The 70,653-nt window shown below is 39.7% G+C and overlaps 6 protein-coding genes across 8 annotated transcripts in view; 5 read left to right on the top strand and 1 right to left on the bottom strand.

Annotated features, from left to right (window-relative positions):
- Positions 1-9,093, top strand: part of LOC141005933 (ER degradation-enhancing alpha-mannosidase-like protein 3) — a 10,838-nt gene extending 1,745 nt beyond the window's left edge. The window contains exons 4-20 of the mRNA XM_073477998.1: positions 528-567; positions 678-790; positions 1,002-1,155; positions 1,743-1,877; positions 2,040-2,145; positions 2,364-2,461; positions 2,650-2,775; positions 2,896-2,979; positions 3,425-3,508; positions 3,637-3,761; positions 3,974-4,139; positions 4,329-4,486; positions 4,594-4,711; positions 5,778-5,951; positions 6,124-6,289; positions 6,380-6,571; positions 6,826-9,093. Coding sequence (XP_073334099.1) covers positions 528-567; positions 678-790; positions 1,002-1,155; positions 1,743-1,877; positions 2,040-2,145; positions 2,364-2,461; positions 2,650-2,775; positions 2,896-2,979; positions 3,425-3,508; positions 3,637-3,761; positions 3,974-4,139; positions 4,329-4,486; positions 4,594-4,711; positions 5,778-5,951; positions 6,124-6,289; positions 6,380-6,571; positions 6,826-7,079 — 2,293 coding nt within the window. The 3' untranslated portion in view covers positions 7,080-9,093. The remainder of the gene's footprint in view (positions 1-527; positions 568-677; positions 791-1,001; positions 1,156-1,742; positions 1,878-2,039; positions 2,146-2,363; positions 2,462-2,649; positions 2,776-2,895; positions 2,980-3,424; positions 3,509-3,636; positions 3,762-3,973; positions 4,140-4,328; positions 4,487-4,593; positions 4,712-5,777; positions 5,952-6,123; positions 6,290-6,379; positions 6,572-6,825) is intronic.
- Positions 9,094-12,517: 3,424 nt separating this feature from the next.
- Positions 12,518-38,483, top strand: npdc1a (neural proliferation, differentiation and control, 1a). Its single transcript, XM_073477730.1, has 9 exons — positions 12,518-12,812; positions 26,889-27,038; positions 34,903-35,013; positions 35,259-35,492; positions 36,493-36,559; positions 36,723-36,813; positions 36,954-37,033; positions 37,170-37,269; positions 37,378-38,483. Exons 1-9 carry the CDS (start codon positions 12,707-12,709, stop codon positions 37,447-37,449), a joined length of 1,011 nt encoding a protein of 336 aa, XP_073333831.1. The 5' UTR covers positions 12,518-12,706; the 3' UTR covers positions 37,450-38,483.
- A 5,397-nt stretch (positions 38,484-43,880) lies between these two features.
- pou5f3 (POU domain, class 5, transcription factor 3) lies at positions 43,881-47,849 on the top strand. Of its 2 annotated transcripts, none has more exons than XM_073477415.1 (5): positions 43,881-44,942; positions 45,085-45,196; positions 45,459-45,589; positions 46,289-46,453; positions 46,519-46,699. In XM_073477415.1, the coding sequence occupies exons 1-5, from the start codon at positions 44,184-44,186 to the stop codon at positions 46,597-46,599; spliced, it is 1,248 nt and encodes a 415-aa protein (XP_073333516.1). In that variant the 5' UTR covers positions 43,881-44,183; the 3' UTR covers positions 46,600-46,699. The 2 variants fall into 2 exon arrangements, with proteins under 2 accessions (XP_073333516.1, XP_073333515.1); XM_073477414.1 differs by having other exon boundaries at positions 43,882-44,942; positions 46,539-47,849.
- A 1,321-nt stretch (positions 47,850-49,170) lies between these two features.
- fut7 (fucosyltransferase 7 (alpha (1,3) fucosyltransferase)) lies at positions 49,171-55,180 on the bottom strand. The gene is made up of 3 exons (XM_073478221.1): positions 55,087-55,180; positions 52,749-52,873; positions 49,171-51,500 (listed from the first exon to the last, which is right to left on the bottom strand). Exons 2-3 carry the CDS (start codon positions 52,749-52,751, stop codon positions 50,430-50,432), a joined length of 1,074 nt encoding a protein of 357 aa, XP_073334322.1. The 5' UTR covers positions 52,752-52,873; positions 55,087-55,180; the 3' UTR covers positions 49,171-50,429.
- Positions 55,181-59,828: 4,648 nt separating this feature from the next.
- Positions 59,829-64,127, top strand: clic3 (chloride intracellular channel 3). Its single transcript, XM_073478150.1, has 6 exons — positions 59,829-60,066; positions 60,861-60,970; positions 62,484-62,609; positions 62,717-62,823; positions 62,923-63,098; positions 63,242-64,127. Exons 1-6 carry the CDS (start codon positions 60,031-60,033, stop codon positions 63,416-63,418), a joined length of 732 nt encoding a protein of 243 aa, XP_073334251.1. The 5' UTR covers positions 59,829-60,030; the 3' UTR covers positions 63,419-64,127.
- Positions 64,128-64,910: 783 nt separating this feature from the next.
- LOC141005755 (patatin-like phospholipase domain-containing protein 7) overlaps positions 64,911-70,653 on the top strand; it is a 26,888-nt gene continuing 21,145 nt past the window's right edge. For both annotated transcript variants that reach the window (XM_073477759.1, XM_073477760.1), the window contains exons 1-12: positions 64,911-64,990; positions 65,297-65,338; positions 65,421-65,472; positions 65,598-65,672; positions 66,558-66,645; positions 66,819-66,901; positions 67,318-67,418; positions 67,546-67,686; positions 67,769-67,928; positions 69,340-69,420; positions 70,114-70,242; positions 70,413-70,493. In XM_073477759.1, coding sequence (XP_073333860.1) covers positions 65,337-65,338; positions 65,421-65,472; positions 65,598-65,672; positions 66,558-66,645; positions 66,819-66,901; positions 67,318-67,418; positions 67,546-67,686; positions 67,769-67,928; positions 69,340-69,420; positions 70,114-70,242; positions 70,413-70,493 — 993 coding nt within the window. In that variant the 5' untranslated portion in view covers positions 64,911-64,990; positions 65,297-65,336. The remainder of the gene's footprint in view (positions 64,991-65,296; positions 65,339-65,420; positions 65,473-65,597; positions 65,673-66,557; positions 66,646-66,818; positions 66,902-67,317; positions 67,419-67,545; positions 67,687-67,768; positions 67,929-69,339; positions 69,421-70,113; positions 70,243-70,412; positions 70,494-70,653) is intronic.

Here is a 70,653-nt window from a genome sequence, read left to right as displayed (position 1 = left end):
AAACATGTATTTTTAATCCATCACTCAGCATCAGTTTAGACCGAAACCACATGTGCTGTTTTAAAGACTAATATGTGTAGTAAAAGGATTGGATATGATATACTGTCCGGAATACATTTTTATTTGAGCAAATATGTAAGGGATTTAACACAAAAGGTGGATTTTTTTTATGCCATGTCATCTGTTTTTAGGAAAGTATTTTGCATCTTCAAAGAAGACAAGCAATCTTGTCTTTCTTTTTATAACAGGTTTAATTCAACACAGTGTAGATGTCCTAGTTTCAAAGGAAAACATGAATTAGATGCTAATTCAAGTCAGTGAGATTTGTCAGAAGGCAGTTCAACGCATCCATTTATGTACCACACAGGTTGCATAATGTAATTTCACTGCAGATTCAACAGGTTGAAGACATTTCACAGTCTGTGGTTCATTACAAATGAAACTGGATCAGTGGCTAAGTGGGACACCAGCTCCATTGTGCTGTGCCAGAGGCTCTCATCATAACATTTCTTTTACCTTTTCTGCAGGTTTTCTCTGACACTGATTGACACCCTTGATACCCTGGTGGTGAGTACTTGCTTTTCCTCTGTTTACAAGCATAGAAGTAGTTTGATCAACTTTTCCTTTTTTGAAACAGTTAATTTATTTGTTCCCTTTGTTTGTGTTTGTGCGGGCAGGTGCTAAACAAGCTTGATGAGTTTGAGGATGCAGTGAGGAAGGCCGTGAGGGATGTCCGCCTGGACAACGATGTGGTTGTGTCTGTGTTTGAGACCAACATCAGAGTTTTAGGGTATGAAACATGTCTGTGATTTGTTTTTACTTTTGTACTATAGATGAGTCTTTATTATAACATCTGACTGAAACGAAATGATCCGGATAATTCCTCTGAATGTAGAATTATTCCACATCAGAACAGAGTATTACTATTACTACGCAAAGATGTCCTGCTGATAAAGTGTCCCCATTGTCTGTATATTCTTCCTGCCATTAATTCTACCCAGAGGGCTTTTGGGTGCCCACGTGATGGCTGACTTGCTACGGCAGCGTGGGGAGAGGATGCAGTGGTATCGCGATGAACTCCTACACATGGCCAAAGAGCTGGGTCATCGATTACTGCCTGCCTTTAACACCACAAGTGGCCTTCCTTACCCCAAGGTATTTCTTATTTTATTGTTGAATATTACAGGTCACCTCTCTTGGATGCTGTGAACCGACAGAATTAGGTCGATACTATTACCTATTTACATTACATCAATTTGTGCCAAATTTTGATGCCTTGTAAGCGTATTGAAAGCTTGGACTTATGACAAAAAAGGCATTTCTAGTGATCAGCTATGCTAAAAAGCAAGGCTTACATAGTTTCTTTCAGGCCACATTTTGGTGTTTGTCATGGCTGAAAAATTCACATTCATTGATAAGTTTGGTCTCATCTTGGACCACAGCATCTGCATATTAATGCTGTACCTGATATGTTATGATCCACTCAAGTTTGGCATGATACAAGATGAATAAATCCCTGTTTCTGATAAGTGTGTCAGAGATCTGCTCTCTACTAGTTTCAGATGTATTAAACTGTAGACAGAGCAGACAAATATAGATTAGTTAATAGTTCCTCGCACTCAGTGTACCACAGAGGGCCTAATGAACAATATATTACTTTATTTTAGTAAGTAACTAAAAGAAATTGAGTCGAGTGAAGTGACATGATTAATTTTTATTTATTTTTTTGTTTTGTTTTGCAGGTGAATCTTCGGTACGGAGTCCTAAACCCACTTTCACGCACAGGCACTGAGTCGGACACCTGCACAGCATGTGCTGGAACAATGATCCTGGAGTTTGCTGCCCTCAGCAGACTGTCAGGAGAGTCTGTGTTTGAGGTATTACTGCCTCTCTAGAAATGAGGCTTTATATACTTTTCTATATTTTCTATATATTATAGCTGGCTATATCTGATGCCAGTCGATGAATGAAGAAACCATTTCTGAATAATGTAATTAATTTTACCTGAGACATTTTTAATGCTTATCATTGTTGGACAGGCAAATGCAAGGAAGGCTCTGGATGTCCTCTGGGAGAGGAGACAGAGGGGAAGTGACTTGGTGGGGACTGTCATCAATATCCATAATGAAGAATGGGTCAGGAGGGGTGAGGCAGTTTAAACACACACAGTGCATAATGTAAAACCATCCAAACTTTGGTATAAAGAAGAGATGAAAACTGAAACCACACGTTCTCTCACAGACTGGAGCAGCATGACACAGAACGTTGATAATTCAGAAATTCATGAGCAATACACTGTTCATATTCCACAGCTCTATGCATGAACCACTAATCTGACCTTCTTTTCTCTTCTGTGTTTGCAGACAGTGGAGTTGGTGCTGGTATCGACTCATACTATGAGTATCTGATGAAGGCCTATATTCTACTAGGAGACAATGTGTTTCTGGATAGGTTCAACATTGTAAGTCTTCCTTTACTGCACGCCCACACAGAAATCTATATCCTAGCACATATCCAAGCAATCTGTATTGTACTCCCTGTTGCATCATCAGTGGCCCACTAGTGGTCATTTTGTTCATACTGTGGTTGCAGCTTGAAGACATTTTCACTGTTTGCTAATCTGTTTTTCATGATGTTGATCTGCAACAGCACTACAGTGCCATTATGAAGTACATCAGTCAGCCTCCCCTGCTGCTTAATGTGCACATGCACAACCCCACTGTGAGCGTGCGCAGCTGGATGGACTCTCTCCTGGCGTTCTTCCCTGGCTTACAGGTCAGGGATGCTGTGTTAAGTTCGCACTTGTTGAATTGTATTTACTACCAAGAGACTAGCAGAAGCTGTAGAAATAGTTTCCAGATGTTCTCTGGAGTGACACTTTTTTTTCCCACACAGGTTTTGAGAGGAGATCTGAAACCAGCTATTGAGACTCATGAAATGCTTTATCAAGTCACCAAACAGCACAAGTTTCTTCCAGAGGTAAAGAATCTCGGCTCTTTTTGCTCTATTTAACATATATTAGGCATATATTGGCAAGATAAAGTATTAATAACACTTAATAGAGGTGGGTCAAATTACAATAGTCATAATAATGTATCATGATATGATTCTATATTGTGATATAATAACTTTTCTGGGAATATATAAGAACATTAAACGCTAATCAGATGGGAATGTCTCCTGTTGCATAATCCATTTAATCTAATTGATTTTAACAACATGACAAATCAAGTTACGTCCTTATAATGAGCATTTTACTGCACAATGAGTACTTTTTATTTCTGATACTTCAAGTATATTTTGCCAATTATACTTTTACAACTTACAGGGAAAATGGCATGAAATTACATCAAGTCAGCAGCACATGGAAATTGCTTGTTGTGTCACTAACATCTTTTGCTGCCTTTGATTACTCTCCCTGCAGGCTTTCACTACAGAGTTTCGAGTTCATTGGGGCCAACACCTCCTGAGACCAGAGTTTGCAGAAAGCACCTACTACCTCTATAAGGTGAAAAGCTATAAAATGGCTAATTATTGATGAAACCCCACTTTTGTACTATATACTCAAACCGTTCTATAGCAAACTGAATGTTCCATGTAAGCTGTGTTGTGAGCATGATGTCTTCCTCTCTGCAGGCCACTGGCGACCCCTACTACCTCAGAGTGGGACAGTCCATTGTGGAAAAGCTCAATGCCTACGCCAGGGTGCCTTGCGGTTTTGCTGCTGTGCAAGATGTCCGCACGGGGACGCATGAGGACAGGTATACAAATGCCATTACACATGTTTACACTGACATATTTTTCAGATTTTTAGGAAGAGTAACCTTAGATGGTGAAGTCTGTTAAACCTTTCTGTTGATGGAATATCTTGTAATGGTACCATCGAAATATCTCCTATGAATGTGTGATAACAGCTTTCATTTTTCTGTGTATATGTATGTTCATTTGTGTGTGTGTGGCTGTCTGTGTTTAGGATGGACTCCTTCTTTCTGGCTGAGATGTTTAAATACCTGTACCTGCTGTTTTCGGAGAAGAGTGAGCTTCCCATCGATATTGACGACTACATCTTCACCACGGAGGCTCATCTTCTCCCTGTATCTCTCTCCACTACCAAGCCGCCTTGTCAAGGCAACAATACAGTGAGAGCTTAAACTGGCAATAGACAAGCTTTTTGTTTTAATGTGTCATTATGAAGCAGATGTTGATTCCAGAATTGTCCGTATGGGGCCTTTTACTACTTTTACTTAAAATGCTAACTGACCCCTTAACGTCTGAATTGACATGAATGTAGCAGCTATAGAGTGCTAACTGTTGGTCCTGTGCTTCAGGAGACTGTTCCTGTCTCTCAAGAAGAAGACCTGTTCACACACTCCTGCCCCAGCATGGAGACCTTGTTCCCCAACAACCCTTCATTCGCCAAAACCATCCGGGACAGCTACAAATACCTCACTGGGGTGGGACGAGCCTTCCACCCCTTACCTGTCAGGTGTGTCCAGTCGGAAGCTGGCTTTTGGTTTTAGAGTGAAATCACTGGTGAAAACTGTCAGCCATGATTAGTTTGAGTTTTAACTCGTGTATGTTTGTACTTCACAGGGAAATTGAACTACCGCTTCATGATAACGGCATGGAGCCAGTAGAGTTCCTGAAAAGCATGGGCATTTCTCTCACTCCACTGAACGAAGTCATGGCGGGAGGCATCAGAAGTCAGAGGGTATTTGAATTACTTTGTACTCACCGTGTGACCTGCATTTCTGTCTCCGTTTTTATATTTTAATCTCTGTATATACACCTGCAAAACATTAGGCCCCAACACTGTCCGCATAAACAGAAGGCATCCTTAAAAAGTTGAGTTGGGCCATCAAACTGATTCCGATTGAGAGTGAAAGCTTGTCTCGATCAATTTTTTATTTGGAGTGGAAATTCTGACACCCCTAGTTGTTTGTTGTCTAAAGGTTGTAAGCAGATGGCCAATAAGTAAGATAATTAAGTAATAGGACCAATAACAGGTATTGGGCCCCAATAATACGTATCGTATGTACTTGTTGAAAGCCCTTTCTTGTCTATAACTCCTGCGTGTTGCAGTGGGGAATAAAATGGGGGAAAAAGATAACAAACATTTTATAGACATTTTAACAGTAAGCTAGTGTGCTTTCCAAAGTGACTGAAAAGTGAATTTTAGCTGGTTAAACGGTGGAAAAACAAAGATGTCAGGATGTCTTTTAAGCAGGTTTTAATGGCACAGTTAAGAGTGTGTAAAACATGTCTCCAGCTCCTGATTTAAGACCTGATTTTTTTTTCTCTCCATTTGTCACGATTGATGCACACAAACAACCTACTGAACCATTTATTATTTATATAACCTGCTGTTGAACCAATTGTATCTTTCAATTTGTATTACAAACAGGGATTTTTTAACAGCATGGATTATAATAATAAGCCAATTATAAGCCAAATTAAATGTTAACAGATTTCTTCATCATCTTATCAGCTATGCTATGCACAGTTCTGTGTTTACTAAAGCAGTAAGAATTTCCTCTCTGGTATCATGAGGTGTCCAGCAGTGAGGGGAAAAAGGAAATGTGTTAATCAGAGTGCAGGGATTACCAATTTCACCTCACATTATTAAACGTCTGATAAGAATTGGGTCACAGTGACTAATGTGTACTTTAAATGGAAAAAAATGCCTGGAATGTAGGTCACCATAATATACAGTATCACTGTGTCAACAAATTCCTTGATAAGCCTTGATAAATTAATCTTATTAATCATCCCTTTAGGATCATAAAGGAGTGTACCGGGTTAAACTTGTGGCAGAGGTAAACCAGATGCCTGAGGAGGAGGAGGTGGTGCCTCATGTTGTTCAACTCATATCCCCCCCATTTCTGGGCAGGACGGTCCTCACAGCAGGACCTGCCAAGTTTGGGATGGACCTCACCAAGCAGGAGCACGGGGTGAGCTTACAATGTGACAGTATAATGTCAACATCAACTCTACAATGACCAACAGCTTTTTACCGAACTGTGCAAATGTTACCTGTTTTGTTTGACCTATACTTCTCTTTATCTCCAGCCATTTAAGAAATACAATAACTTACAATAATACACTCAAACTCTTGTGCCGCAGGTGAAGGGCAGCATAGTGAAAGCGTCCCCCTACACCGCATGTGGGCCGATAGATAATGCAGCGCAGCTTAAAGGCCACATTGCTCTGGCGCTGCGCGGTGACTGTATGTTCGCTGCAAAGGCTCGTCGGCTGCAGGAGGCAGGAGCCATAGGAATCATCTTTATAGGTAAGGAGCCGAAACTACTTCAAAGCTCAATACGTAGAGGTTAGAATAACTGCCAAGTGGTCCCAATTATTCCCTTATTCTCCTTCTCAGACCACCGTGAGGGAAGCAATAGCGAGGAGACTCCCCTCTTCCAGATGGTTGGAGATGGTGACTCCACTGAAGACATCAGCCTGCCTTTGGTCTTCCTGTTCAGCCGCGAGGGTGCCATGCTCACAGCTGCTCTGGAGGAGCATTACAACGTGGATGTGCTGCTGCTGCCCAAGGAGAGGCAGCTGGGACATGGTGAGGCCCATACATTGTAGGGATGATTATTTGTACTTTCACAGAATATTGACACAATGAGATTTTTGATAAATAACCATCAGTAATGAGGATATAATGACTTAATTTAAATATGGGTAGAAGACTGGCAAGTTCAGAGACTTCCACCGCTTTACTGTAATGCAGCCTTCAAAACCAGGAAAAGACAACAAATCTTAGCACTTCTCTCTGATCTAATTTTGCATTTCATTGGCTCTCCTACTCCTATTGTCCAGATAAGACTGAAAGACCCGTCGGCATGAACATCAAACTCCGCCTGGCAGAGGAGGGCGAGCTGGAGGACGGAGCAGCCGGAGGGCCCACCTTGGAGTTTGTCTTGGAGAAAGAAGAGGTGCTTCTTAAGGAAGAGGAGGAAGAATCGCAGCAGCAGTTCTGCACAAAGGCATCAGAGAATGACAGAACTGAACCGTGCTCAGCGGGTTCATCTCACACCCCAAATTCTGACAGCGGACCAGGCACAAACCCTTGATCACTGCTGATCCCGAAGCTGTCAGTTTCCTAACACTGATCCCTCGTCAGTTTCTGAATGGCATGTGCCTCAGAGCCCCTCACTGCCCCACATGGAGCCCTGACTGACCCAGACCGCATGTTTACAACTGATGAAGAAGAGTCGAGCCCCATCCTGTCTTGACTTTGTAACCTAAAGATGGTTCTGTATTTATTAGACAGAGTCAGAGGGGAGCTGTTATTCCGTGTGGTGCAGGTCTCTCTGAAGAGAGGGATCATGAGACTAAACTAGATAGTTCAAAGCCTAAAGCTGTAGGTTAAGATGGCTGGGCTGGTGCTGCCCACACCTAGCCTGTAGTGTTGCTATTGTAGGCACATACAAGGGGCCCGTGTAATGATAATGACATAGATCATTAACTATAGAATTAAAAATGACCTCAACTTGGAGGACAACATGGCGAAAATGTACCCAGCTAGGTTTTTATGCAATGCAGTTTGTTTTAAATGTAGATTGCACCTTTTCACTTCAACAACTACTGTTAAATAGTCAGAAATGGTGGATGGAATATTACCTGGCCAGTAGGTGGAGTTAGTAAGCTACCATAACTCCTCTGTCCTCAGTAATATAATGTTCACAGATGAAGGAGGTGAACTGGGGCCAATTTGGGGAGTTTATTTTTATTTTGTACTAGTAAGCAACTTCAGGGAATTTCAAGAGTGAATGCACTTTGCTAGGTTGACCCATTTGATGAGATGTGTGGGTGTGTGTGGATGCGTTCTGCATTTTCTTTGTGCTAAATTGTGTGTGTGTGTGTGTGTGTGTGTGTGTGTGTGTGTTGTGTGTGTGTGTGTGTGTGTGTGTGTAATAACTAATGCTCAAGAAAGTGTCTCGGCTAAAACATCATTGCTGTTAGAAGAAACCTGATAAAAAAATCTCAACAGTGATCGATCTTTTAAAAATAAGTTTGGATTTTTTTAGGCTACTTTTTCCTTTAGTTATGTCATCATAAAAACATTACAAAAATAACCAAAGCTGGATTTTTTTGTTTTGCAACTGAAGTCTTCATGTAACTCTGCTTAGGTCCAGATGCAGCATCACAGGTTGGTCTGCAGTCCCAGACTGCTATGCACTTTGAAACACGGGTATGATCGTCTGTGGAAACAGAAATGAACGTTCAGCCTGTCCTCGCATTTGCTCCTGTGTGCGTGTTGCAATAAGTAATTTTAATCAGTTATTTATTTTCCCATTTACATTGTGTAATGATGCAGTGTTTTATATCCGTCTTAAAATATAAGGAACACTTAACATCCATTAAGATTGCAGAAAGGTTTTTGCCTTAACAGTCAAACTGGAAAGGCCAGTTGAATCCTGGTGCATTGTCTACGTACAGTTGTATTCAATGAAAATTGGATGCATTTTGAATCCAGCATTGTTGTCTCTCTTGTCAAAACTCATATGTACTTGCTGTTAGTCTTTCACACTCAAACTACACAAGCTAAACTATATTCTGGGCATTTATGTGTTATAACATTATGCAGCAATTCAGAAAGATGCATAACTGTTTTAATCAGTTTATTCACTTCTCAATAATAATTTGTTGCATGATTTTTATCTTTTGTGGTACATAAAATGTGAGCTTATGTTTGTGTAGGGGGGGAAAATGCTCTTTGTGCCAGAGGAGTATGTTTTCTTTTACGTTTGTACAGTGGACCTTTTCCTGATGCTGCTGAGTTAATTTGAAGTCTTAATACTCCAACCTGACATTTTATTGTTTTTGTTAAGCCTATATGAGGCTTTGCCAACCGGTATACCTCAGGACTGTGGACTGTGTTCTCTGTTCACGCAGAGAGAAGGACCATGGACAAGAAGTAGGGGATACATTTCATTATTTGTCATGCTATTTCATTCAGTTTGTTTTAAGTGCCAAAAGAGATGCACGACATGGCTCCTGTTTCTGTTTCACATCTTCTCTGTATTTAGTTTCCGACTGTGAGCTGAGGCACTCCCGTCAATAAATTTAAAATCACAAATGCAACCCTTTTTCCTCTTCTTATACCTCTGTACAGGCGATAGCTGTGGCTGGAGGGTTTACGTCTTCAGGTTGCCTTGTGAACGTCTCAAGGGAATTTTCTACATATTCGGCACAAATGTCCACTTGGACTCGAGGATGGTCTTATTAGATTATGGTGGTCAATGACCTCAAAAATCCATACACTGATATTGACAAAATTTCACACAAATGTTTAATAGGATAAAATGTTGCAGTCATGACACTTCATTTCCATTTGTGTGTGAAGCATTCATGTTTTCATGTAGCTTCTTCATGTTCTGTCAGAATCAACTCTATTGGCCAAGCGTGTGAACACATCCAAGTAATTTGACTGTTTTTCTTGTTTCTCTCAATGAACTCACACACTAGACTACTAATCATAGCATGTCAAGTCTTCAGTACTCATATGCTATGAATCTGGGCAGACATGGATGTAAACTGCAACATGACTGGTGTGTGGCACCACACAATCACGAAGCTGTTTTTCTAGTTTTCTTTTCATGACAGATTGACATTGTTGAGCATCAGTGACAGCTGTGGCTTCCTGAGAGCCATTTTATGTCACTTGAGTCTATCTAGAATGACTGTGAAGATAGGTCTGGCTACACAAAACTTAGAATGAAATACTGTAAATAACATTTATGAAGAATGGGATTGCCGGATGAGTCTAATCCGTGCTATTCAAACATCCAAGGCAACAAGGTAATAATAAAAGGCTGGTTACAGTTATTTATATGTGCACATACATAAATAGTTTGATCCGTAGTGATCTTGGTAATGATCTTGCTGTCGTGAGGACATTTGTAACCATTTCACACCCACTCAGGAATAGGTATTTTTTTCTATTTAAGTTGTCAAATTTGGAGCTTGAGCTTTCAAACACAACTTGAGTGCTCCAAGTGCCAAAGGACTGTAAAGCCCTCCCATACTGTTTCAACGTATGATACAGTAAGAAAGATAAGGATGGAGCAACAGTAAAATTTCTTTGCATATTTTTTATCTTCACATTAAACTAAGCTGACTACATTGTCCTCCCTGAGAAGTGTTGAGAAAGGAAACATGAGGGTCAATTGTGTCCATTAATAGAAAAACAAAATGCCCGTGTCCTTGAGCTATAATCATTGCGTATTGGTAAATACACTGAATGTGTATCTCTTCTGATAAGACGGACCTTGAAACCTTTTGTGCCTTATGGGAACAGCTACCCCACAATAGCACACTCACAAGAATGATGACGATTATGATGACTTTATTGATAATGACAGTGACGCTGACAACAGCAACGGCAAAAACATTACAGCACAAATTTGCAAATGATTCACATTAAGTTCTTAGTAGTCAGTCGACAATAATCGTCTTAAGTATCTTGATATTCAATGATAGATATTTCCTAAATGAAAAAATGAGCCATGTTGTTTTTATAAAAATGTGTACTTCTAGTATTCAGAGTCCACACAGAATGACTGCAGTACTTTATTTTGAAGCACATTTATGTCCATTTTCATCACTGACAGAAAGAGCTTTTTTTTTTTTTTTTTTTAAATGACTTGTCCAGCTGAAGGTTGCTGTCTCTGCCCTGGTCACTGAAATTTGGCCTTTGTTTGGAGATGGCCTTTCAGCTCTAACCAAACACACAGACCAGTCTGTCGCCAGCTGCCTGCCTTTCACCATTTGTCCTGTGTTTGGGAATGAATAATGGAGTTAATAGGCAGAACGGACAATAATAAGAGAAGAGAAAGAGAAGAGAATTTATACATGCAATGTTTGCTGATATGACGTGTATTCATAAGTCTTAAAATATGGCATGCTTCATTTTACTGCACCTGCTACACCCTGCTCACTTAGGTAAACATACACTATTTGCTCATCAACTTTCTCTCTCAATCATAATCTTCATTATATTGTTATTATTGACAAATTAACTGATGACATCAAACGAATGATTCCATTAAAATAGATTTGTCCATTTTGATCAGCAAAGGCCACTTTCTAGCAGTATGTAACATCATATTGTCTGTGTTATTAAACCGGTTTTTCTACGTCATCACGTCACACGTACGTCCTGCACTGTGCACCGTGTCTAATCTACTCAGTAAACTGCTGCCTTCAAGTGCTGTGGGAAATAGTGACATGTCGATTGTACAGTTTTTTTTTAGAAACATTGGGAGGTCGAGGTAAAGGCATAAAAGATTACATTTAAAGGTGGAAAATTCCATTAATATCCAAAATGAAGATTTTAGTTCTGAGCGATATGATTCATGATAATTTCTGCGTTACAATATTTACTTTCACTGAAAAAATAACTATTAAAATCATGATGTTGTGGTATTTGTTGGGGTCTGTTTTCTTACATCTGGAGAGCAAGATTTAGCATCTCTGCAGCACTACAGTGCTTCATTATAATGATGTTTTGTCACATATTTTACATTTATCAAAAGATTTCAGCTTCTGATTTGGATATTGTGCTTGGCCATATTGGGATTTTGATAATATTTTAAATGATTGTGCAGATCTCATTTCACTATTTTCCTACTATACATCTTAGGCCATCTACTATTTATTTGGCATGTTTCTCTTCAATTAAAAAATTAATAGATAGCCAAGTAGATTGAATCTAATATCCAAGCCTAAAAGTCCATTCTGTCTGTAATTAATTTTTCTTGTATTTCTTTTAAACAAAAAAATGCAAAATAAAATCAGTTGTTTAAGGGACATAGCCTACTGATAACAAATGCAAACATGACCAGGAAGGATATCTCAAAGTCAATTCTTGCCGTTTACAAGAAAAAAAGAAAGAAAGAAAGAAAGAAAGAAAGAAAGAAAGCCTTGTATACAGAGTTTGCTCACTTGTCATGGGGATGACTTTGTTGCTTCCATAGCTGATGTGACGTGAGGATGACAACTGAGCCATCACCATGGCAACTGAGAAAAATCCATCCACTGAAGAAGATGATGACAACGATGTGGTTGAATTAGTAGCTTTTTAATTAGCAGAAGAGCTATTATTATTATTATTATTATTATTATTATTATTATTATTCAGTTAAAACAATTAGTTTTTCTTTTTGGTGGAATCAGAAAGGAAATCAAATGTGCTTAAATTTTTCTGTCAATAACATAAAATCAAAATGGCTACTTATGATAGTGTAATGATAGTAGACTGCCACATTAGCCATAATTATGTGTATAGATTTTTTTTTTTTTTTAATTTTTTTAAGAAAACAACTAAATCATGTAGAAAACTGCTAGGTTAGACGTGTGTATGTTTTGTACGAGGATACCGTGAAGGCAGCATGTCAAACACATACAGTACAGGAGCACACACGCCCCCTCCCCCCTTCTCCTCCTCCCTCCCTCCTGCCTGAAGCTCCGCTATCTTTAGCCCTGCCACGGATTACAGTACGCAGTGTGTGGACAGACTGCGCCCCGGTGCGACCCGTTCGGCTTATCGCTCCGTGTGCTTTGCGCTGACGCTCTCTCGCATAAAAAAAAAAAAACGAAAAAAACTAAAATAACAAACATTAAGGAAAAGTCATGGGGGAATGACAACAACCTCCGTCCCCGTCTGCGGTTCTCCGTCCCCGAGAAGACCCCAAGGATGCTGCTGCTCTCTAACCCGCCGAACGGACGCCAGCACCGGGCCTCGCTGCTGCTGCTCGCCGCGGTCCTGCTCTGTGTCGTCTCTGCCAGCGCCGGCCTTCCAGGTAAATTCACAACAACTAACACATTACACATTGTTAAATCCAGCTCCAGACAAACCAATTACCCTCGGTGGTGTAAGCTCATTTTCAAACATCCCGGGACTGTCTATCTCGTCAGTTAGTGGGGCATCTTTAACTCGTGAGTTTCGTGACAAACAACAAAGAGTTTAATCTGAAAACACACCTTTAAATCCACCGAGTACATCGTTTTATTCGGTTTTTATTTACTTTTTGTCGTAGTAGTAGAAGCCTGCTCGTATGGGATATCCCCTGAGTTCAGAAGGTCGTTTTTAGACAGGTTAAACGAGTAGCCCAGGTGTCTGAGTGGGTGAGAAAAGAGCACAAGGAACAAAAAACAGAAATTCTCTTCCTCGTCAGGTTACTCACTGCATTTCCTTGTGTGCTCATATTTTTTATTTTGTTAATATTACACTGACAACTCAAATTGATTAGGTCAGATCTAGTTGGAGATCCACGAGGAAATAGCAATAAGAATGTAACTTGTGATTAAGAGCTGCATTTTTTAACTTGTGTACTGATTGATTTGGTTTTGCTTTGATTAGTCGATTAACTAACTATTGACAAAATGCCCATCACAGTGAAGTTACTGAGAGTCTACAGTGTGATTTTATAAACAATATTTAGAGGGGCACTATGTAGTTTAGAAGAAAAAAACTCAAACTCAAAATTGTAATATTGACAATATCAATGAGGTAATAATATAAACTCAGAAATATGTATTTTTTTCCATAACTGAATAAACAAGCTGTTCAGTCACGAAAACGAAGAGAAAGTTTGTTTATTTTTTTATTTGTTTATTAAATTTCTCCCCCAAAACTACATAGTGCACCTTTAATCTGAGCAGCAGCCATGCTGTCGTGCAGTAATGCTTGTAAAAGCAAGGAACTGTCTATGCTTTTATTTGAACTAACTAACTATCTTGCTATATCATCATCATAATCTTAATTTATTATTATTATCATTATTATTATTATTATTATTATTATTATTATTGTTATGTTTTGGAAAGTGCCAGGGCTCCAGACTAACTTTTCACACTGTTTGCACTGGTGCGCCTAACTCTTTCATTTTGGTGCACCAGCACAGAATTTAGCAGCAATCCAATAAAACATTTTAAAGTTGCTGTAAGTGATATATATTTTATGAAAATATGTATTAAAATAGCTCGATATTCCAACAGTAATCACTGTTATTGAGTTTTTGGCCAGTAACCCAGGTCTCTCCTCCCCCTGCTCATGCAGTAAAAGAGAAAATACATTTTCTGGTGTCCCTGCCCACTTTATCCAATCAGGACAGAGAACTCAATAAAGAGGTATTTCTGCTTGTGAACAGGCAGAGAGTCCTCCTGTTTGATACTATGCGTGTCGATTACGTGATGTAGAGAGGAGGGAGAGGATTAGTAGCTACTAAACGAACAGGAATTTAGCTTAAATGACGACAGCGCTTACAGCAGCTTTAATTTAATGTCTTAACACATTATGTTAATGATTGTTAACAGGAGTAAAGCTGCCAATACGTTATTTTCTTTGTTTAAATCACAGCACACGCAACAAGAACTTGTTTAAAAAATAATATGCTACATTTCAGCCGCACCAGTGCGACCAGTGAAAATGTTGAGTCCCACGACAGATTTTTTTTGCGCATGTGCAACCAATATAGTTGCACGCTGGAGCCCGGGGAACGGCCATTGAGAGCTTTAAGGTCGCCCTGATACATTACTTATATCTATAATAAAATACTAGAGCACGACCAATACTTCCGATACAGATATCAGAAAGTAAAAAATTCCGATATACAAGCAATGATCCCTCATCTGTGGTTTTCACACACTTGCGACAAACATATGTAATGGAGGCAGGATATCTTACAGTTTAAAAATAAACTTGATTTCCCAAAATGACATCAGTGCACTGAAATAATAAACTTCAATTAAAAGTAAGTAATGACAAATTACCCCAAGCATCTTTTTCTGTATTATGATATAAAGTTTTCATATCGGCACATATTGGATAAAATATATGCCAGTAGTGATAGCCCAATATTTTCTGCCAACCTAATACCAGTCTCAATAAAATATATACAGGCTACAACACATATATTCAATACATATATAATAAATACAAACTAACCACACAACAAACAGTTAAAAAAAACTCACATTCACACTGGTCCAAACCAGTCAGAAGGGTCCTAAATTGAGCAAAAGGAAGCTGTAACCAACCAGAACGTTTATGAAAACACAACAAATTCCCGACAAATTCATCTTTTTCTCTAATCGAGGGTCTAAGGACACTGTACAGATTGTAAAGCCCACTGAGGCAATGTGATTGTAGATATTGAAAACATATATTTCATGCTTCTGTCAGTGTGTGTGTGTGTGTGTGTGTGTGTGTGTGTGTGTGTGTGTGTGTGTGTGTGTGTGTGTAATGGGTCTGCACACAGTGATTATTGTTGCTGATGTGTGCAGGGGAGATAATCTGCTTCTCGGCTTTTAACACAGAAACCCTGTGGGAGAACCAACAGCTGGACTCATGTAATGTAATCTTTAGCCTTTATCTGAGGGGCACACACACATTAACTACCCTGGCCTAGACACTGACTTGTGTGAGTTTATACGTTATAATATGTAATTTTCCACCAAACCACAAACACATCCACACAATTGTTAAGTGGTTCACTCCAGCCTGCTGAACTGTGTGCATGAAATGAAAAGGATGTGACGCTTAAAAAAAAAAAGAGAGGATGTGACGCAGTGTCAGCTGTTGTTTTCCCCCGTCGGGAAAAATCCAGTAACTTTCCACTTTTCGCCACGTCACAAATCAAAATGCAAATGTCATTTTGTCCTCTCTCTGAGTGCTGAAAAACAAAATGGAAAAAGGTGGCTCGGTGACACAGAGAACTTTTACAGCGTCAGCATAGAATCATTTTGTACAAGAAGGAGACAGACACAGTTATCAATACACTGAGTCATGTTCAGAAAAGAATATGTTTGGTGTCATCAGCTGTCGTAGGACTCTGCTTTTGTGATGCACGATTGGTTTTGACACCTGTTACATTTGAACGCAGCTTGTTCATACCAATGTGTGACAGTGTGTCAGTATGTGGGCTTTTGATTGTTGTGCCGAAATGCCAAAATGAGGGAAAATAACACACTTTTTTGCTCTTGTGTAAGGAATCACATCAGATTTGAGTCATATCTATTCTACTCTTGAAGTAAATGGCACTTTATTAAAGACTGTTAAATATACTGAAGAAGCCTCGTACAGAATCTCAAAAAGCACAGTCAGTAATTGCAGCGAGTCAGGTTTCAGGATGATTTTGCTGGAGTGTGACAACAGCATGAAGTGCATAGTAATCAGGTGGTTGATTCAGTAAACATCGCCACATCATCATGTGTAATGCCAGAAAGCTTTCACAGAACACTGGGTTCTTGGGATGGAAGAGATCCAAAATCTCCATAAACCCAATTGATTACATAAAATATGTCTAGTCTGCCGGCCAAGATACAGAATTAATTACTTTAACATGCAGAATTAGTTTTATAATTCAGGCTCTGTTGGGCCCGTTGAATTAGGAATACAAGAAAAAAACACTTATTTGTCTGTTCTTGCTACTCTAATTTTAGCCTTTCACTATAGACACATCATCTTCACCTCTCAATATTCAGCCTGATCATTGTTGTGCTGCCACGTTTAAATGCCAGGTTTGTCATTCACCAAACCCACATGGAACTGGTGTGATTATTATTCAGAGAGCCACTGCCTCCAGCCTTTTCTTCCACCAGGATTAAGCTTTAACGATCCATATCTTCAGTGTCACACTCCCTCTCACACACACATAGAGCTACTAGCTTTTCAATCACCTTTTTCTGCCCTGCAGCAAAATCATGTGCGTTGAAGTGGAGATTGAGAGCAATGAAAGTCAGGAGGAAGGACACATTTACACTGTCAGGGGACATGAAGACCTCTGAGTTGATGGGTTCATATGTAATGATTCATATCATCATATGACTGGAGATTAAATCTAGCATGTGTGAGTATGTATGCAGTGGTATAGGTTAGATGTAGGGCTACAGTTAACGATTATTTTCTTTATCTATTGACCTGACCAGTACTGTCAAGATAAGTCGATTAAAAATGTCAATAAATAGTTTAAAAAATGCTCATCATAATTTGCCACAGCCCAAAGTGACGTCCTCAGACAAATAAAAGCAACAGATCTTTACATTTATGAAGCTGGAACCAACAAATTTTGAAAAACGACTGAAATGATTAATCGATTATCAAAATAGTTGGACATTTACTTTCTTTCGATTGACTGTGGATTAATCGACTGATTGTTGCTTCTCTTGTTAAACAACATTTATGTTTCCTTTTGTTTAAAAGAACATTTTGCCTTCAAACTGATTTATCAATAATACCAAGGCTTTGATGGGAAATCACTAAATCTCTCCTATTTTTACCTTAGTTTCATACATACAGTATTGTTTATGAACTCAGTGCTGCTAGGAAGTAATTCATAAAACGCAGTTTATGGGTCAGAAGTGATAGCTCTGGTTTCAAATGGATCTGTTTTGATCTGTGTGGTCTTTGAGGGGATTTGACATAACCAGCGTTCATCATTAAGAGAGAGAGAATGCTGTCACCCAATTATATGGTGGTTACAATCATACCAAATTTACGCAACAGCCAGGAAGGACTCATAAATATGCCCCATTGTGGTCCTTGCAGTCTCAGCTCAAGTGGTCAGCCGAGGCTCTGCTGCAGTGGCTTCTTAAAACCACCACTCTCTCTCTCGCTGTCTTTCCCTCTTTGGCTTCTTCTTCATTTGAGAGCATACTGTTGGCTACCAGACCTCTCCAGGAAATGAGAGTCCCACAATTAATCAACTTACAGTCATTAGACGAAGCCAGACTCAGCACAGTTTCGCTGGAATGAATCATGCCATGCTCCTCCAGTTTTAGCACTACCCATAGCCATAATCGTCGAACCAGCAGTTGTGTATTTTATCAACCCAATCTTGTGATAAAAATTTACAATCAGATAACAGCCTACATAGTTTTTATGCCAGTGGTTTTGCATGCACAGGTTTGCGTTCATGTGTGGCCACAACCTTACCAAGAACAAGTCTGTACTACATGATTTAAATAGAAGCCGCAAAAATATCTGAAGCATGACTGACAGTGCTGACACATCTTCCGTTGTGCTCATACTCAGAAACCTGTCTGCTTTAGATACCACATCCGATGCTTTCGATAACATCACACTGTTTTAAATAACCAGCTCACCTAACCTCATTTTAAAGGACCCATATTATGCTCATTTTCAGGTTCATGCTATTATTTTGTGTGTCTACTAGAAAATGTTTACATGCTTTTAACGTAAAAAAAAAAAACACATTATTTTTCTCATTTTGTCTATTACTGCAGCCAACTCTAAGGCCCCCTCTGCTCTGATTGGTCAACTCTCACAGGCCTGAGCAGGCACCGTGAATGTCTAATAGACCTAATAGACCGGTAAAGATGGAATAGTGAGTAGATGAGTCTCTGTGTTTGGCAGATGATGTTTAATGTCCCTGACAGCTTCTGTAGTCTCATTTAGCCACTTGTTGGCAACCGCTGATGATAAGTAAGCGCCTTATAATTCAGTTGTGGGACATTTAATGGTGTATATTATGGCTTAGAACTAGATATGTAAATATCTTAAGCCTGTGGTAACCACAGACCTTATTTCAGGCATTTAACCAAAACCCATTCACTTTGAGACAAGGGAATTGGAGGTGTTAAAATGTGAACTGGTTTTAGGACTGATTACTACAGCACTCTATAGGACGCCACTTAGCCTTACCTCCAATTTTTCCAAGAGGCCGGTTGCAGTAATGCAACAGCAAATTCCCCTGTGGCACAAAAAGGCATTTTCCCCAGAGGACAAAATTATAAAAGGGACATCTTCAAAACTGTTGACACACACCTCAGACTTATACTATGCATATTCAGTAGGCTGCATAACCAGAAAGTAATCCCAGAAGCTATAAAACTATTTTGGTGTCACTGGACTGATTGTACACCAGCTTTAGGATCCCTATCTGGTTCCATGACAGGCATAGCTCGCTGTGTTTCCACATCAGCTCTGCTGGTTTTTCGATCCATGGCTGTGTTTGGGGCGTGGCTGAGGGTGGCAACTGTATAGCTGTGACATCACAACGTTACAGAAGTCCTGACAGCTCATTTGAAAGCACCCATACCGGCGTGTACATTTCTCTGTGGATTGAGCGTTTTGATACTTCCCGGTATTAATATACCTAGACCTGCTTTATAATAGAAAAAGACAGGAAATGTTACTTTGTCCAATATGGGACCTTTTGGGTAATTGTGTGCCAAAGCAGCCCAGTGATTTACATTGGTCAATCCGTTTAAAGAAAGAGTCCTTTATCGAATCAACTCTAAAACTAATTGAATTGTTGCACCGCAGACTGAACCAGCCAGACAAACACAGTGACCAAGAAAAAGGAAATTAAAAAAACTAATTCAGGGAGCTTTATTCGCCACCTACTTTCTGCCATTATATAAATCTCTTTAACCTTTGTTCTGTTTGCTGCAGGGTGTACTGCTCTGCTCCACTCTAATGATAATGACACAGTAATTATCCCCTGTGTAATGGGTTACACTCATCATTGTCTGACATGGCAGAAGTTAGCGCAACAGAAAAGACAGATGACAGGCAGATATAAGGCAGAATGACATGAATGCGCCACCAGAGCAGAAAAACAAAGACTTGTTCCGCCTTGCTCTTCTACAAACTTGCATTCCATCGAGGATCAAATTCTCAAACTTTTTTCAGTCACTTCCTTTTCACCTTTATCTCTCCGCTGACGCAGCCACCCGTGTGTTTCCTGCCTCAGCATTATGGTGCGTTTATCTGTGTGGGTGCTTGCAGATGTGTGTTAAACAGGTGCTAAGTCATGCCCCATTTTTCACAGAAAGAAAAAAATGTACACGTAGGAGTCATTGCATCAGAATATGTGAAAACCAGCACCTACACCACACTAGAGTAGCGAAACGGATAGACAGTCGCCACGCATATAGTCATCTCATTAAGGCTCAGGGCTCTCTGACACTGTTTCTGAGAAGTGAGGCTATCTAAATTGATGTGTCAGCTTTTGCGTCATGTAGTTAAAGACTCTGAACAGACTGAGCAATTTTCTTTGCAAAAATAAATTGGCAGTGGATTCTGAAACCCATGCTTGGCTATGTTATTTGTCAGCGTTTATCCTGGCTCAAAATCAGATAAGAAGTACTTTTAATGCTTACGGCAAAGCTGAGGAACAAGGAACTCATCCAAGGTGTACAAAATGTGCACATTTTTTGTTAGAATATGCAGTTCTCTGTTGACGTATAGCTAAGCAAACATAGGATGTTTTCTTTCTGAGTCCTCAGGTCATTGCACTCTGTCAGACACGCTTATTTTATGATCACACAACGTGACTGCTGCAAACAATTCGTTTCATTATCAATTTATCTGTTGATTATTTTCTCGATTAATTGATTAGTTGTTTAATGAGTAAAATGTCTGTCAGTGTTTCCCACAGCACAAGATGGCATCTCCAGATGCCTTGTTTTGTCCACAACTAAAGATATTCAGTCTTCTGTGATAAAGGACTAAGAGTTCAGGAAATATTCACATTACTAAGCTGAGAAGAGATGTGAGAATTTTGACTGTTATTCTGTCTGCCTCTTTATGTTCCTTAGGTCTGCTTTCTGTAATGGTGGTCAATCTTAAAATGTTTTTGGTGTGATATTAAATTCACAGTTTTTGGCTAATCAATTATTAAAATAGATAACTGAATAACCGAGGCAATTCATCACACCACTTCATCACATTTTCAAAAACTCAATCACTGCATACAAAATTGTCCCAGTTGATGAAAACAAAGCACTAGAAAACAGGCTGCGTGGCATTTGTTTTCCTTTGTCATTAGAGAGCAAGGCATGGCAAATAAAGAGGAACATAGCAGCATGGTTACACAAAAAGCCAAACTTTATCCATGTGGAAAGAAATCGTGTGGTTACATATCAAGTGAAGACCACCAAGCAGAACTAATGTTTCCACTTGATTTGGAGTGTTTGGCTTACTTCCTGTCTGCTATTAGGCGGTCAGGAAACGCACACAATGGTATGGCCCTCCAGGCCTACCCATTTCCTACTTCCTTTCTAAATCTCTCTGTTGCATACACACACGTCACAGATCAGGGTGACATTTGTTTTATTGTATCTGTAGAACAGCTTGAAGGAGCACAAGTTAGCAGTGGCACGACAGTGTGTTCTTGTGTGAGTGTGTATGTGTGTGTGTCTGTGAGTGTAGGTGTTTAGCAGGCTGTGTGAGAATGCCTCTGTTTGCCTTTCAGTTCTTCCTGGCAGAGCTGCTGCTGAGCACACAGCCTGGCAACAGCAGCAGCAGATGGTTAGGAAAGTCATTTTTCACCCGCTCCAAGGACTACTTTCTGAGTCCCTGAGTTACATAATGTTTTTTCACACCTCCAGTGTCTTCCTTGGTACCAAACGACCTGACGTACTGCAGGAACGTGTGTGGGATTTGTTTTCTTCTGTCTTTGTCTCCCTGTCTGTCTCTTGTTTGGTATCTCTCTCCCTCTATCTCCTTGATTGAGCTCTCTAATTAGAGACAGCACTGTGTGGGAGGCATGTTGGTGCAAGGCCACCTCCTATGGTGACTTGACATTCACTTCCGTGGCTTCTTTGTGAGGCGGGTAACTAGAACATTGCTGCTTTGTCATAATGATAACCAGGATAAGCATCTTTATTGGTTCACTTTTGTGTAGAAAATGTGGCTTCTGTAAGCGTATATTTGGTAAAATAATAACAATTAAATCTACTTTTCCTAGAGTTCACACATGTCGTTGAAATCCTTGTAATTTGGGGAATCTTAGGGGAAATAAATCAAGGAATAGACATATAGATCTGGGTCAGTGAAAGTGAAAAAACAGACATTGAAGTCCTTTGGATATTTTTTTTTAATTGTTGTCTGTGAGTTTCTGTAAAGCCTGCTAGTTCTCCTTCTTTTGTAACAGAAATTAATTTTGATCTGTGTTTCAAAGTATGCCTTTTCGGGTCCTTGAATTTGAGGGAGTTGAGCCTGATAAGTGCTTGAAAAGTAGGGATCGACCGATACCAATCACCAATCAGTGTTGTGGGCAGGACATTGAGAGAGACCACAGAATGGTGACTACAGACAGAAGAAGGATGCTGCATCAAGGCCAAAGAAGCGCATAATTCATTTCATTTATTTTTATTTTCTTTTATTGATAATCAGGGAAATGTTGAAAATGCTGTCCCTCTTGAAAAGTCCTTGAATTGGATATATTTAAGTGTGGGAAGGGATCCTCTTTACCAACTGGTTCACAGAAAGCATATCATGTCGTTATAACAAAACTGTCTTTGTGTAACTGTACGCCATTTTTCATGTATTTGACCGCAACTCTTCCCTGATTTTCACACTTTCTTATTTTTTTCTCACCCTCTTTTTCTCACAGTCGGCCTGCCGCACACATTCATAATGAAGTCGTTTTTTGCCTGGCTGTGTGTTTGCGTATGTGTGTGTGTGGGTGCTTGTGTGTGAGGAGAATAATTATCTGCATTCATGTGACTGCAATAGGTTCCACCATATTAACTTCCCACGTGATGAATAATGATGAAGTGACGACCAGAGGTGCTGAGATTCTAGCTCCATTATAATGAGAAGTCCAGACTTTTAAATACAGAACATGTTGCTTTGTCACTTTCATAAGAGAGATTAAATGCCACTTCACTTTTTGTCTTAGACACCAGTGATTCATTCAGCGGCATGAATTGCTTTTTTGTGCTTGATGACACGTAGGGTCCAGACAAATGATTCAGCCACTGAGTCTCTTGCAATGGATTATCACATTATTGCACTAATGTCTCAGTACGTTCTTTGTGATACTGACGGCATAGATGTGACTTACCTGAACGACAAACAGTTTCACTGTGTCTTACATTGAATGATAGCACACGTGAACATGCCCGGACAAAAGGCCTAAAGATTTGTTCATCTCGTTTGTTGAAACCTTTTCTGTGAATATCGAAGCACTTAATAATGCAGTGAATTAATGTAATACATGACTAATTCCTGCTTACACAAAAAATCTCTTTCAAAAACACTGACCCTGACAAAGAGCCAGCCTTGAATCATTGTATTTGTAATATAATGAATATTATTATGAAACATTAACAGGATCAGGCCAAGCTCTTGAGGTTTGAGGCTGCACTGCTCAGCGGCACAATTAAATGCTAACTTTAGCATGTGAACATGCTCACAATGACCAGGCTAACACGCTGAAGTTTAGCAGGTATACCACATTCACCAACTTAATTTAGTTTTCTTGCATGCCAACATTTATGAAACGTCAGGGGAGTCATTAGGATTCACTGTTACCATTAATGCCATGTCCAAAATTCCATGGCAGCCTTTGAAAAAGTTTCACTTTGGACCCAACAGGTGGACTGACCAACCAACATACTGATGGACATTGCCACCCTAGCACATTGCTAGCATGACTAAAAATATATTTTAATTTAGAGGTAACATGCACACATACAAAAACATAGGTACATCTGACAAAGCTTTAAAATTAGCTGATCCTCACAATATAGAAAGGTCAAGGAGTTTGTGATGGGAATGGGTTGTTTGATCTGTGACATGAGGGCAGTCATCTACACAGGATCTGGGCCCAAACAGCCCTTGATCCTCAGACTGTTACTGGATCAAAGAGTCATGGAAAAAAATGGGCTTTGGAATCATTTGAAAGGGCAGGGTGCTGTGTTTTGAGCCTTTGCTTGGTTGAAAGTCGCAACTGAGACGATTTACCAATGTCATTGCTTACTTAAACTGGACAGCCTTAAACTAATCACAGCCAGGCAGAATTCAACGTAGCAAAGGCGTCTTTATTTTTACCAAATGGGTGAGACTGGCCTACCACCCAGTCTTCCACAATAAGGGACAGCAGGAATTCCATTAAATACATTTCACCATTAAAAAGTTAATTAATTAAGCTGAAAGGATTAGTCAGTTGACAAAGAATAAACTGGAGAGATTTTTGACAATGAATAACATTTTTGTAATAATATCTTTAAGCAAAACTGAAATAACCTAACTGGTTCTGGCCTCTCAAATGTGAATATTAACTGTTTTTCATCATGGTATTTCTTAATTTTAGAAGTAGAAGTAACTAGCTAATGAAATGATAATCATTAGTTATGGTACTTAAGTGCTGCTGAAATAATAAGGTTAAGGTAAGTAAGGTAGGTAAGTTTTTCAATTCTTTTGATCAACTCAGCTACTGAGAATATCTTTGTCTTGGGCTTCTTCCAACAATAAATCTGTCCAGGAATACTGTCCATCCTTTTAAAAAGTTGTTTTGACAGCAATGTGAGAATGAAGCAAAATCTGTGATAGTCATGGGACAAGCCGAGCCTTCGGCCATTGTGACAGGTTTAGGATTATTACTGGAAAGATGCAGGCTCCCCTTTCGGGCAGTTCACAATAATTAAGGAGATCAGTATCGGACTGTATGTTATCAAACTTTTTCAAGTCACTCTTGTAAGGATATTCACTATTATTCTAATAATGAATAGTCATCAAGATGAACTTATCCTGGATGCGATAAAATCTTATATCCTCCCATCCCTAGTCTGCAGTGCCTGTGTTTGGGAGTAAGAATTAAAGCTACCAGGTAGCAGCAGTAGAGTGCTAAAGAGAGACTACAGTTGCTCTCAGCTGCATATTTTGAATGTGAGTGAATCTGTGTTTTATGCATTAAGTCTTTGCCCAGTCTTATTGCATGTACATGTGCACAGACATGTGCCCCAGAATTAATTTGTCACTTACTGTACATGACTATTTCTAGTGACGATTTTTTCCTTCCACGTGGTCATGGGGTTGAAGAAGATCAATAAGAACACATGTTAAAGATCGCACAAAGGTTTGATACCTGGAGGGTAATTAAAGGAAGGCACGTGGCACGTAAAAATAGAAGCCATGACAATTGAAAGAGGAGGAGAGAAAATAAGAAAGAGAGTGATCTGAATCAGGAATGAGGGGGCCCGAGCCGCACGTTACATTCAAAGGGATAATTTAGCTACTGAGTGGATGCAGCTGCGGCAGCAATTAAAACACAGAGGTGACAGAGTTGTTGCCTGGCCGTAGGAAAAGAAAAAGAAGGAGCGTGACTTAACAACTAATGATCAAACACGCTCAGATTAGTTTTGTGGCAGTGTGATTCATAACGCTAAAAACACCCTTAGATACATGTGTCACAAAAATTAGAAACGCTCATGATCTCTCATCACCCACCCCCATCTCTTTCTGTATCTTTGACACAAACAGAAAGGAAAACAAAGCTTCTCAGATTACACCTGCGTCACTCCACCACTCACCCCCAATCAGTGACACAAGAAGATGTGGACAAGTGTGTCCACTTCCCGGATGATGATAGACTCAAAATGTGTGTTTGTGTGTGTGTTTGCATGGGTGTGTATGTGTAATGTGCATATCTTTTTTTTGTCTTGCTATCTGTGGTGTTTGCACACATGTGATGTTTGAGTTTAGTTTCAGTTAGTTTCTGTTAGTGTTGAGTAGTGTAGATGTTTTAAATATTAAACTCGTAAATCTTTTCAAAATGTAGTTGCATTCCAGTTCCAGTGCATCATTTAGTATCCTATGCAAAGAAATCCCTGGCTTTAATCAGCAGCAGTCTAATAATAATAATGTGTAAGTTTTCTGCATTAAAATCTCTAACAAATGTAAACTGAATTAGTAGTTTCTAGGAATTTTTAATCACAATACAAATGGGGATAAAATGTATCAATGGATGGATGGATAATAACACACTTAGCATGCGTACGTATGTGTACACAGGTACAAAAGGCACAGCTGTGCTCCTCTTCCGTCTCCTCTTCATCTCTATAACACTCCCTGACTGCACATGTGCTTCTTCAATAACACATCTTCCCTGATATTACAGGCCTTGTTGCCATCGAGGTCATTGAGCTTTCCCCCTCAGTGTTCCCCTGTCTTGTGTAATTCTCCTATGTAGCAATTGAAAATCATCAGGTTAAGAAAGGAGGAATGACGGCATTCTCTTACGAAACAGAAAAAGAAAAGAAGGTGCATGACGCGTGAGCCTCCAAGCTCAAACTGTTCAATTTCGATTTCACAAAGGGGGTTTTTACAACACTAATCTGTAGACAAGAACAACCCTGACCCCTGAGACCCATTATCCCTTAAAAATACTGGGTTCATCCTCTCTCTCCCCACCTTATATCACCTACTGTCTGTTGTGCCTGTATCAACACCCACTGTGCTGTTCACCTTAAGCTGGCCTGCTGTGCAGCTTGGCTGGGCTCATTATCTGCTCTGATGGCGTCCCTGAGCTCCACCTGCCCTCTGCTACCAAACACACCTGCTGTGGTTCTGTGACCCACTTCTTCCCTTGTGTGTACCTCAAGCTGTGTGGGTGTGTTTGTGCATATATCTGAATGCTGTGTTTGGGCTCCGTTTTTGTGTCAACTTGGCAGTAATCAGGTCAAGCGATTATCTAACCTGATTGCGGGCAGTTCTGTAGTGAGCGGCGGTAGATCTCTTTACTTTGGTGTAACCTGACTCAGATTGCTAAACAGGTGGGGCTCACCACATTGTGAAATGTAGAAAATTAGTCAAAGTGTACTTTTCTAACTGTCCTATCTGGCAGACCTCACCCATATGGAAGCCATGATGAGGTTAGAGCAAACACTTAAAGCTATTTTCAAAAATCCAGTAACTCTGATGTAATTCTGACATCAGCAGACACTCTGTCTGAGGGCAGATGTTTCATCTCTGAAAGGAGCTGAAGAGCTGACACATCCACTAATAAAAGGAGCAGTGGTTTTAAAGTTGAAACATCTCTTATTGAGAGCATTTTTATAGTACTTCTTTGTGCATCACACACTCATGAAACTGTTGTTGTCCCTCTCTTTCTCCCACCCAGCACGCAGTAAGTGCCCTCGCCGTATAGACTGTGCCAATGAGGGACGCCACTTCTGCAGGCCAGGCTCCTCCCACTGTGGCCCCTGCCTCTCTGTATTGGAGGAGAATGAGGAAGGACGCTGCGTGGTGAAGAAGAAGCACCATCAGCGTGGTATGAAATAATAAAAAAATCACACACAAACACACACTTTCACACTCACAATCTCAGTTCATTTGATCATGTTGCAGCTGAAATTAGGGTCAGAGGAGTTTCCACAGTCAAATTTGATGAACTGAACTGATACAGAAATAAGGGTGGTTAAGAGGAAACCTGTACCCTTATTTTCTTTAACTCATGCTGGCGGACTACTTCATTCATTGCATCTAACTAAAGCAAGGATTATCAGGCTGTATATTCTTTGAATATCTAGAGAACCATTCATCAGATCTGCTTCACACTTGGCAGGTTTGTTGGCAAGAACCAAGTGCAGTGCCAAATTTGGTGCAATTTGGGCAAGCAACATGTTCAGTATTAATATATTTAATAAGCAGTGAACACAGCTCTGTGCTGCAGCGGGGGCATGACCTCAGCTCTCTGGCTTTATGGCTCCGCAGACCGACTCACGTGACCTCATGGGGAAGCAGGCATAAACAAAATGGAGATTAGCGTGGTGCAACAACTTGTAGCTGTAGTAACAAGTTGCAGTGAGAAAAAAACAAAAGCAGAAGGTTATAGCTAGTTGGTTGACTGGGGAGTCACATTTTCTATTCTTCAGTAAGGACTGGAGGCAAGATTTTATGTTTCTGTCAACAGCAGTATGCTAGCTAACATTAGCCTCTTGGGTTTGAATGTTTACCGTTGCTTGGCAGCACCATCACTGGCCCTGATGAGTCTTTCAGCAGTTCAGGAGGCTTAAGACTGGATCTGTAAACCCTTCAAATTAGCAGATCATCTGTGCTGAACAGCATGTTTTAAATGGCCACTGCACTCGTTCAAGGCAACATTACACAAAGAGTATTCGCTGGCAGGCTGTCTGATACAGTGCAGGCTTACATATAATAACACTATAAAAACAAAAAATGAGAATGAATTAACTTCTTTCTCTTCATTTTCTCTTTCACATCAGTGCATTTGTAGAGCACCTGTTGGTTTGGTTTGGTTTGGTTTGGTTGGGCTTGGTTTATTGACATTCACATTTAATTTTTAAATCAGACTTTGTAAGGGAGAGGATGATAAAGTCCTGGAATTATTTATATTGTCGCACAGGCATTACTACTAGCTGAAATGACTAGTTGTTTGACAACAAATTTGAATAATAGATTAATCGTTAAAGTTAGTTTTCAACCAAACATGCTACACATGCTTTGGTTCCAGCTTATGAGGATTTGCTGCTTTTCTTTGTCTTATAACATTGTAAGTGAAATATTTTTGGATTTTGGACGGTTGGTTATGAAATTGGGTATTCATCGCCATTTTTATAAACAAAGCCATGAATTGACTAATCGAGAAAATAATTTTTGCTGGATGAAAACAGAAAAGATTAAGCCTTACAAGAGTAAATTGAAGACGGAGGTTATGCTTATTCTAATTACAACCTCAGCTCCAGTTACATAACTTGCTTAAGTTTTCAATGACAGCTACAACAATTGCTTCCCTCCAGTTATAATTGAATTATTTGAGTGCACGTAAATGTTCTGACTCACTGCTGTTTTTTCACTGTTCTGCTTAAGATCTTCACTCGACATTCATTCTTTTTCACTGCCTCTTTTCTTTCCAGTTGATCTCTGTATCCTGCTGCCCACATCTCTCTTCCACTCCACCTCTTTCTCTCAGCTGCCTATTGATTCTGTGCTCTCCTTCTGCTCCCCTGTCAGTCTCAGTTTGATCTCTTTATTCATTCTTACTCTCACTAGCTCATGAATCTCCTCCAATTCAATCTTTTCCTGTCTAGTTCTCTTCTGTCTACATCTTTGGTTTGGTCCTCATCCCCCCTCCTGCTCCCATCCATATCTCTGACAACTGTGGTGCAGTCTGATCCTCTGTGTTTTTAATCCGCCCCTGCCCCTGCTGTGTCTGCAACACACACTTGCATCACATGCATCACATGCACCGCCCCGCGCTGGCGGCTTTAATCACTTAGATGACATGCATCTCTCTCTCTTTTTCTATCTCTCTCTATCTCTCTCGCCCTTCATCTCCATCACTGAATCTAATGTCATTCGATGAAGGAGCCAAGCCGTGAAAAATAAATCTTATTTTTCTCATTTCCACGGTGTGGCATTACACTGCTGGCATGCACACTATGTTTCAAGACGGCGCTGTAGAAATTAAAGAGAGAGACAGAAACATCTAGTGTTTATTTGAGCGACACTGGCTTGCTTTTGCACGAATGTGTGTGTGTGTGTGTGTGTGTAACTGCGTGTATTTATGTCTGTTGGTGGGCACGTGTGTGTTCTCGGCAGGATTAATAATTTAGATGGGTCTGCGGCAGGAGAGGATACTGCACAAACTTGGCTCAAATTATTGGCGGCAGCATCAGAGGGAGAAGTAAACATAAGATGGAGATGAGTGTGAGGGCGATTTGCAGAGAGAGGTCACATTGTGCAGGAGAAGAGAGGATTTCTTCTTTCAGCACACTTGTATGATGATGAGGTCTGATCAGTTATTAGTATTTGGATGTTGGATTGTATTTGTATCTGTGTGTGACTGCATTTTCCTATATGAAGACTATCATTTTAAAATATGTGATGCTGTCGTGTATGTGGTGTCGTGAATCCAGCACATCGCAGGCCTCAGATAAGCTCCCTAAAGAGGTTACATAAACCCCCGAGAGACCAAAGAACACACTGATCCGCATGGGGGGCCGACCCTCTCTCGTTGTCATGCTCACATGCGCTCCTAAATATACAAAATTTGGTTTATTTGGTTTGTCAGGGGCAGCGCACATCATTAATGCTGAAAACACATTGAAGAGGCACCGCCAGGGTAGTCTGGCAGCATCAGTGACTGCAAATTACTCCACTGCATTCATTCTTGTTGTCACTTTACAGGAAACGTGATGGTTGTGTTTTCAGGACAAAATAATTGTTTTCAATTGATTTGCTTGCATGCACTATAAACTAAAACAAACCATTGTTTTGTCAGCAAGCACAGTTTGCATCAGAAAATGCACCTAATTTTTTTCCCAGTAAAAAATCTGAAATCACTCTTACAAAGCCACATCTCCTTATCATCATCAGGCTGACTCACTGGATCAACAACACAGTTGAATTTTCTGCTTTTCTACCATTTTGTAGAATAATCACAATAATTACATAAAGCACTTTCAGGTTACATGTTTTGAGAGAATTAGATGCTGTGTGTGTCAGAAAAAACGCATATTGAATGTCTGGAGTGGAGAGAACAAGCAAATGTGTCCTGAGGAACAGTCCAATTGGTCCAGGATACTGCAGTCATTCTTGTCATCCTGATGAGGATAGAAAATCATGATCAATTATCAAAGAAAGTGTATGACTGTAGTTGTACTCAGCTCAGTCTTCCCTGTAATGTCATTGTTCTCATGCTCACTAAATGTGGGATTACCCATTCTAGTCACTGCAGTAACACCACATCTTTTACTGCAATATAAACCAATGTTCCTCTATCTGACTTCCTCTTCTCTAAATCACACTCTTTCATATCTTGCATTCAAAATGATTACCAGTTTATCAGCTCTTCCCCGTAATACATCATTGTGCTTCTGTGGCCTTGTACTGGTTGGTCTGTTCAGGTAGTTTAATTGCCTGAAACCTGTCAGAATTCAAGGTTATTCTGCTGCCGTATTCACTCTGCATGGAGTCTGAAATTTCAAATATTTCACATACCTAATTCAGAGAGGATGAGAGTGCGCAGTAGGTGAACTGGTGAGGCAGGATGCACTTTTTATTGGAAGTAAGACCTGCTAGTGTTTGACATGAAGGTGTGCACTGCCATTGGTAAACATACAGTATGCCTTGAAGCTATGTCCTTTGTTCAGAAAGCGCACAGACAGACTGCTAATGGTATGTATTCTTTCTATGCAATTAATTTGTGTATGTGCCAAAGGCAAGGCTGTCTCCATGTAGCCCAGTGTCTTTGTCTCTTTCTATATCAAACCCACAACGCATAGAACTAAATTGGACGGTTTGTTCCCCTTTTTGCGTATGCGTGTTTCAGCAAACTATAAAGAGCAGGACACTCAGCTGCTGGTTAGAACAAATATCCTGCAGTAGTTTACTTTAGTAACATGATGTCACATCAATAAACTGAGTATACTCAAAATGAAATAAACATCAGAGATAGAGAGAACTGCTAACCAGGCGCACTGCGTTTAACCAGTTAAAACAAATGGTATCTGTCTGGTACTGTCTGACATCACTGCTGTTTTATGTAAAAGTTACATTTATTTACATACAGATTTAGTTCAGTTGATGTTAATCCCATGGTTTCCAGGTCAACATTTTACAACTAATCAGTAGTAATCAAATAGCTTCAACATAATACAGTTACAGTTACAATTTACAGTTGTGATGTAATGAGTGTGATGTTCAGCAAGCACATAATGTAGAAAGATGCAGACATCTGTTCAAAGTAGGACTGTCAGGACTGCACGATGTGTATATTATTGCAATTATTTTCACAGATATGACAATTGAGATATGATATGATTTTGTATTACAACTTACATTTCACAAAAATCTCTGTACATTTTTTTTTTTACATCTGGAGAACAGGATTTTTAGGCGAGGGCATCTCTGCAGCTCTACAGTACCTCATTATAATGCTGTTCTGTCACACATTTCACCTTTATCAGAACATTGCAAAAAAAAACAATTGTTGTTGCTAATGCTAATTTTGAGCAGGCAGTGGCCATGAGGTCTGGACCTACACTTTCAGCCCATCCTTTACCACCTACAGTTTCAGCAAGGACCACATGTAGTCATGTGGTGACAAGGAAAGTGCAATTTTGTGCAATTTTGGTACTTTCAACACCTGCAGTCAAATTTCCACCTATTTTCATGAAGTGCTTTGCTAAAGGAAAATAGGACAAAGAAAGAAAGGAGACAGACAGAAAGATCAATATGACTATCTAAGTTATTTCACTACAGTAGATAAATAGAAATGAAAATGAAATTTTTCTCAGTGCATTTAGTTAAAACACCTCAAATAAATCTAAGTAGTATTTTAAGAGTCTATGAAGTAAGTAGATACTGGAACTTGCAACTGAGCTAAGCTCTGACCAAAAGGTTTTTTCCATTGCTGGGTGTATTCATTTTTAAATGATGGATGAAAGACAGGTGGGACTGTTTATTGAAGGTTAGAACTGTGCCAGAGAGATTTCCTGTATTGACTCAAAGCTCTGCAGTCAGCTGTGAGGAACATTTTATAGCAGGTAGGAGGTTGACACAGTTATAGGTGCACCACCTTACCAACTTTAGAACTTTAGCACGATTACATTTTAACCATGCGCCAATCAGACTAATATGTTTCTGTTGAAACTGTGGCCTTTTTTGGTCTGTTTCCTTGCTGACCTTTCCTCCAAACACTGTGGAAAGAGCATGTGCATTAGAAAGATATGAAACAAGCCGAGCGGCTAGTCGACCCGACTGTCAGGTCGGCCAGAGTTTCAGAGAATTTTAGAATGACCTGAAGTCAGTCTGTCTGTCTCTCTCTGTTCTGTCTGCATACTTGATGTATCAAATTTCCCACTAGAGGGCAGCAGGACACATTGAGTACAAATCAATCAACTGTGGAAAGGACTGACATGTTCAAAGGGAGGGGGAGGCAGAGTGCTAAATTTTCCTTTACACTTTTAAGAAGTCAGTGACGACATCAAACCAAGTTTAGAAGTTTGATTGTTCGAAATCAAGAAATTAGTTTGTTAAAGTGCTGAAATTATCAATATAAATCATATAAAAATTGATCGTTTTGATGTTTAAAATCATTTATTTCTCTGTTCATTTGTTTAAAAATCTTTTTGTTGTTATTGTTTTCTGCTCTGCGCAATTTGTCACGTGTGAAATCATCATTTTTTGCTCTTGTAACTTGTGGTGAACGTTTTATATTTTAAAAATGTATCATTATAATTATTTATAAATAGACTACACAATTAATTAAAACTATATAGTTACAGCCCCATTTCCTGTTTGTTTAATTAATTCAATTACACAAAGTCTCATTTGAAAGCATTTAGATTCTTCAGAGGTTGGGGTTTTTTGTTGTGTTCTTTTACAGCGTTTGGATATATTGTACATCACGGTGCATTTTTCTATTTCCACACAAACACCAGCCCAAAATGTGGAAATAAAGTGACAAGATCTGTGAAGGATTTAAAGTCTTTATAAAAGGAGAAGGGGGGCAGGAAGGCAGTGTGTGTGTGCATGCATGTTGTTTGGGGGAGGAAAGAAATGTGAATGGTTTGTAAGTGGGGAAAATAGAACGGCACAGATGTGTGTTACCCTCAATGCCTGTTGAGCTGTTTAGTGTTTGTTTGTTGTACCCAACTGCCCCCTGGGTGCTTCTCAAGAGGTTATGGGTCATTATCAAGACGGTGACAAAACTCTTACACAAGGAGAGGTGTGCGTGCTTAGTCTGTGTGTGACAAACCACACACATACACACAGTTGATGCTTTTTTTAGGTGAATTATCAGCTTCAGCCTCAGTGGGGTCCTGAGGATTCCCTGTGAATAAAAGCTTCTTATCTATTTTTAATCATTTCCCTGCAGATTTTTTATGAATCCACACTTTAAAAAACACGATTAAATCTTTTTTTCAGTCTCCTCTAAAACTTAAACCTGTATTGGTGCATGCTCCTGGTGAGCACACGGCACAGTTGGAGCTCTCAGCCACCTGCAAAGTACAGATGGTGCATCCCGCCTCCACAGACACCTGCTACGGAGTGCACTAAATGGCCATTAGTGGAGGGGGGTAAGAAAAAAACAAAGCAGGCAGTGAAAGTGCTGGCATGTCATATCATACACATTAGCTCAGCCAGATGGCAAGCCTTCTGGAGTGAAAGTGACACTGTAATCATTAATGTAATGTAGGTGGATAAAATGATGTGTTAGGGTTTTGTTTAGATTGATTTACTGGCACCCATCATTTATTATTTTTACATGGAAAACAATACACCTGTACATGCATTGGCCCAGGATGCTGGTTGGAGTTTATCATGATCTGCTAAATTAGCTTCTTATCAAAGACCTTTCACTTTTTCTGCACTTTTTGTATTCTCAACTTCTGACGTCTTGACTTGCCACCTCTCTAGCTTTGAGTGCAAATGCCTATAAATGATATTTGATATATTGCAGGCGAACTTTATAGAGGGAAATAGCACTTTGATCACCTCCATTAGCAGGGACCTATGGATTCTATTGTGGATGTAGCAACTGAAGCCCAGTGAAGCCAAGGTTTGGCTGATTGCTCCTGCCCCCCTGCGGTGCTTCCTCCCCCGGCCACACACACACTATGGGCCCTGTCGCCCAGGAGACCCCGACCGTACTGCAAGAATGTGGCTCACTGTCTGGCCGTGAGGGCTGTTAACAAGAGTTTAGTATTGTCTCCTTTTTTATCAGTCCACAAACAAACAGCACACATGGACACACTCCCTGTCCATCACTTCAGAGGCAAGACGCTGAAAAACACATGTAGAGGTCAGGGACAGGCATATGTACATACTTAAACCATCTGCATGTGCTCTCTGTCACTTTCTTACGTACACACTACAGTTACACATCATTACAGCCATGAAAGTGGACAGGCCCAACCTCAAGTTTATGGGACATAAGTAGGGACAACCATGGAAACTAGAGTTGATAAATCAATTAGTGGACTGACTGAAGGTGGCTCTGCAACTATTGATAATCATGAAGTCATTTTTTCAAGCAAGAAATGCCAAGGTTGTGAAGATTTGCTGCAGATTAATCGATTAGTTGTTTGGTCTATAAAATGAATGATGAATGAATGAATACATATTGCAGTTAATCAGTGAAACTTTGAATCTTGTGTGTTCTTTAGGCAAAGTGACAGTCTACCCACTCCTGGATGAAGAGATCGATTACCTTCACTCTGTCATCGAAAAACAGGAACTGACAGAGATCGAAGCACCAAAAAAGCAATTACATCTTGGTAAGAACCCTGCAAGCACTCATGAGAAAGAAATATAACAATATCAGTAACAAACACTTCTGTTTTGAGTTTAGAGATGGGGGATTTACTTCAAGCATGAGGACTGCCCTTTTAGTATAGAGAGTGATTTCTTTAAAGTGATATAAGATTAATTTTTTTCCCTACATGTCCTCTAATTGACAGTCATCTCCATCAGATATTGATCATGACTCTGTCGCTGTGTGTGTCGTCCTCACTGTCTCCAGCTGTCGTCACCTCCCAGACAGATGTTAAAAAAAGCAGGACAGATGCCTCCAAGCAGAAACAGAAAAGCCAGGGTCGTCAGTCAGATGAAACCCTGAATACCACTACTACAGCCCCCCTCCCTGCACTTTCTGCCCTCCCTGAAACACCGACCCCCCAACCCAGGGCCACTGGAGTTGGGGGCCGAGCTGGTCCTATAGCTGTGCCGACACCCGGAAACGACAACATTATTGTCAGTAAGTATGATCTTAAGTCCTTGACACAGTAGCAGAGCAATAGTAGGAGAGCAGACATGGATAAGAGCAGTATTAAATAAAGGGTTTTACACATTAAAGTGAATATAAAGGTCTTGTGGAGGACTACTGCATATGTGAAAAAAGTGGTATAAAGCCTTTTGTGTATCCAGAGGAAGCTGCATGTAATCTGATAAATTACCTCCATTGATGTCACTGAGTGTCTAAGTTGCATTGTGGGAAATGTAGGCACACAGTAACTGTGATATCTCTGGTTCCTCTGTATCGATTTTGATCATTTGTTTTCAAACTGTCCATAACGACATAACTGTACATAGGAGTACAATGTTAGACCCGTGGGCTGCTTTTCAAAACCTGGCACCCACATTACCCACAATGCAACTCAGCCACTGAGTGGCATCACTTGACATCCTTGACTTTATACTACTCTTTTCACATATCCAGAAGTATCCCCAGAGATAGGCTTACTATTATTTGATTATCTGATGGTAAATAATTCGGGGCGTCGGAACAATAAGGGTGTAAATGTGATGGAAAATTTACTGGTAATTTAGTCTGTTTTGTTTTGGGTTTTTTTTGTCTACTGCCTGGTTGTTTGCAGGCAAAATTTTAGCCTTTTTTCTTTCTTTGTCCCAAGAGGACAATTCATTATTTTTATCCCCCTGTGTTCATTGCTTTTATGTTGGAAATCATTTTACCCCAGATGGCTTTAAAAACTCATAAAAAGCAAATTAGCTAAGATATAATTATATTAAGCATAGGGCTGGTTGGGCAATATATCAATTTTTATGGTTTTTGTTATATGAGACTATATATCATCTTAGATTTTAGGTATTGTTATATCATGATATGACATAGGTGTTATCTTTACCTAATTAAGCACCCATAGGAAATGTCTCAGCAGGATAGTCATCTGATCTCACTCAATCTCTCTGCTCTGTTTCCCTTTATTTTCCTCTTCTTCTTTTGCATCAACCTGCAGTTTTGGTCTCACTGTGCGTGGTGGTTGGCACTGTGTCAGTGATCCTGGCAACTGTCTGTTTTGTCAAGTAAGTTTGAACACATGCATTCATTGCATTGACTTGTTTGACCTTTAAAATCACAGCCTGCTTCAATTTGCTGTGCATATTTCATCACCTCTGAGCTTGGGGTAAAGCCCCTCAGTATTGCAGGAGACTCAAGACTTGACTTTTCTCATGATGCCCCCCACAGGTTGCAGAAAGAGTCGCGTCTAGCTCAGAAGGTGGACTACCCTGCTTTTGGGGGGGCAGGCGTGCCTGCTGCCTCAGCCAGTGGTCCCTCGGTAAGCACCTAACTGCTATTGTTAGACATTGCTTTGTTTCCATTTCTCACTTCTTCTTCTACCGCAACCACAAGATGTACGACCAAGTGCACTGTTTTCTAATGTACCATCCGCACTTCCTTCTTCTGTTTCGTCCTCAGATGGGCGATAAGACTCTGGCGCAAAGTGCCCAAATGTACCACTACCAGCATCAGAAACAGCAGATGCTCTCAATAGGAAAGTAAGTACGCCCTCTCTGTCACTCCCTCTCTTCTTCCCTTTTCCTGTCTTCATGTAGGCCTTAAATGTTAAACCACATCCTCTAACCGTGTTACCTCTTTGCCTGAATTCATGTGTTTTTTTTCTCCTTTCCGCAGTCACAAACCTGAGCAGAAAGCCCATGACAACGAGGTCACATCAGATGAGGAAGAAGTGGGAGGAGACTTCACTGTATATGAGTGCCCGGGACTTGCACCAGTGAGTAAACAGACCCACACGCACACATGCACAAACACACCCACACAAAAAACTAATCATTTCTGATGTTTTGTGACTGAGAATAATTTTTTTCTTTCTTCTTGACAGACTGGAGAGATGGAAGTGAAAAACCCTCTGTTTGATGACTCGACTTTGCATTATCAGGGGAATCAGAAGTGAACGCTGAACACTTTACACACACACACACACACACGCACACACACACTTACGAGCCATTTCTCTTGAAGAAACCACTTAATCTCAAACTGCATGCATAGAAATGGAGGATCCTAGCAGAGGACGAGGTGATAAAAATGATTGTTTTCCTGTTGGCCCTTTCCGATATCTGCCCCACGAATTATTTTTAATACTACAAATGTGTTTTGGGTTCTTTATTAATTTATTTCAAACATTCCTGTCTTTTAGTCCTCCTCGATCATGTCCCTTTAAATGTTTCTACCTGTTTAAATGTTAAACTCTAATTTAAGATTTTCTCCTCCAACTTTGTTATTTTCCCATGTTTCTGCAGCTATTTCCAAAGAATGTGATACAATAGCCAACATTTGTACAACACAGACACACACATACATTAACTGACAAATAGGTGCCCTCCCTTGTTTTGTTATGCATAGCTACTGTAGTGGCTAGACCACATTCCTAACAGATACCCAGCAAATGCTTCAATTCAGATCTCTGTGAACACTCTGTAAAAACTCCCCAACACAACACAAACGGTTTAGCATTGATAATGTTACCGATGGTGTTGCTGTTTTTATTTCTTGCCATATAAGCTGCACATGAAGATTTTAAGATAATAATATATAAAAATAAATCTATATATATATATGAAAATGAAGTACTTGATGATGTCTGTTTGCATGGTTTGACTGTACCGTGTTTGAATCATGGCAATGCTTTGATGAATTCTTCTGCCTCCTGTCTGTATGCATCGTGTTGCTGGAGGAGGAAATGTACAGGATAAGTGACTTCTGAGCACTTGGATGACATTTTTTGGAGACGGATTATACTGATGGATGTGTAGGTGGTAAATATCACTATCTGGTTTCGTCCCTCTTTCCTCTCCTTCCTGTTCAGTCCCAAGCTAACTCTGTGCTGCAAAATGTACATACGAAGAGTGAAAGTGTTCACTTTTTATAGATATTTGTACATGCAGACCAACGATTGGAATTAAAACTTTTTACCACATGTGACAATGACTTTGTTCTCCCTTCTCCTTTGGTGATTGTTATGGCATGCATTTTAGTTTTTATTTTTTTAAATAAAATAATAACTGATTGGAAATGAGGGAGAACGATGCAGCAATACAAACCTGGACCAGTGTGTTAACCTCTAAATTTGGGAGTGTTTTATACATTCTAAAACTCATCTTAAAAACCAGTAAAACAGAGAAAAGAGATAGAAGGATACTGTGAGGTTTCATTTGCGATTAATACAATTAAAGGATTATCAGAAAAGCAATGGAAAACGTGTTGGGCACTGTTCGCACATTAGATGCATTTTGTGGCAAAATCTACTCAGTCTTATTTTTCCATTTGATGAAATAGCACTGCCATACAAATATTCAGTTTGGGTTTGAATATTTCACTCAGAATATATATTAAGTTTTCTGAATCAGAACAGTGGTGGAAGAAGTACTCAGATCTATTACTTAAGTATAAGTAACAATGCAACAGTGCAGTCAAAATCAGAAATACTTTATTGATCCCTGAGGGGGTAAATGGTACATTACAGATGCTCCTTGAATAAAAATATCACCCTATAGAGAGATTATAAGACGATATGAACAGAGAAAGATAATAATTAGAGTACATACGAATAAAATATAGAAAGCAATTAAATATAAAATAATTTCAAAATATATATACATGGACTCGATATGGATATTTACAAAATGTGTACTAGAAATAGAGATATAAAGATATGTACCTTGTAATATACCATACAGTAACTACAGTGTAGAAAATATTGAATAATAATGCAATAGGTAATAATTGACAATGGTTAACAGTATAAATAAATGCAACATAAATGACACAAACATCAACAAAAATAATAATACATTAATTAGTTATTGATAAAATTGTAGAAAGTAAAAATCCTGCATTAAAACTTTTACTTAATAATATCAGCATCCAAGTATACTGTAAGTACCAAAAGTAAAAGTAAGAATTATTAAGAATGGCCCATTTCAGAATATGTACTATGTTATTAGATTATAATTATTGATGTATTAATGCAGCTGGTAAAGGTGGAGCTCATTTTAATGACTTTATAGGCTGGTTGTCTTGAGAATTCCCTCTGGGAACCTTAAAGTCTTATTGCTCTCTGATCTTAACTTAAAATAATGCTTCATAGTTCATATGTTGATTATATTTTGTGCCATTAATCTGAATCTGCAATTTAACAACTGAAATTATCAAATAATTGTAGTGGAGTAAAAAGTACAGTATTTCTCTCTGAAATGTAGCGGTGTACAAGTATACAGTAATTACTTTCCGGCGATGATGCAGAAAGTCAAACTGCAGTGCAGTAAGCATTTCCTCTCGGGTGAACTCTGCCATCACACATACGCCTTTCACCTTGAAATGACTTTCTGTCTGGTTTTTGGTGATCCTGTTTGACCTTGTTTTGACTTCAGGACACAAATGACGACACCCAGAAAGTGTGTTTGTTAGGGGTAGGGGCAGAGAGAGAGAACGAGAGCTCGGCGTACCTCCATGTGGGTTTTGTGTGTGTGTTTGTATGTCCGTGTGTGTGTATGTGTTGAGGAGGGGTCGGGTCAGTCTCCTGTCCCCACTGAGCCGTTAAAGGCCCTTTGTGTCGGTGGACGGTGGAAGGAAGGCAGCTATTGGCCCTCGGATAAAAACCTGGCTGGGTGGAGGGTGTGTGAAGGTGGGTATCAAAGGCAGGGCCGTTGTGAAGAAAATCAAAAAGCCATCAGACTTGTTTGTGGGAGACAATTGTGCTGCTCAACAGGAGGGGTGGTATTTAGTTCATCAACATCTTCCTGAGATTATGACTTATCAAAAGTGTAACTTTGAAAAGTAGTGGCTGAGAAAAACAATACAATCAAGCGACAGAATTACCTTTTAGTTGTTTTTGTAGGACGCTTGGCTAGATTATCGTGTCATTATTCACAAAATTCTTTCTAGATTATAATTTCTAACACTCTTATGAAGAATGCACCTGTTATAAGAGGATTTCTAATAAGCAGAATTTCTCAGAAGTAACCACACGAACCGCTCAATGAAACTGTCATTGCCTCTTCTTTAGGCGACAAGTGCTGCTATTCATAAATGTGTTATTTTCACAATGAGCAAACCCAAACACCCTCAAATGACAGACTGTAACAGTTTTATCGTCAGTTACATAGCAGCAAGAATTCGCTCAATAGTTAGACAACAATATCGATAAGAAAGTTTACAAAAGTAAAAGCTTTACTGAGCAGTGGATGTAAAAATGCTAAAATACAGACTAGAGCTGCAACTATTAATTGATTAATCAATTAGTTGTCAACCAATGAATTAATCATTAATTTTTCCCATAATCAGCAACTCGGTCTGAATAATTTCTGAAGAAAAACAGTCAAGTTTCTGGTTTCTTTAATCCTCAATGACAGTAAACTGAAAATCTTTGGGTTGTGGACAAAACGAGACATTTGAAGACATCATGTTGAGCTTTGGAAAACAGACGGAACGACTTTTTACACCATTTTCTGACATTTTATAGACCAGACGACTAGTCGAATAATCAAGAAAATAATCAACAGATTAATTAAATTAAAATAATCATTAGTTGCAGCCCTAAAACAAGTTGACTGTTTGTTGTGGTTACATCGCTCAAGGTAGAGGTAGTTTTTATCAATGTTGTAAAAAGTACCCAAGGTCACACTCGAGTAAATGGAAAGATATAGTGTTGCTTTAGTAAAAGTGAAAGTCACCCACACAAAAAGGACTTATGCACTACTACAGCTCTGAGTACTAGTAACTAGTAACTAAAGTGTTCAAGTAAATGTAGTGTAGATGTAGTGAAGAGTAAAAGTACAATATCTGCCTCCAAATTGTAGTTTATGTATTTAAGTAGCAAAACTGTACTTCAGTACAATACTTGAGTAAATGTACTGAGCTACATTCCATTACTGATTTTTATGTCACTGGTGTGACAGGTTGAGCTGTGCAACATTCACACTGCTGCTGCTTAAACAGGCTTTCTTCTTTGATCCGGAACTTTCTCTCTTTCTCTGTTTGACTGGATGTGAACCGCGAACAGCGAGCACATGTCTGAGGTGTCCTGAAGAGGCCACTTAAAAAGAACTAAAGACAAGATCTGAGACATCTGGGGAGGGGGGGGGGGTTCAGCTAAATCCCCAGATACTCCCCTCACACATCTCCTCCTCACTGTACTGAGCTATTCAACACTGATCCCCCCTCCTCCCTCTCTTGGACACCCTGAGAGCTCTGTGCTCTGCTCTCCCTTTCTCTCTGAAGCTCTGCCTCAAGTCTACTATCTGTCTTGCGGTCTGTCTTTTGCATGACAATTATTCTCCCAAGTCCATGGCCCAGGACAATGCTTGTATGGTTGGGGTTTGATGTCTTTTAAGCTATTGACCAGGCTCTTGTGGTCTCCCCTGATCCTGGACCTACATGGCTTGTAGAGGGGCAGAGAAATCTTCTTATAAAGTAAAAGCTGACTTTTCAGGGTCAGAAAAAGAAGTTTTCTCTAAATTCAACAAATCCTTTTTGCATCCTGTGACCAAGGGTCCCCAACAAGAGATAAGATTTTGGGTTAATTAAAGGATTTTTGAAAGATGTATTTATTTTTATCATATTGCTTTTTTGATGTTTTTCCAATTTACATTTTATTTGATATACATGTTTACATCTGTGTCTTCTATTAATAATCAATTGAATAGCTAAATATGCAAAGATGACATCATTATTGAATTACATTTTTCACCAGTCACTTTATTTTGAAGGGCAGCAAGGCCAAAAAAAAGGTAACATTTGTTCTACAGGCTGCAAAAAGGATAAAAGTGACACTCATTCATACCAAGATTACAACAGATACTCCAGCTCTACTTGATTATTGCATCTGCAGACAACACCTTGGTCCTCAAACCAGTTTTGGACCTCCAGATCTCATCAGACTGGATGCCAAGGTACTGGCCCTGAGTGAAGCCCGGGGCCTGCAGACCAGAGCGAAACCTCTTCAGCCTGCTGTTTGTCTCAGAGGACGAGGGGAGGAAGGGGGGAGGAGGTGGGTGTGGGGCGGAATCAAAGGGTTGAGACTTATTGTTTCAATCTGAAAAGGAGCTAATGGTCGACCATCGCAACTCGGGATCTGAAATCCACGGGGTGCCCCGGGGCCAGCTCGTACAATGGCACCCCCTCTCCCTTCCCGCAGTGTTGTCTTCCTGCCGCAATCTGCGGCCAACGACTCGCGCTGGGGGAGCGCATCTGTACACTGCTCCGGCCATCCAGGCTTTTCAATGGCCACCGATCAAGGGTGAAAGGGAGAAGTTCACCTGAATGCTGCTGGTCGTTTTATGTTTTAGTTCCCAGTTTAGCCAAAATCTCAAGAGTGTCCAGCTCCATGTTCACCATGACAGCAACCTCAGACATACACTGTGCCAATACTCATCTTGACGACTATGTATGAAATGAATCTTGTTTAAGGTTTTGAAAAACAAACAAACAAGGAAATCCTAATTTCCAATACAAAAACTATTCTAATGCAGTTAAGGACGTCTAACAGACCCGATAGAAACATTTCCAATTATTCAGTTGGAAAAACAAGTGAAAAACTGTGATGTGGTCCTTCATGCGCAAATATTCCAAAACAAGCTTTCACGACAAGCTTAACCCTTTTTACAATCTGACACCATCTCTCTCATGTGTAGCCTCCATCCTGCCTACTTCTTGCTTTCTAAATGTTGCTCTGACTGCCAATTTCTAATTCTTCTATCATCATACAGCCTTTTTCTATCTGCAGTGTTTGTGTTTCTGACGAGCTGTCATCTTCGTTTGTTTCCAATCAAATGCGGTCCGATTAATTAAGCTATGTTAATTTGTTCTATCACAGCAATTCACACAACGTCACTTTATTTTATTTAGTTTACATGTAAGTGATTTGAACGAACTCAGCCTCAATGGCAGGGATTTTAATATCAAAGCCATGTCTTTACAGGGGAATAAATTAAACAAACCGAGCATTATGATTCATGTATGAGGTGCGCAACTTATAGTGTGGGGCTACAATATGTATTTACAGGAGCAGCGGCCCGTGCCTGTTTAGCAATGTAAATATGCTTCTCCAAGTGAATTCAAACTGTTGGATTGTTGATATTTTCCACGGTGGTGACTCTGGATTGCGCGTAATTAGTTTCATTCGCCTAAAAAGCAGGGATCTGAGAAGGTATTGCGGCCAAAACGGCTCAAAGTTGATGTCAAAACACGCCCACTACTTTGGTGAGGAATCAAGGTCATTCACAAATTCACCATCAGCTGTGCGCAATTGTCTGCGCCAACCAATGGGCGAGGAGAGAAGGCGATCTGCGACACCCGCAGCTGTGATTAGGAAAACCTGTGGAGCCGAGGCAGGACAGGGGCATTTGAGCTTGAAGGTGAGGAGAGTGTTGGTGTTTCAGACTGGACTTCATGGAGTAGGCCGCAGGCGTATTTGGTGGTTATGTTGCACCAAAAATCGGCAAGGTCTATATTTTTGCGCAGTTTCCCTCAAAGCGAACCTTCCTCTGGATAGCTTCTTCTTCCTCTCATCCCTCTTTGGTTCGTGCGTAAACTTGAAACGGATGAGCAGCCCCAGCAGTCACCACTAACTTTTTTTTTTTTTTTTTTACTTTTAAATCTTGGACCCGCTCTCACACCGTTTGGAAGATGTCCGACAGATCGCAGAGTCCGGAGTGCCAGAGCCGGCCCTATGACTTCAGCCGGACCAACCTTTGCACCCAGAGTTTGGGTCACGAGAGTTTGGGCAGCGCCGCGTCATTCCAGCTTCCTCACGGCGTCCTGCCAGACCCGAGCCTCTTCTACAACAAAACCGCGTACGGTGGCATCACACCGGCATCCGCGCAAACCTTTTTCCCTTTCCCATCCGTCGCCTGTGACTACAGGGGCTCCGACGCGCAGGCTGGAGATTTTGGGCAACCCAAGCACTGGTATCCCTTCGCTGCGCCCGAGTACACCGGCCAGGTACCCGGCGTAACAGCAGCTACCCAGCCTATCAACCTGAGTCCCCCTATAGCCGAGACCCGGGAGCAAATCAAGCTGCCCGAAATAAAGACTGAGAAGGACACTGGTGATGACTACTCAACGGAGATAAAGATTCAGCAGTACCCAACTCCCCCAACCTCCGCCGCCATGCCCCACGGCGTCTTCTACCCCACGGCCTGGAACCCGTCATTCTGGCCCGGGATCACCCACATCACCCCACCCGGCAGCAGCAATCAAAATCCCTCAACATCATCCGCATCCTCGCCCTCCATGTCCCCTTCACCGCCAAGCAACGGGCTTCCGGGGAACGCGTTTTTCAGCGTGAACCCGAGCCAGGCTGCCCCCGGGCCGCAGACGCAGAACCCGGCCTCCTCCACGCGGAGCAGCGGGTCGTCCAGCGGCGGGTGCAGCGACTCCGAGGAGGTAAGAACAGCCACTGAAACAGGCCTCCAATTCTGACTCTTCTGTGTCTTTTGTGAGACAGGATGCAGCGTGGAGGCAATCTGAGGAATACTTGACTGAACGCCAGTTTCCATCTAAAATGTTTATTTGCTGTGTTCAATAGGAGAATCTTTCCACAGAGGAACTGGAGCAGTTCGCCAAGGAACTGAAACACAAGCGCATAACCTTGGGTTTCACTCAAGCTGATGTTGGCCTTGCCCTGGGTAACCTTTATGGTAAGTTTATATTCATCTTACTTCAGAGTTCTTCTGTGATCCATGGCACCACATTCAAACCTGAGAAGCTGTCATTCTGAAATTTTGTAGATCTATTGCATATTTTGATATTTGGATGAGCACTTCATGACCTTCTGATCTATTCTGTGGATTTCACAGCATGGAGTAAAACAAACGCCTTAAATGTTGGTCTATTGGCTTTTAAGTCAACCATCTTCCATTCATTGCCGGTTGATATTCAGTGTTTTGTGTTTCTGTGTAGGTAAAATGTTCAGCCAGACAACCATCTGCCGCTTCGAGGCTCTGCAGCTGAGCTTCAAGAACATGTGCAAGCTGAAGCCCCTTCTCCAGAGATGGCTGAACGAGGCAGAGACCTCGGACAATCCCCAGGATGTAAGTCAACTCTTGACATCTGCCAACTAGTTTGCAAGACAACAGATGATCAGCAAGCTTCATGGAATTGTTTGGTAGCTAACTTCCTGCTGAGCTGACCTGAACCAAGGCCCTCTGCTCTTCTGAGGTGGAACATGCCATCTAGTGGCCATGATCAAGCTGTTTAGTGCTCACAAGAGACCTAATTCGAATCTTTACCACGATTCTTGACAATATCTCTTATGATATAGTGGTAGATTTTGGGATATGTTGCATCATGATATGGAATAAGTGTTGTCTTTTCCTGGTTTCAAAGGCTACATTGAAATAAATTGTAATTTTCTGAACTTACCAGACTGTTCTGATACTTTCCTTCACCAACTTGGTCATTATATTCACATAATTGAGGTATTGGGTCAAAAATATTGTGATATTTGATTTGAGCCCAGTTTTAAGGGTAGGGAAGCTGGTTCTGGAGAAATATAGTTGATTAGTCTCATTTCCAGGTCGTCAAAAACCTACGTTTCAGGTCAGAATTTTGGAGCCAAAGCGTCTGTATTTGATGACCTGGGAATGAGACTCAACAATCAAATATCTTTCTCCAGATTTGCCTTCCCTACTTTTTTGTGCTTTTTGAGGAGATTTGAAAATATCAAGACATTTATTGTGTATCTTATTTTAGCCTGCTCATGATCTAAAACATGTTTCTGATTTCCTCAGATGTACAAGATCGAGCGGGTATTTGTGGACACCAGAAAAAGAAAGAGGAGGACCAGTCTGGAGGGAGCCGTGCGCTCGGCTCTGGAGTCTTACTTTATCAAGTGCCCCAAGCCCAACACCCAGGAGATCACGCACATCTCAGATGACCTGGGTCTGGAGAGAGATGTAAGTACAAACTCCTAAATTGGTTCTTTTTTTTAAAAGAATAGTTTGTCACGTTTTTTTAAAAGACAAATGCCGTTCTTGACAGGTGGTGCGAGTTTGGTTCTGCAACCGGCGACAGAAAGGAAAGCGCCTGGCCCTGCCTCTAGACGAGGAGTGCGATGGCCAGTACTACGAGCAGAGCCCGTCCCCGCTGAACATGGCCCCCTCTCCCATTCCCAGTCAGGGCTTCCCTGCTTCCGGCTACCCCGGTGCCCCTCCTCCTACACTCTACATGCCCCAGCTGCATCGGCCCGACGTCCTGAAACAGTCCCTGCACCCCGGACTGATTAGTCACCTGACTGGATAAACATGCTCAGGTTATCTCGGACAGAACCACAGATTGCCTTCCCAAAGCCTCTCGGTCCAACCCCAACTCATGCTGAAAACGAGCCTCTGCATCCAGGAACCAGATCGACCGATCATATCAGTGGGAGGTTGGAAGTGTTGGAGCTCTTCTGGGTGCAGCAGTGAGATGGGTCAAAGTGGTTTCTTGTTCCTGTTTTTAGATGGTGAAATGTAAAGAACTCCCAAGAGGGCCACATCCTCTTGCAACTCAACTTTGACCTAAACAGAGAGGAACATGTAAACTGAATATTGCTGAAATGTGCCTTTTTGTGTTCTTGGATAGTGCATAGTAAGTTATTCCATAGGCGTTAATCATTGCAGAGGTAGAACAATGTGCTGCTACAGTGTAAATAGTCCAGTTGTGAATGTGAGCAGGGTATTCCTTCCAATTACACAAAATCTTGAGGAGGTTTTCTGTGGCGCAGATGAGAAAAGAGCTATATAATCAAGGGAATCTTAGTGTGAGCTTCTTTTAAACGGAATTCATCGTCATCAGTTTTGTCAATGTTTGTGCAATACTTCTGTATCCCATCTGGACAGAGCAGCTAGTCATTAGCTGAACTGTACTGCCACTAATCCCAGGTGTATTTTTCCATTTTGGTATTGCACAAAGTTGCTTTTGTAATGTTGAATTTTTTTTAAATGTCCCACTTGTATACAGACCCCAGATTTTTGCCCTGTGGTTGTTTGTCATTGACCATGTTTTAGCAAATATTCTTATGTTCAATGGGAGATGGCGAGATTCAAAGTATTTTGAGGGAGTGTGACTAATGATTTGTTACTCTAAGCTGCTAATTCTGCCAATTGCACGGTGTCAATGTTTTCTCAGTGTCTCATGTGAATGATGGTGAGTTATGCTTGACCTGATTCGGATCAATTATGCTGTTAGGTTGAGGCTACAACAGCCAAAAAATGATGTCAATACCTCCATTTTATTTTTTATTGTAAAGGGTTTTTATGTTCATGACATGTTGAGTAACACTCTATACTAAAAGTTTGGGTGAAGAATTTCTCATGTCTGGTGGTGTGGTTTCATTTTGGCTCAAGTCCGTTATAGAGATAAAGACATTAAAGGGTAACTCCACTAATTTTACATAATGTGTGCTTACAGGTCTTGGGGAGTACAACTGCATATGTGAAAAATGTAGTTTAAAATCTTTTGTGGCCCAAGAGGAAGCTGCTAAGTTGCATTGTGGGTAATGTAGGCGCCAGGTTTTGAAAAGCAGCATATATGTGGTTAACATGGGACTCCTCTAGACTGTTGGACAAATGTTCCAAATGAATACAGATGAACCAGAGATGTCACCTTTTTATTCCACATGTTCTCCTTTTTTTCAAAACATGGCAACTATATTACCCACAATGCAACTAAGCCACTGAGTGACATCACTGGAGGCAGTTCATCTGGAGCCACAAAAGGCTTGATACTCCTTTTTTCACATATGCAGTGGTGCTCCCTAACCTGCAAGCACTTTAATGTGTAAAACTGGTGGACTTACCCTTTTTAAATGTAGTTTTTAAAAAAAAAAATTTAAGTCACTCCTCTCTACTACACCTCATATGACATAGCAGTCCTTTTTAGATGACTACAGACGATTGGCAAGACCAAGCTTATGCATTGTCAATAAAACAACGTATCAGCAATATCAGCCTTTAGTGTGAACGATAAGATAATCTTGCCTTGTGAACAATTTTACTGACATATTTATCAATGTGAGTGCAATTTAAACTATCAGACTCCAAGCAGTAGTTTTTAATGTGACAGATTTTCTTAAAGGCGCTAAAGAACTTCCGTTGAAAACAATCAAGACTTCACTGCAACTGTGATGTTGCTATATTCAGGTGGCCAGTTCTTACATATAGCACCATAACGGGATGTTAATGGATGACACTTTATATTACTGACATGCTGGCTAAACTGTTAAGTCTATCTTTGTATATATTAAGTAAAACTGACTTTTTATGTTGAAACTGTTGAATCATGTGTTGAGATATATGTGCAAACTTTTGAAGTTGCTTCATTTTGCCAGTAAAAGTTTTGCAGCTTTTACCACCAAAAACAGTAAATTCTCTTTTGTTGTGCAGTCTGGTAGCAGGTTGACTCCTATATTTCGTTGCTTCTGATGTGCAACCATATGTGGTTTTATTGTGTATCAGCTGAGGAACAGAAGTTATGGTTTCTTTGCTCTTGAAAAGGAACCTTATCAAACTGACTCACTCCCTATCATACCTCCTGTTTTTCATAGGTTTGAGGAAGTTGATCTTTTTTCTAAGATCACAAGTATTTTTGGTGCGTCCCTGCAATGAGACTCGTTGGCAGCCTATTTCTTCAGCAAACCATTGTTTTTATTGGTAAGGGAACATGAACACAAGTCACAATTTATCATCCAAAACTCTGAACGGATAGTCTTAAACATTTTGAAAACCAAATACACTGCACAAAAAATTACATCAAAACAAAAATATGCTATTGTATATCAAAACATTAAACAGAGTTCTTAACTTTTGAATGGTGCAACATTATGGAATTCTAAGAATGCTAACATTTATAGGATAGGCTACATTTTTAGACCATTGCTTCATTACATTCAGCACTGATGCATCCATTGCAGCAGCACTTTCATTTCTTGCTCAAGTTTTCATGTTTATTGGAATCCTGTGCCTTTAGTTTCAAGGACAACATAACAAAGCATTTACCATAGAACCAAAGACAGCATTTCTTCTATTGCGTCTTAAAGTTATCTGTAACTTTTGCTCTTTGACATGCAGTTGGCTGATTTTACAGTACAAGTTTTTGGGGCTGGGAGTCATATAAGTGCCCTCAAAGCAGACTGGTATAAAGTGCTAGGGATTTAATTCACTCAGTCAATAGTTAAAGCATGACAGTTTTGCTGGTCATGTGCATTTACAGTATAAACGTGTTTCCAAAATGTCCTTTGACAAGGTTTGATAATTCTCAAGGATGTGATTATTCCGATTTTTTTTCAACATTCAAATTTCTCTCCTCTTGAAAGGAGACCTATTTCATTTTCACCATTTTATTTTTTAATTTTCCTTCAGTGTTTTATAAAGTTTCTTTGTGCATGTAAAAGATCTTGAAAATTAAAAAGGCCAAAGTCCAGACCAACCCAAGCTCCTCTTTCCCACAGAAAACACTGCTCCTGAAATGCCTCGTCAGTAGTCCTGCCTTTAATTCCGTTACTTTGTGACATCACAGTACCTCACCATGCGAAAAATGTGCATAATTTAATGGTAGTTTGCCACTTAATTAAATTAGAGTTGATTTAGCACAGCTGCTCTGTTGTTGGTGGTGGTGCTGTGTCAGGCGTGTGTAAACTGACCAATCAGAGCAGGCCAGGTTTTTGGAAGGGAGGGGCTTAAAGAGACAGGAGGTAAAACGTGTTTTTGAGTATTAAAGCATGTAAACCCTTTCAAGTAGTCACCTAAAATAAAATCATGAACCTGAAAATGAGCATGATATGTCTCCTTTAAGTTCTGATGCAAAATATAAGGTCATAATGTTGTCTAATTTATCAAAATATGATAAAATGTGATAAAATATCAGGGAAAAATTAACCACAGCTATGCAAGCTTAAGTGTTATTGACCCAGGCCTCTAGGTCTGAGTAAACTTTCTGCTGAGGTAAACTGTCGTACTGTGTGCAGATCTTACACAGTCTCTCTCTCCAGTCTGTGTACAACTTCACTTTCCACTGTTGTTTCCAGGTGAAATATTCACTGTAGCGTTTCTTGTCCTCTGCAAGCTGTTGTAGATACTCCCCCAAGTCTTTTACAGATGCAAACTCATCAACATGGATGAAAGAATTAGGAGGAAGCACAGCTTTGTAATCACCTAACGGCGCTCCCATGACGACAGGCACTGCCCCGCCTTGGTAAGCATTCCTCCACAGCTTCTCTGTGATGTAATCTTTGCTGAGTGAGTTCTCAAAAGCTAAATAGAAGTAGCAGCCAGAGATTGTAGGTAAGAGTGCTCTGGAGGGGAGGGGTGTCTTTGTCCAGCGACCGTAAACCTTCACAGGAACTACAGCACTGAGCTCTTTGTACACTTGGCTTCTCTTGTGCTGGCTCCTGTAGTTGCTGACTACCCAACAGACCAGAGAGCTCTTATTCAGAGGGACGTCGTCCACCAGATGTTCTTCAGCTGCCTTTGGTAACAGCTGGCCATAGGGTATAGTGATATCAGAGTCCCTCCTGTAGGTTATGGTCATGTTGAAGATGTTTGCATACTTCCCTAAGTTTCCATTGTAGACAGGAGCCTCGAGGGACATCCAGGCCCACCTTTGGCCTTGCGGCCGTGGGAGGTCAAAGGGCAGCTTTTGGCCCTGAACCAGCTCTCTGTTGTGAAACACCACCACATCAGCTGAAGGGAACATGGAGCGCTGGTCCACCAGTCTACAGCGAGGTATACGGTAGAGGTCCCAGCACATGTCACCCCTCAGGCTGAATGACCTGTGGAAGGGCCAGTACCAAAGCAGGATGGTTACATTTCTGCTCCTGCTCCTGTTAGAGAAGCTAGAGGGGTTTATGGGCTGGAATCTTGTCTGCCATCCATTGAGAAGACACAGTGATAAAAAACAGAGAATGGAGATGACGAGGCCCATCTTCATTGAGCTGAAGACACTCTTTTTAGTGTTATGGCACCCCTGTCACAAAAGGGAATGAAGAAGTAGAATTATGGAGAGGCAATGAGAGTGTGGGATTTAGAAGCATCTAGTGGTCTGGTTGAAGATTATTACCGACTGAACATCCCTCCTCTCACCTGAGTCTAGAGTTATTATTTGGTTTGTCTGTTCTGGGCTAATGTAGAAACATAGCAGAGCAACATGGCCATGAATGTATTATTTAGAACTGGTGGCGTTGGGGTTAAAGCACTGCAGATCTTTGTTACATGTTATTCCCTCATCTCTCTTCCCTCATCTCATGTCATTTCTCTACTGTCAACCAGAGGCATAAAATAACCCCCAGAAATTTTGCACAAGAATAAATGGCCAACAGTTATCAAAAATTGAAAGTATACATGATTTATGGTAATGCAGCTATTATTTGGAATGGTCCTTTAACAATAGACACCATCAACAGGTCAGTTTACTGCTGACATCTCAATTGGTTGACTTATAAAAAAATTAAAAGTCTTGCAGCATACATGTCAGCTATCATGTCTAAATAAGACAATAAATCACTATATAGTTCTTAAAGATGGTTCATGTGGATTGAACCAATTTAGAATTAAGCACAACTTTACAATACCAAGTATTAAAGGTTAAATTCTATTCAAAGTCCTCTGCATTCATCTCAACCTAATGGTATGACTCAGATTTCCTTTTTTTAATGGAAAATGACCTTTTGTTTGGCCCTAATGTTACACTAAAGAGACGATATTGCAAATAAAACTCATTTTTATATTATTCTATAATTATTCTTAATTTATCCATAATAATTTTCTCCAACCTTTGAGATAAAAACGGGTAGAAAGTCACCCATGAGACAAACTTGGGCTTTATTAATACATGAAAAGAAAAACCCTTCATTTCATGTCAAGTTTTCATCTAAATTGTAAAGGTTTCTACAGGCGGCACACAGACAGTGAGAAAACAACTCATGCTTAGTTTATACTGACATACTGTACGTAAACAGAAAAGATAAGACAGCATCTCAAAGGGGGATTCTTAGGGTGTGGTTGTTGTGACAGTGATGCAGACGGATGAAAACAGCGGCTTGCAGATTTTGCTCTAGCATCTGTGCAGACAGATGCCTGTAACTGACCAACAGTGCTAAATGAACAGAAAGCAACGGAAGTAAATTACTAAAACTATAGTAAAATATGTGAAAGTCTGCTATGTCAGACTGTAACATTCTGCATATGGACCATGATGAATGTAATAAGAACTCACCATCAGATACTCCAACTCAGGCTGTGACACTCATAGAAGAGTCTTCACCACCCTCTCAGATCATACACCATGAGATGTTTCTGCTCAACCACGACTCAGGAAAGTCTGATGAAGCTTCCTTTTTTCTATATGGACAAAAAGAAAGAAAGCATTAAGAGAAAGCTGTGTGTACTGCCAGTCCATGAAATGCTGCTAGTTTGTAAAGAGAGATAGAAAATAATGAACAATTGCTCAGAGGACACAAGGTGAATAATGGATCATTTGGTGGTAGAATTAATGTCCTGATGCATTATGGTTGATGATTAATAAGATATATTTGCATCTATTAAATTAAAATGTAATGATATAGTAATAGAAAAAAAATCCTTTTGCGTTTTTAATTCTCTCTCTATGTATTTCCTCTTGGAAGGGGATATTATTAAAATAATAAAGGTCAATTGTGAAACAGACATGAAACTACAGGGTTTCATTTTGCGCAACAAAAGGAAATAGCCCTTCAAGTGACTGGTGTACAAACAAGGAACTGATGAAGACACTCACAGGACGTGACAAACGCACTTACTTTTTCTTTTCCTGCAGAAAAGAAAAAGTAAGCGCACATAGCAATAAAACAAGAAGAAACAGATACTGTTAGACATATTTATTATTTCAACATTTGCACAAACCTGTGGAAACCTGTAGAAAATAACATTTTCTACATTACATTATGTCTGACAAATTGTTGCAGACCTGGGATTTGTATTTACGACAGTGGTATTGCACTATTTTCTACATCATGTTGCTTTAATATTACTTTCAATATTAACTCCCAGTATTGCTCCCTTAAGACTGCAAGCTAGTGTTTTTGCATCAATAAGTCATTCATTTGCTCTCAGGCACTTAGGAAGACCTGCTGCTGTTATTCCTCAAACTATGTACTACAAGATAAACATACAGCACCATTTGGCAATGCCTCGGCCAGCTCAGTCATTTGCACATTGCAATATCAGCATCTACTGCGACATTGCACAATCTAGGTCAAACTTTTTGCAATACTGGACAATTCCGACAGTCTTCACCTACTTCAAAATCGGTCAAACTCTATTTATATTTTTATAGTTTTATTATGTCTTTGAAGTACTTTCAGTATTGTTTGGTGTTTTGCACCTACAGACCACAGCAAATTCCTTGTATGTGTAAACTTACTTGGCAATAAAAGCAATTCTGATATATTTTGTATAATTTATTTGTATCAAATATTCTGTCAGTTAAATTTGTAAACTGTGATTTTGTTGTTTTGTTGTTTTTCCTCACTTGAACAGAGGGTCTAAGGATGAAGGATGTCGTTTCGAGGCAATGTGATTGTGATTTTGAGCTATATAGATTAAATTGATTTGATTCCATAATTTCACCCCTTTCATTGAAATGGATTTGTCCCCTCTATTCTTCCATGAAATTGGCTTTTTGTGCGATTGTGGCTATATATCATGTATCACACCTCACAGAACAGCAGCACCACAGCTCAAACCACATCAATAAATAGAAAGTGTAAAATAGAACTTCACCAATCTGCACCTGTCATCTGATAACATAAAACAAGCTGCTGAGAAAACAAGAGCTGAATTTGTTTCCCTTGTTTTGACACTTAAATCTTTACTTTAAATTCATTCATTACATAATGAGAAAATGTAGTTTCTGGAGGATTTACATATGCCCATACAGTCTTTCTCTCTTCTCTTTCACGCTAACACACACACACATTCTTTTGCAATGTACCTGACGCACATGAAGACCGCATACACAGAAATGGGGGTCTTCCCGGACCTGAATGGGTCTTCCTTTGTATTTGGGGTCAAATGTCAACATATTCCAGATGTTAACCCACGCATATAAGCGAAATCATGAACAAAGAATTTCTTCCAAGACTTTCCCCGATGCGTTAGATTAATTTTTTCTATGTTGTTATTTTGAAGAATTTCAGTAAAGCTTTGATTAAAGTGAAATCTTCATGAGTTGACACAAGTGCCTCCAGATATGATGGATTTGATTCAAATAATTAATTTGTAAGTGTGCCTCTACAGTCGAAACTTCAAGACGAACTCTCAACAGGATGTGGTGAAAGATTGGCACTGTGGTACTATTGCTCTCTCCCTGGCTGTTGTAGACCGTTGCCAAGGTGCCAAGGTCATGCAAATCTACTTTAAACCCTGAATATATTCATTCCTTCACAGCAGACCAAGTACAAATACACACCACCACACATATTTTGCACCTCTTGCCACAGATAAATCAAACAACACATTGCAGAAGTCAGACCACATTGACCAGAGATACTTGAAACAAATCTTTCTCCACTAACCTGATCACAAGTTGAGTCCTTTGTTCTCCCCTCTCAGTCACCACAGATACCATTTTTGGTCACTGCTGGTTGGAACCTGAAGATGAGCTTGAATAGTTTAAAAACCAGAAACTCAGCCCCTTTTAAGGAAGCTGGGGTGTGGCCCTGTGAAAGAGTCTTGCATATGATTTGTGCTCAGCATTATGTTAGATGCTCCCACCCTCTCTTGTCCTTCAACATCCTCTTCAATTCCGGCTTTCTGGTCAATGTGATGCTACTACTCTTTCTGTCAATGGCAGCACTCTGCAAGAACAACTGATCAGAATCAAGAAGTGTTTGCTGCATGTGTGCACTGATGGGAAAAGAGGAAGTGCAACACATAGTGCAGAATTGTGATGGGGGTTACTCAAGGGTGATCACACATCAGTGAGTCATTGGGTGTTGTTATGTTTTGGATAACTGCACAGAAGTGATTCAATGCTTAAGTGGTAAGAAGAAGAAGTTTGGGAGGAGGAAATTTGACTTGACTAGAAAGAGATACAGATGCACTTGATGTGCAGATAAATAATTAATATGTGGCAAAGGCACTCAACTGAATGGGAAAATGGTCTGTTCTAATGACTGTATGCATGCTTAGTCTCTGCTTAGTTTCTGTAGTTGATTGTGCTCTCTTTTATTCTTTTAATGTTGTAAAATTGGACTTAATTGCACTAAAACAAGATCTAAAATCATAAATATGAAATCTTCCACCCATCAAGAATCTGTTATTTTGTCTGTAGAAGGGAAAACACTGTGATAAATTTGTGTCAATCAGTGCAGAGGCAACAGTTTTGTACAATTCAATTGCTAGTATAAATGTTGGCAGTGTCTGCAAACCATAGTCGGGTGTATGTATGTTGAAAATGTATGTTTCTTTACGTTTAATTTTCCATTTGATGTTGTGGAAACACTAAGCTTTTGGTCTGTTAGTTTAGGTGAAGGCACAAAAACAACATGGTTAGGAAAAGATCCTGTTTTGTCAAAAATATTCTATTTTGTGGCCACTTACATGGCTACAAAAAATATGGCCATTAAAATATCCGATGGTGTCCCGTTTACAAATGTTGAAAGGCCATCTCAAACTGCCAGATATGACACATATTGCAGAAAAAGTGATATGAATAAATGAAAAAAATAATGTATTGGTGGTTTGCAGAAACTGCTTTGTTTGCAGAAAAATCAGATAAATGACTCATCGGAAAGCGGAAAACCAAATCATTTCCGACAGATAAAAGACCTCTCGTGAGTCATAAATGACACCTCATGTGGTCTTCGCTCTATTACTGTTAAGGAAGTTTCTTAGGTTGTTGTTCTTTTTTAATTCCATAGAAATCATCACTTCTGTTGATGATGTTTTAGAAATGCATCATCTGTCTTTAACACTGTTCTTGCTCTTTCTATATATTTTTAGTCCATTAACATGTGTTAGTTTTTCAGCTTTTCTGACATCTTCTGAACACCTGAACAGAGAATCAGCAGAGTCTCTTGTCAGTATGAATCAGGACTACATTATCTAAATTGCTAACAAAATTATACCCCATCCAAATCTACAGCTTAAATTAAAGTCAAGTTTATCATTACATATAGTGACATTTATGTTGGTATGCAAAAAGACCACATGAGGGGAGTGTTGCACAGATTAAGTCTGACTAACCATTCACACTGAACCTGTGTTTGTATCTGTTGTTGACAGGGCTGGATTACTACTTCAAGTGTGGTTTGTTCAGGAATCTCCAATTTTAGTAGAAAATAAATAATAAGGGGAAAACAAGTACATTATAATTTAATTATTTGTCTTTGAAACATAGAAATAAATATACCTTTCTGTGCAGTTTATTCCATACCATACAACATGTACAGTACAAAATACTACATTGTGATAAAAAAAACATATATAATACAGTTAAATAACATGAGAGGGCAAAATATATTATCAGATGGTTACAGGTGGATAAAAATAGCATCTGTGTCCACATTGTTGGGTGTCAACAAGCCATTTCTTGGCATCACACTTAAATGAATGATATGATGGGGACTCTCTCATTGATTGTGGTGCCCAATTACATTGACGTGATGCCCTGAATGAAAAGACAGCCTGGCTGAATGCAGATTTTCTGAGTGGGATTGTGCAGTCCCCCCTGACTGCACCTCTAGTAGCTTAGCAGTAGTTAAGTTGATGAAACCAGACATAGCAGGAGGAGTGAAGTCATGCAAAATCTTATAAACTACACAGACACTTTTGTTTTCTCCTGCAATGCTTATGTTTATTTTTCTGGAATTTTCTCAAATCTTTGCTTTTTTTTTATATATGAAAAATAAAAGTTTCCTACTTTCCTAGTCTTTTTTAAGACTTTTCTTTCTCAGATAAAAAAAACAACCAACGTTTTACATCACTTACTCTGTGTTGTCTTCAAATTGCATATTCATTATTCTATTGTCTTTTGCACAGTCTTGTTAAGCTTGTTGCTTTTCATTTCACCGTACATCCTGTGGTGTGCGCGTAATGAATAAAAAAATCCTTTAATCATTAAAAACATGATCTGATGTTATTTTAAGCTGCTCAAACAAAAGTGAAGTGCTATATTTCTTGTGTTACACAGTACAACAATACACATTTCATCATTTTGTTAACACTCATTATTTTGTTTCTGGATTTTTCTGGGCAAATTGAGGTGGAGAAAAACACCAGATGCCTGTCATACCATCATGATTGCAAAGAGTGAGGAGGCTTCTTAGGGCTGTGAGTGGCAGATTTTCTTGATTAGAAAGAAAAAAAGATGATTAGATCATCTGTTGGCTTTATTCACAAACAACATAACAAAGAAACAGTTACCAGGGCTGGCAGAACACGCATTAAACAATTAATTCAATTACTCCGATTAACCTTGTACAATATATGACTGCACTTTGTGGATTCCACATCACAGAGTCATGTATGACTGACATTCACACCCTCCTGTTTCCTCTCATGCGCCCTCGCCCATGAAGAGACACAGCTCTGTCTGGCTTTATCTCACTGTTCTCTGGTCACAGCCTCCTTTCTTTTTATGTCAGCTTGCTTCCTTGGGGGGTGTTTCTCCCTCCTCTCTCCAATTATAGAAACCTCGGTGAAACCTAAGCGAATACCTGCTGCATGAGAGCATTTTCTGGCCGCCATGAATGCTGATCGACAACTTGCGGTTGGCTGGCGGATGAGACAAAACAAACACATCAAACTGACAGGAAGACACCAAAATACAGAGGCACCATTGACAAGATACAGAGAGACAAAGGTGGATCTGTTTTCTCATTTAGCTGCAGCGATATATCCACCACAAACATCAAAATATATACAAATTATTTTGGATACTTTAATTTGGAATTATTAAGTTCTTTCTGACATGAGAAGGAAATATACCGTATGGCCAAAAGTATGCAGAAACATACTGTTTCTGATTGGTTTTGTTTTCATTGTTTGGCCTCTTACTTCCAGTTAAGGAAGATCTTACTGGAACATCATACAATGTGGAAACATTGTGATTCCAACTTTGTGCCGATAGTTTGGGGAAGGCCTTTTTTCTGTTTCAGAGAAAATTTCCCAAAGCATGAGGCAGCATCCATAAGGACATGGATTTCAGAGTTTGCTGTGAAAAACAACAAACTCCTTAACTGACTGACTTCCTGTGCAAAGTGTTGCTCTGCCTGCCATGCTGGGGTTATGAATATTTACAGTGGAGTGGAGGCTTTATACCAGCCTATGATTATGCCCTGAATGAGATGTTCAACAATAACATACAGCATATTTGAAATGCTCTGATGTCCAAGTACTTTTATATAGAGTACAAACCCATTAAATTAAGTAATTGAAGGAAATACATTCGGTCTTGTTACGGTCGCCAAAATAAAATGTTTGCATATTATATTTGCGCAAACCATGGATATGTTTAAATTTGTCATATGTATGAAATCAACCTGCCATATCATGTTCACATAACATGTATATGAGCTGGCTTTCATGTCATGAGGTGAAGGGAATGGTGGTGCAGTGCCAACCACTAGACCAGAACCTCAACCACAGGAGACATCCAGCCGTGACAGAACCAGGTAAGCCTTAACGTAACCTCTACCTAACCCTAACCAAGTGGTTTATGTGCCTAAACCTAACCACAACATAAGCACAGTGTTGTCACAACATCTTTAAGAAACATGACAACATGAAGAAATGTAAAGTCTCAACATATCTGTGGATTGCAGAAACATACATTACAAACATTTACTCCGGCAGCTGCTTCTTACATAATCAACTACACTGTAAAGATTCTCTGGCTCTATTTTTATTTGTCTCTAAGCTGATAATTGTGTGATATCAACTTCTTCAGCTATTAAAAACTGCCTGCACTTCACTATATAAACAAATTTGTAACCACAGGAAACACGCTTCACCTTCTGGTTACAAAGCAACCTCATACTGCACCTGCATGTACACTGAACATATACTGGTTGGTAGGAAGAGACAGAGACAGAGACAGAGAGCACACGGGGGCAAAGAGACAGATCCAGAATTGCTGGTCGGACTGGTAAGTCCGGAGGGGGTGTGGGCTGCCTCTCAGGGCTCGAGGTGTGGTGACAGACAAACCAAAAACACAGGCAGAGCAGAGAAGAGAAACGAGGCAGCAGAGGGAGAGGTGAAGCACTGGAATTATTTTAAAATACTGGTGGAGTGAAGAAAAAGCATTGCTCTTGCATCTTGCATCCGGTGCTGACTGTGACTACCAGTGTGTGACTACAGGTGTCAGTTTCAGGTGTGCGAGTGAAAGAATGAGATCATAGTCACAGAATCTCAGAAAATCTCTGACTTGTCTTTGCATTGACAGCGACAGAATCGAACCGTTTTGTGGATCCAGTTGAGACAGGTGGACACTGCAAGGCAGAGAGGAAGAAACAGAGATGGCTGAGGGCCCCAAGATTGACCTCTTCGTTAAGGTAGGATCTATAATAATTGTGATCTGTTGTGTTTGCAAATAATCCACACTCCAGATGTGTATAACACAGGATAAATGCAGTAGATTTCAAAAGCGATAGTTCATATTATGTGTAATCATTCCCAACCAATCAAAAGATGAATTATTTTTTGTTATTGCAGCAGCAAACATACCTAACATTCAGTTAGCGTGCAGTTATTTCAACGAATATAAAACTAAATCAGTAGTTTCCTATTTTAATCTTAGCTGGCTGTTTCTTTAGCAGCCCTACATCTTTGAAAAAACAGACCACATCCAAGTGTCTTTTTTAGTATTTTTTAGCTACTTTCTTGATTCATTTTATTTCCGATAGGTCTCAGTGTCAGTGTGAAACCTTTAGAGAACAGTAGAAACTGAAAAGAGGACTGTCCAGTTTTGAAACCTGTGTCCTGCCCTTTAAAAAATGCCATTGTTTCCACACACACCGGTGACTCAATGTAATCAAGCTGTAGCAGAAAATATATGATATAGCAGAGGCACCAAACAGTATTTAAGTGTGGGTGTAAAGTAGTGGAGCAACCGTCTATTTGAAATTCCTCAGCGGTTGTTTTTGACTGTCAGAGCAGAGCAGGCTCGACAAGAATACCTGCGCAGGTATTCCTGGTTTGATCGTATAGATTACTGATTACCAGAGTCTACAACAACAACAGTATACCATTTTGAAGACTTTTTTTTTTGCCTATTTTGTTTTAATGTCAATGATTGAAGCAATGAAAAGTGTGTGTGTTTATAAGGGAATGTCTGTTTGTCTTTCAGGCCAGCGCTGATGCTGAGAGTGTGGGCAACTGCCCTTTCTGTCAGAGAATCTTCATGATTCTTTGGTTAAAAGGGTCCAACTTCACCGTCCACACTGTGGACATGAAGAGGTCAGAGCACATTTTGTTTCTTTTTCCATTAAGTTAATGGTCTTATCTTTGAGACTGACAGCGGTTTAAAGAGACTTATTATGCTCTCCTTCAGTTTGTTGAATAGGTCCTTGTTCATGTGACAGGTCTTAAAAGTTCAAAAAAACCCAAAGGCCGCGCCAACCGAAGCTCCTCTCTCCCACAGAAAACAGCTCCTGAAACACCTCGTCATTAATCCCGCCTTTAATTCCGTGACTTCTTGACATCTAACTGGAAGCACAGTGAGCGGTGCTGGCTCAGGAGTGTGTGAGCTGACCAATCAGAATAGACTGGGTATTCAGAAAGGGGTGGGGCTGGGGGGGCAACCTTAAAGAGACAGGAGCTATAACAGAGTGTTTCAGACAGAGGGGGAATACATTTCTGCAGCACTGGGCAGTTTGAGAAAACTGATGTGTTTTTTGAGCACTATAGCACATAAACCTATTCTAGTAGTCACCCAAAATGAAATAATGAGCTTGAAAATGAGCATAATATGCCTCCTTTAACATACACAACTTGTGGTTTAATGTGATGAAATACCCTTTCAGATGTAGTCGCAGCAAAACTAAACATTTATGTATTTGAGGTAACTGAACTATATTTCATTAGTGTTCAGTTGTCCTTAGAAACTGTTGAATGGGGGCAGCTGTAATGCAAGCAATTTCCCCTCGGAGATCAATAAAGTATTTCTAATTCTGATTCTGATGTGGAAGTGTCTGGTATTTGGACTCAAAGCAAATGCTACTCAGTATGCCTTATTGGTTATTCTTGGTCAGGTATCTGTTTACATGTGTACTAAAGTTGTTTTCTGCTTTATTTGTAGACTAACCACATTCTATCTAAAGTCCAGATATAACCACACTGTTCCACTGAGGCTGGTAATAATCTGTAGCCTATACTCATATAGCTATTGCTCTGTCCAGTCTTGTTTACAGATTCAACAAGAGCCTACAGCCATGCTAGAAGTGCTGTGAGGCTAGCTTGCCAAATGCTTAACGTCCACATGGTAGCATGCTGTTTAGACAGTACAATGTTGACCATGTTTACTAGTCATTACTCTTAACTTACACTAACATTTGCTAGTTAGCACTAAACCATCTGTCTGTCACCGTCTATCACAAGCTAACTACAAACAAGTTTTTTGCTCTTTAAAAAAAAAAATGAAATAAACTCCCTAGTTCTGATATAAAAGATGCTATAGAATATCTTCGTTCACCTCACAATCAAGATCTTCTGAGGCAGTCAAGCTCAAAGTTGTCTATTGTCTGCAGGTATCCTCAGATAATTATTAATAATTTGAAAGAGTAGGCTCTAGTTGTACTGAGGATGGTGGAAAGGACTGAGTGAGGAGTTCCATCAAGTTAGGAAACAGCAGTGCCATGGATGCATTTGAAGGCTCTGAATGCAGTCATACAAGATGCAGGTAGCCAGTGCCGAGAAGTCACAATGAAACAGTGGTGTGAATTCCTAACACTGAGCCTTGAAACCCTTGTAGGGCACCCGATGTGTTGAAGGATTTGGCTCCAGGCTCTCAGCCTCCCTTCCTCGTCTACAACAAGGAAGTCAGGACAGACACGAACAAGATTGAGGAGTTCCTGGAGGAGACCCTCGCACCACCAGAGTAAGTAGACCTCATCCCAGAGACATTCAAAGACACAGGCTGATAATTAAATATAGTTTTCTGTCAAGTATTTTTCATTTTTCACTTTTTTATTCCAACAATGGCAGATATCCAAAATTGTGCTGTCGATACAAAGAGTCCAATGGTGCTGGAGAAGACATCTTCCGAAGGTTCTCAGCGTACATAAAGAATCCCAATTCTGGATTAAATGATAGTAAGGGAACTAAATTGTACATTTCCAACTGAACTGAGAGTAATTTCTGATCTATATATCGCTACACGATGGAGCCTGTCACACCTTCTTGTCTTTCAGTGCTGGAGAAGAATTTTCTTCATACACTGGTGAAGCTGGACAGATACCTATCGACGCCTCTTCCTCATGAGCTGGACCAGAACCCGAATATCACTGAGTCTACACGCCGCTACCTGGATGGTGACACCCTCACCTTGGCAGACTGCAACTTGCTTCCCAAACTCAACATTGTCAAGGTGAGCAGAGCTCAGAGTACTCAGTGTAGTTTCTGCTCATTATGAGATTTACCCATTTTATCTCAGTGGTGGAGAGGTGTTTTTTTTATTGTTCTGATGTCTCTTTGCTAATAAAGCGATCTAAATATCCCTCTTCCCCCCAGGTGGTGTGTAAGAAGTATCGTGACTTTGCCATCCCGCCACAGCTGAAAGGTCTGACTCGTTACCTGGATAATGCCTACGAACAAGATGAGTTTCGTTACACCTGCCCACAAGACGTAGAGGTCCTCTATGCCTACGAGTGTGTGGCAAAGTACCTGAACACGCAGACCAAGAGATGAAGCAGCAAAGCAACAGAATGCTTGAAAACTGTACATGATTTTCTTTGGTCAAAATAATATATGTCTGGATAATGAACTTTTTTGCAATGTCATGTTAAAAAGGTTGTTTTCATGAATTGGATTCCAATATTCCAAAAATTGCCAACTGTTACTTTAAAGTTGCTTAAAGGTTGCATTTGTAGAGACTGTATATAATGTATTGTATGCTGTGGTTGTACTACTTGGATTTCTTATTCAGCCCCTGCTATAGTGAGAAAAAGCACTGTTAATCTCAGAGAATATTTATGTTGTGTCTAATTGGGCATGCTTGTATTGTGTCTGAGCATTTAGTCGATTGCAATTTATTAATCACATTCTGACAAAAAATCAGATGCATCTTTAAATCAAATATTATTTTACATGTTCAGAAAGTTATTAATGTAAATATAAAAAAACAGATGGTGTTTGCTGTAGATAAGTCAGACTTTAAACCTGTTAAAGTACCTTTAAATGATCATTTTAGGAAAAAATGTTCTCTTGAATTTGGTTGACACCACTTTACATCACTTTCCCCAGTCCGTCCTCTTAACTGTACAGGTATGTATCCAAGGAGAGACTCAGACAGTCATGTTTAACTTTGACATACATTTAATTTAACAGAAGGAAGACAGAAAATATTTTGATATTAAATGCTGTGTGAAAACATTTTGCTGGTGTTGATTGTATGAATATTGGGTGAGCTTGTAATGGTCTGCATCATTAAAGTGAAAATAAGTACATGTAAGTGTAGTTTTACTTCACAACCATTCAATTCGTCCTATTAAAAAGGTTGTCATCAGTAAGCATCATCAGTGATGATAATTTATTTTCCTGGATGATAACAGAGTTTTCGTCATGACCTAATAAATTTGTTGATTTGCTCCGTTCAAGACCTATGACTCGCTGCCATCATCTCCATATTTAACTGGTTCAAATAGAGTAATGAATTAAGTTATACATGATGGTAATTCTGATAAAAGTACTCATTATTATACTCATTACCCCTGTTAGTCTTTTTTATTATTAGGTATACCCTATATTACACTTTTATTGGATTATTATCAGTGAAGCATCAAAGATACCAACATTTAAAAGGTAAGGTGATATTAACATCTACTAATTTTAACTACTTTACATACTATTAGGTTTTTTATTTTATTGTAAAACAATGAATCATGGTTTTTAAAATCTCAATCTACAAGGTAACTATTAAATACAGCTGTAAAATAGCTGTAGTGGAGTAAAAAGTACAATATTTGCCTGAAATGTAGTATAAAGTAGCATAAAATAGAAATAATCAGGTGGTGGGAAATGTCTTCCTTTTGTGCTGTAAACAGGAAGACTAGGATGTGTCTTCTCCGTTCCTGATTGGACAAGGGCTCTGAACGGTACCAAGGCAACAGCACATATCAAAATCTCTATTGGTGGACAAAGAAACGTGGGCGGGGCTAAGCAAGTGACAGCACAGAGAAAACTTTGTTAGCTACCTGCTAACTCCATCGTCTTTTTGGAAATGTTACTAGCTTGAAGCAACACAGCGGAAACCCCCGAAAAGTAAGGCTATTGCTTTCTGTCCACTGAGAATGTGATAATGCTTGGATGTGAAGTTGACTTTGGTTGTAATTACTAGCAAGGCGGGTAACGTTAGTCAGTCAGCTGCTAGATAGTGTTGTTCTAGCTAACCTCAAGCTAGAGCTAACGCTGATGCTATTAATCAGCAACTTGAAATCATTGTCAGCAGCCAGTTGCTTTGTTGCAATTACATTAGTTTGTCGTTTCCTTGTTAACACGCAGTCAGCTGATGAGGATGAGTAGCGAAACATGCTGATAATTCACAAATCCACCTTCCTCTTTTCATAGTTTCCCTTTCTCCCAACAACTGGTGAGCCCTCCATGAAAAATGTAAGCTCCTCGCACATACCGCTAGTTAACTGTCTCTGTAGCGATTTTAGCCAGATTTCACCATCTGGTTCTTGCCTTACAGGATGAACTGCCAAGGAGAGGATGATGGAGAGTTCTGCAAACTGGCCAATGCAGTAAGCATCGCTATTTCTCTTACAACATGTGTGAACAACTGGCATATCAGGGTTGACTTTATTTTGAAGTTGACAATTTTATGGGCAGTCAGTAGAGACTGTGCTAAACTAACATGTGTTTTTAGGTGCTGATGAACAGCAAAAGTGACATCAGAGCACGAGTGCAACAGTTTGTGGAGGAGAGGATGCAGACCACCATGGTATGACATTTAAATTCATTTCAACAAGCAAGGAGAGCACTGCCCTGCATACAATGTAATTGGATGGGTAAAACTGGTTTTGGGCTGGTTGTGATAATTTGGGCTCCTTTTTGTTCCATTTTCCACTGATGAATATAGTGCATTAAATCCACCCCTCCAGTCTGTGATTACTATGATTGAGACCGACGGGTCACTGAGTTCATTACGCTCAACTCCACACATGATAACTGATGACTGTCAAAACCAAGTTTCATTTTATTTTATTGCAACTACGTTTAAACTTTTTTCCCATTCAGATTATTATTCTGTCATAGTATAGAGATAAGACATGTAAAGGCTTGCATCTTTACATATAAATAAGAGATATAAACTGTGGTTTTGAACTTCAGTCAAGCATGTTTGCACTTGTCATTTCAGTGAAGAAGTAATGAAATTGTCCCGAGGCCATACACCATGCTTTTTGTTTTCAGTATATATCATGAACTAATCTTCATGCCTTACTTTTACTTTCAGTTTGTATACAAGAAATCAAAACTATTCTGTGTGTCTTTGGAAGGTCACCGCCTGGCAAACGTCACAAACAGACAGCAAAATATTTGATCAACTATTTAATTCTTATTGGTTCCTTGAATTATTTCTCAACTGTCCACAGTTTGTTAAAAACAGCCTGCAGTGAGCAGCTCCTCTATTTCTTTAATCTCTTTGCAGTGTAAACACACCTCATACTTAACCTGCTTAGAAATAGTGTGTGGGATTTAACTGGGACGCAACTTTGGACTTTGAAGGATAATGTTACTAAACAGGCAGCAATATACCCTGCAGCTACACTGCAATGCCTTCTCACGTGACAATACTATTGTTGTAATGCTCTTGTCTGTCATCTAGCTCACAGGTGTACTGATTGGAGCTGCAGTCGCAGTCTCTCTGATTGGGATTGTGGTGCTCTTCCTTTACAGGCGATTCAAGCTTTCCCGTAAGTTCTCCTTCCTAAAATTCATTCTTATTCTAATGGCTTAACACACTTTTTCTCTCTAATGATGAGGCTCTTTGGGGAAGTCTATGTTTTCTGTTCAGCCTTCTTCAGAATGTGGCCTTAACACGGCCTTATATGCATTTTGTTTCTCGATACTTTCTCTCTCTGATCAGGTGAACAACAGCCTGGTGTGCCTCACTATCGCTTCAGAAAACGAGACAAAGTGCTCTTCTATGGAAGGAAGATAATGCGAAAGGTTTTCTCTGTTTCTGTCTCACAATCATACACATTTTTAGTATTTTTTACAGTCTGATAGATTTATCTCAATAATATAAATTAGGTAAATATTATACAAAGTTAACACAAAAATGATGCTGTGTCACTTTCTAATTTATACATATTCACCTGCATCAAACTGAATGTTTTGTTGTACCACTGTATGAAAAGTGCTCCACCAGCAATCCACTTAAGCTCCAGTCACTTATTGTAATGTACTCTCATACCATAAGACAGAAAATGAATGCAGGTCTGCTTGATAATATTAATAATTTAATCAAGCAATTTTAAAACACTCCACCTATCTGCATTAATCATGTCTCCATTTGTGTCTATACAGAAAATATGTATAAACAAAACCAAACATTTAAATCTTGAATGTGTTTTGTTTCTAAGGTCCAGACGCTGTCCTCCATTCCTCCTCCCACCTCTACCTCAGTATCAAAGCAACCACAGCGCATACGCAAAAGAACCAAAGTTCTAAGCATAGCTCGCAAGTATGCTCCATTAAAACATTTTTAATTCTGTGTGTACAAGTTATACAATTCATCAGATTTGTTTTGAACCTTGTTGAGTGGCTTGATTACAGGAATTTGTAAAATATTGTTGTGCTCCTGTCAACAGAATCCTTAGGATCCGTAAAGATCCTCCCACCCTGCAGCCCAAGGAACCTCCGCCCTCCCTGCTGGAGGCTGACCTAACAGAATTTGATGTGCAGAGCTCAAACCTGCCCTCTGAGGTCCTTTATATGCTGAAGAATGTCAGGTAGATAGATATTCAACTTTAACATCTCCCGTTGTTTCTCCCATTTGTTTTCATAATGCATATGTTCTGCAACTTGTTCTAGGGTCTTGGGTCATTTTGACAAGCCCCTGTTTCTAGAGCTGTGCCGCCACATGGTGTTGATTGAGCTGCAGGAGGGTGAGGGCCTGTTCAGGCCAGGAGATGATGACGATAGCATCTACGTGGTCCAAGATGGACAACTCGAGCTCTGCATCCAGGAGAATGTACGTAGATAGCATGTCGATTTTCAGTTTATCATCTTTTCAGAAAGAAAACCTCAACTTGGTTTTGTCTCATAGTGGTTCTTGTCTATGGAGGACTGAAACTGCCAAGATCATAAATAAATAAATGGCTCAGTAAATGAATTAATATTCCATTAAATGCACTGAAAATGATTTAAAAAATGAAAAATAAATACTGGCATTAATACATTTATAAAATATGACCTATATCGGTATTTCTGTTTTAATTTGTTTCTGTATTTATGTGCCGTTGTATAAATTAATTTACTTACTTACTTTCCCAATTTGTGTTATATTTTATTTTTTAATTTATTCATTTTCTGATTGATTGATTTATTTCTGTAGTTTAAAAAAATAAATAATTTCCTTTTGTAGATTTCACACCATTTATTTCCAAAAGCATTTAAACATTTTTAATAATTTGATTTTTATATTTGATTTTTATATTTCTTTATGCATCTCTAAAACATTATGCAAACGAGGGGGCAGTCATTCAAAAACATTCACAGCACTGTAGGGTGGAACTAGGCGGTACAGTCTCGGGACAAAAAACCAACAACAACATAAAAAAATTACATCTGACGGTGTCAGACTCACCGAAGGGATTTACCAGGACTCTGATCTAGATCATATTTTATTGAGAAAATATTTTCTGGTTTTCCTTCAGATGTTCCTCCGGTGTCTCTTCCTGAAACTGATTTACAATCTCTCCTGACGGAGAGATACATTTACTTGTTGCTTAAGTAACCGCTAACTGCTGTAACATTAGTTGCCGTTAGAAAATTAAAACAGAAATATCAATTTAAGTCACATTTTATAACTTAATTAATGCCTAAATGTATTTTTAATATAGTTTTTAGTTTCAGTCATCCATACCAGTGCACTTTTATGAATAATCCACCCTTCATATCACACACAGCCATTTGATTCATTGTTAGTTTACAAATATATCAAACAGAAACACTTAAATATTATATCTACACGGCTCATGTTGAGTGATAAACTGACAATGATATGTGTAATATCAAGACATCAAGTTTTATTGATACATGATTCCAACACTGGGACAGGACATCAGTGATGGCTCCTTGGTTCATTAATGCTGGTGAAACTTCATTTTAATAAAGTGGGAAGAAAGGGCATATGCACACTTCTGAACAGAAGAGGGCAGCAGTACAACATTTATCTTGATGCAGTCTGCTGAAGAATAATTATGGCCTTACAAACCCTTGTCTGTCTTTAAATTTGTTTTCTTGTCTGCTGCTGGCTTCTGTCAATTATGTACAAATTGTGAGTGTGATTCCAAAGTTGACTTCATGTGGCTTCACAGTCAAGGTTGAATGATGACTGTTGTCGGCGTCATTTCTTCTATTTGTGTTTTCCTGTTTTTTAGGATGGTACAGAACCAGTGGTGAAGGACGTGCACCCAGGGGACAGCGTCCACAGTCTGCTCAGTATTCTGGACATCATCACTGTGAGCTTTTTATTTCTTCTCCATCTGCACATCAGACTAACTCTTCTGCTTTTGTCCTCTTTTGCCCTTTGACCTGTTTGTGTCTCAGTTCTCTGTCTCCTCTCCTCTGTTCATATTTCCACACAATCCTGTCTCGTATAGAAGCAATTATTTTTGTACTTCCAGTTGAGCTCAATTTGTTTAGCCATTAGCCTCATATCCCTGTGTGTCAAGTGATTAGTTGTTTGTTTTTTAGTCGAGTGGCATGTTCTGTTTTGTTTTCATTTCCTGTGTTGCCACACTCGTACTGTTTTTTTTGTTACTCTGTCCAAGTTAAACTTCTTCACTTAAAGCTGCATATTTTAGGGTTCCTATAATGGTCAGGAGGAATGTGTCTGCATCTTCAGTTTCATGGTTCATGAAAATTCTTGAAAAAAAACCCCAACTTCTTATCTTTTTTTTCATCACTAATATTGCTTTTGTTAAAAAGTGATTGAAAATGACTTAAAACAGACACACACACACACACACACACACACACAAACAAAAATCAAGAAATCAAAGCTTGGAATAACAGTTTATTTAATAAAATCAAGAGGCAAGAATGCCTTGAAGAAATGTACATGTACAAATTTAAATGTATATGAGGTTTTAGTGACTACTAACTCTGTCTTTGCTCTGTCTTTTCTAACTGTTTTCTCCGGCCTTTGCCAGGGTTATCCAGCTCCATATAAGACTGTACTGGCACGGGCTGCAACTCGCTCCACCATCTTACGTTTACCTGCATCAGCCTTTGAGTCTGTGTTTAAGAAATACCCAGAGACACTTGTTCGCGTCATCCAGGTAACAGATTGTCTCTCAGTAAATATACAGTATGTAGTGTTCCATTGTCTGGAACACCTCATTATAAAAGAAAATGTAATCATTTTTATCTAATTTGGGTATAACCACAATCTGATGTATAATATGTTCTGCTCTGTTTACCTCAGTATCTGTTTTTGTGTGTGTTGCAGATAATCATGGTGCGCCTCCAAAGAGTCACCTTCTTGGCGTTACATAACTATCTGGGCCTAACCACTGAGCTCTTCAATCCGGTAGGAGGGAAATTAATTAGCGCACGCATATTTGTGTGTGTGTGTGCACACACTCACACAGAGCACCGCTGGTGATGCATTTGTACACAAACAAGGAGAAAAAAGCACATACACACTCGGTCTCACACATGCAAGCTAATTTCACACAACATTAAGCACA

Source organism: Pagrus major, chromosome 12 (genome assembly GCF_040436345.1).
Source record: "Pagrus major chromosome 12, Pma_NU_1.0".
In the NCBI taxonomy this organism is placed as follows: domain Eukaryota; kingdom Metazoa; phylum Chordata; class Actinopteri; order Spariformes; family Sparidae; genus Pagrus; species Pagrus major.
This window is presented reverse-complemented; position numbering and strand designations above follow the sequence as displayed.

Coding starts and splice junctions, on each gene's coding strand:
- npdc1a (XM_073477730.1), top strand. CDS start 12,707: ATGCTGCTGCTCTCTAACCCGCCGAACGGACGCCAGCACCGGGCCTCG. Junction 12,813..26,888: donor TGCCAGCGCCGGCCTTCCAG/GTAAATTCACAA, acceptor TCTCCCACCCAG/CACGCAGTAAGTGCCCTCGC. Junction 37,034..37,169: donor CAGATGCTCTCAATAGGAAA/GTAAGTACGCCC, acceptor TCCTTTCCGCAG/TCACAAACCTGAGCAGAAAG.
- clic3 (XM_073478150.1), top strand. CDS start 60,031: ATGGCTGAGGGCCCCAAGATTGACCTCTTCGTTAAG. Junction 62,824..62,922: donor CAATTCTGGATTAAATGATA/GTAAGGGAACTA, acceptor CTTGTCTTTCAG/TGCTGGAGAAGAATTTTCTT. Junction 63,099..63,241: donor CCAAACTCAACATTGTCAAG/GTGAGCAGAGCT, acceptor TCTTCCCCCCAG/GTGGTGTGTAAGAAGTATCG.
- pou5f3 (XM_073477414.1), top strand. CDS start 44,184: ATGTCCGACAGATCGCAGAGTCCGGAGTGCCAGAGCCGGCCCTATGAC. Junction 45,197..45,458: donor TGCCCTGGGTAACCTTTATG/GTAAGTTTATAT, acceptor GTTTCTGTGTAG/GTAAAATGTTCAGCCAGACA. Junction 46,454..46,538: donor ACCTGGGTCTGGAGAGAGAT/GTAAGTACAAAC, acceptor CGTTCTTGACAG/GTGGTGCGAGTTTGGTTCTG.